Genomic DNA, 66,485 nt, shown 5'->3' on the forward strand with positions numbered 1-66,485 from the left:
ATAGTTCCAGTAATGTTACCTTTGAATCCCATTTACTCTAGACATTGACTAGAAGTAAAACATGAATAGTACATTCACAGTAATATGAAATACATTTTTTGGTTTTGAAAGAAAAATGAAAATTTTAGAAATGCTTTAAATATTTTAGAAATTACAAAACTTTGAAAATGAGGATATGTTTTCTTTAATTCTTTTACAAACGTCAAAGTTAGCCAAAAATCTTGTAACAACAGCCTTTAAATTTCTTCATGTTATGATCCACAGCTGTGGAGTTAAATCATTTTAGTGTTTTTCTTTTAGGGTTTTCCCATGTTAGGGGATTCCTTTGTGTTGAGTGTTTTTTTTTTAGTAATTTTCTGTTCTGTGCATTTTGGTTTAGACCAGGGGTCCCCAAACTTTTTCCTGTGAGGGCCAAATAACTTTTTCCTTCTCTGGTGGGGGGGCCGGAGTCAGTTTGTAACAGAAAAAGTGTGACGATTGCAGGAGTGCCTAAATGTAAAAATGTATTGTTTTCCAGAAAGCACAATCAAATAACATTCTCTGGGTTCTTCACAGAACAAGTCAGGAAATAAATAATAACACTATTAATGAAATAAATAATAACCAAATAACCCTCTCTGGGTTCTTAACAGAAAAAATCCAGGAAGGATTATAGTCCGTATTTTCCCAACTATGAGCTGCACTGGACTTTAAGCCACAACCCCAAAGTTTTTTTTAAACCAGTAAACATACACATATAAGCCTCAGATATCTCTGCCTCTCCAGGTTTTCCACAACGATGCAGCAGCAGCAGAGGGGGGCGGACACCCAACATTTGAGTCATAACAGGTCAATTGAATATCACATTTATTAGGGTTGAAAAAGATTTAACAGAACTGATTACGGTAGTTTCCTAACGGTAACTGTAACAGTAAAAGTGCGGATCCTTCGTGTTGCTACTAGCATGTGCTAAATCAGTGGTCCCCAACCTTTTTATTACCGGGGACCGGTCAAGACTTGGAAATTTTGTTGCGGCCCGGGAGGAGAATGGGAGGGGGGGTGAAACGTCAGATAAGGCTTCTGCATGTTGGTGTTTCCACTAAATACTGAATATGCCCTATTTGGGTTGTCTTGGCCCTTTTATCTCAGCCTGTGAGGTTTTCCCTGACTCGGAACGAAAATACGACCTGCTGAATGTGACAGGTAGCCAATCAGAAAGCGCGGTGACGTAAGAACAGAGGGGAATCCCAAACAGCTGACATATCGAGCAACTGAGAGTTTGGTGGATATCGGAGATGATATGTGGAAATGTTTATTAAATCTAAAGGTCATTATTATGTTTATTCAGTTAAAAATGTTAACTATGAAAAACATAGTCACCTCCAAATCACAGTGCAGCGGCTGCTCCCGTCGTCTTTTATCCACCGCTTTTTCTTTTTGTTACGTCTTTTATCTCTTAAAATGAGTCCACAAACTATCACTATTGCTTCTACATTGTCATCTGTGTTTGGTTATTCTAAATTCCCGCTATGTTGGGGGTTTTACTGGATTATCCTCTGGAATCCGGATGTTCGTGACTGGAATCGATTCGTGTTGCTCCTGCCTTGGACACACGAACCGATCAAACCTGTTGGACTTTATCAGCTCTGTGGTCACAGAGGTTTGGAGAATCGGCCAACAAATCTTAAATTTTTCCGTCTAAACCAGACTTAAGACTCGCAAGCTCTACTCATCTCCTCTTGACCGCAGCCCAAACGCTCTGACTCTGGTCGCTCTGGTATCTACCTACAATGCATGTGACTAGAGTCAGCGTAAAGTCCTGACTGAATGAAAATCATTATAACCTATTTATGTCACTTTAACGAAGAACAGCTGCAATTTGGCTCCAACTCCTCCCCTTGTCATTTCTATATTCTTTGCACGAAACGTTGAATAAACATTAATGTTGTTTCCACATATCATCTCCGATGTCCGCTGGACTTGTGTTGCGCCGTGTCAACTGTTTGGGATTCCCCTCATAATTTCCCTACAGAAAGCACGGAGAAGAATCCGCGCTTTTTATATTATAATAAAATGTACAATGAAAAATCAGCATAATGGTTTTGATTGTTTGAGTGTTGAGTCATTTATGTTTATGTTGTTTCATCAGTCACTCTCAACTGAAGGTATCAGACTGTATTATAGTGAACATGATCTCTCTTTTGGTGATAAAAAGTTTATCTGCTCCAGTATCTCCAGAAAGTGTAGAGACAGTGGATCCTCAAATAGTTTGAAAAGCAGGAAGTTCTGTATTTAACTTACATTTCACCAAAGTGGAAACCTTCAGCACACCAACATATACCTTCATAAATTCAAACCTTTGTTCTAACTAATATAAGGTAAATTACAGCTTGTTAATCAAAAATGAATTCTACTTTCCATTCCTTTCTTACATTTATGCCTCTCTCTTTCATCTTAAGACTTAATAACAAAATGTAGATTTTTTTTCACAATCCTCCATCTCATCTTTGCGTCCTTTCTCCCCCTTTTCTTTCTATTACTCTCCTCCATGAATGCCACTAAAGATCAGGCTTTAGAAAGACATTTCAATTTACTTATTGGCCTTTAGAAAACACCTCTGGTCAGATTTGGATGCAGTCCTACAGTTAATGGTCTAGATCTGTTAAATGGCAAGCATGAGCCGCAACCCGTATCGCATCAGAGTGGAAGATGCCAGTAAATATAACAGCAGGTACAGAGCTTTATCCTTCTGTCAAGGAGACTGAGGACTGCTAGTGGATATGGATTATCTGTTTCAGAGCAAGCGTTTTAATCTCTGTGTGTGTGTTTGTGTGTGTCCCCCTCTGACTCCACCCCTCAGCTGGCAAGCAGTTTAGATGCATTCACTGGAGTACAAGCAGCTGCTTGTGTCACTTTCACTTTGTGTATTAAGGCAGGCAGATGCTGGCCACAGGGAGCTGGCATCCAGACCTCACTTAACTCATTAGTTAACAGAAGTTTGTCAGAATACAAATTACTTCAGATTTTTTTTTTCTTTGCAGTTCTTCTTAACCTGTAATACTCAAGCCCTGTGTTCAGCAGCAGATTGGTTCAACAAGAGTTCTAGAAACACAAATGAAAATGATTCAGTAGCTATTTTTTAGTCTTCATAAGACTCATATCGGTAAAGAGTAAATTTCTACAGTTCCTGTTTGGCCTCTTACCCTAACAGTGATCCTGTGTCTAGTCTTCATTTTCAGTGTCTAGTCTTCTCAGTTTCACACAGTGTGTGCACCTTTTCTTTGTGTCAATAGATAACTTTTCATCACAGCAGACAGAAATCACATGTGGTGTATCCCAAGGTTCAATCCAGGAATCTTCTTATTCAAAATACATGTGCTCCCACTAGCTCAAATTATAAATAGGAAATAAGATTAGCGACCATAACTACGCAGATGATACACAGCTGTACTTTATGATGTCACTAGCTGACTTAGAACCCATCCAATCACTGAACAGATGCTTAGAACAGATAAATGTGTGGATGTGCCAAAGTTCTCTCCAGTTGAACAGAAACAAAACTGAAGTTATTATTTTTGGACCTAAAAAGTAACAATCTAGAGCAGTGGTTCTTAACCTTTTTTGAGGTACCAAACCCACCAGTTTCATATGCGCATTCACTGAACCAAATTCAAATTCAAGACATAGGGGTTGTTCTGCCCCAGGCTGGAAGTTGGAAATGTCTTAATTAGTTTTAAAAAGTTCTATAGTATTAATTTATCTGTATTTTATTTTGAAAGAGAATTTTGAGATATTAATGCATTGTGGGTAGCAGAGGCAGTTGCAGTTTGGAATACCTGTTCACAGAGAGAAAGTCTGCCTGTTAATGTATGAACTTCACCTCCTGTGTTGTCAATCTTTTCTTACACCTCCGAAAACAATGGCTGTAAGTTCAATCTATGTTCTGTTTGGTGTTATATGTTTTGTTAGTTTATTTTTATATTGTTTTCCAAATGTCTTTATTCTAGAAAAGCCATATCTTGATAGTTTTTATTTACATAGCAACGGTTGCTATGTGACTGTTTCTTAACTGCAGCTCAGGTTAATTCTATTCAGACACTAGAAGTTTATTCTGTGTATTTAGAGCTGATGCATATTTTATTTTTCTATTTCTTATAGTTTCACTCAACCTTTCATTGAGCTTTTCCACACCACTGCTCAAAGTTGTGTCAAGAAAACGTAATAAAGGAGCAAGACGCTCAGCTTCCTGGCTCATGAAATTGAGTTTGGCTTGCTGTTGATCTACGTTAACATACACAGAGTATCTAACACGTAGTGATAACAGTACAGGGGTGACCCAAGAAGATCACTAAGTCTTCTTACTTACTTCTTACTTAACTGAGGTTATTTTTTCCCCCCCATTGATAATTGGGGGAAAAAAATTAACTTCATACTCTGCGAACCAGACCCTAAACTTAAAGTCTGGGTTGAGTTTTTTTCCCCTTCATTAATTACACACTTCAAATCTATCATGGTAGTTCAGGGTGAGTTATTTTTAATTCTAAATGAATATCCTTGTTGGACTTTTATTTAAGTGTTATTTTCCTTCAAGATACATTAACCTAAAGCCAGAATAAATGCAATGTACATTATGCAGCAAAGGAAATTAGAAGATCGGACATATATCCATTATGGAGATGATAAGTTTTGGGCGGGCGATGTGCCTCGTTTCTCCTCACCTGACTGTCTCCTCCCGCTCAGTAGTTCTTCAGAGAAAGGCAGAAGCAGAGGCCTGTCAGTGTCTGTTGTATTTCATTACCTCTCTGCTTAAACCGCGACTCCGAGCTGAAGCAGAAACGATACGTTCAACGTTTTCTGTCATCTGACAAGTAGCAAGTTGTCGAGAAAAGTCGAGCTCATCCCACTTCCCCATGCTGGAGATTTTAGTTTAATAGTAATAATAAATAAAATTACCTTAAAATTAATGACATAGGTGACATCAAGACCCAACAATAGAGTCAGACTGTAATAAAATGAATCTGGTTGTGTGTGTTGTTATTGTGTCCTGCAAACTTTGCTTTAATTCTACTTTTTTCTATTTAATCATAAAAAATCATAGTCAGGCAGAAAGAAAGTCATGAAACAGGAAAAGCTGATTTCCTTAATAAAGAGGAAGTTTCTGTCTTGCATCAGGCTAAAAATAATTCAGACCATTCCTTATTTTAAAGCATTAAAGGTTTTTAAAGAATAAAATCTAAACATTTTGAGAGATTGGATAAAACCCACAGTAAAATACTTAAAATAATGACTTATCATTATGCCAATAATTAATATTGGTTTAACCAGTGGTTGATGTTGGTTTGATTATAAGAATATTTACACTTACTCTTACACTTGTGGAAGTACTTAAAGGTGAAACAAGTAACTGTAATTTGGTATCAGATAATTACAATAATGGATTATTATTGGGTTCTTTTCAGAAATGTCTGTAATAACTCACCTTATGATTATAATAAGAGTAACTAATAAGTTATGGTTATTATAACATTATAAATGAATGTTGAATCAGATAAACTAAAAGGTTATAAATGTGATTTTGACATTGAACTTGAAAAGGTGTAAAATGTTGTAACTGTAATTAAAGGTCACTGATGTTGTGTAGGAGGTAGATGGTAGGTGGAAGGACAGGGGAACTGATAGGATAGCGGAGGACTAAGGCCTTATTGCTAAACTTCAAGAAAAGGTTGGGCAGGAAACAGAGGTAGGAGGAACTGTTGAGCAACTTGGGGACATTAGAACAGAGATCCGGTCATAAGGTCTCCAGGGTGATGGAGATGAGATCATCTGTCCAAGCAGTCAGCCAATGAAACAGGCACAGCAACAAAGCCAGCCAATGCAAACGCACCAAAAGGTGGATAAACCCTTTATAAGGTGGGTGCAACAGAGGAATCTTTGGTTGGATCCTTCAGGCAGCTTCGAGCCAAGACGGAGATGGACAAAGAACTCTGCAGCTGAAGAAGAGCCGGGGCCACAGAGCCGAAGACTGTTCTGCACATGGGGACCAACCCGTTAGCCCCGCAACATGTGGCTTCAAATCGCACTTCTCTCAACAGCTGGGTTTAGACCCCCAAAGACAAAGACCAAGGCAAAGATGAAGATAAAGACAAAGGCAAAGAACAAAGGCAAAGAGGAAGAACTGGTGTGTTCCTTCCGTGGGACCAGAAAGATCGTGAGACGAGGAGAAGGGAGCTACAGAGCTGCAAGACAAGAAGCTGAGGACCGCTACGCGCATGAGGAAGTCACCCTGAGGCCCGAGACCTGCTGCTCTAAGTCAGTACTCTTCCTGTACTGGGAACCTCCTGCTGCTGCAACACCTTCTTCATAATCAGGCCAGTTCTGGGGTTCAAAATGCCAAACTCTGTCCGTCTCTCTCAAAGTTTCCCTTTTTTAGTTCTCAGTGTCAGCATTAGGGAAAGATAGGCTAGATTATTGATTTTACTTATTTGATTATTTCTGCTACTGAATTAAGCTGTACTGACCCTTGCAAAATTGCCTTACTAATAAAATAATTAGCATTTAAGAAAATCTAAAAGATGTTGTGGACATTCAATTAATGAGTCACCTTAAAGTTCTTTGATGGTTGTGAAATAGCTATGAAGTTTGATTCTGGGAGGAAAAAGTAGAAATGTTTTATAGGTTGCTTTAGCCAAAACTAAAATAATGACCTTGGGACTTAAATCTAAGTCACTAAATTTAATCTAGCCGTTAACAAGTGCCGTTATTTTAGGAAAGGAGCTACCGTTAACAGGAGTGGTTGTAGGGGTTATGTCGCTGTGAGGGCTACTCAGCGGATTGCCCCTCAACTGTAAAAGGTCATAACTTCTGGATCGAAGGTAGTCAGAGCTAGACGAGTCCTTTCCGACCCCAGTTTAAACAGATAATTCTCCACAAACTATCGCTAGGGTAAGACCCGAGTTTCTGGGGGTTTTCCGGACCTGTTAGACAGAGAACTGGGCCGTAGTGAGTCCAAAGAGTTGTGAGGAGTGGGCGGGACTTACTATCGGGTAGTAACAGACAAAGTCTACTCCACTTTATTCACCAAAAACTTTTTTTTTTTATAATTCACCAAAAACTGTTCCGTAATCTGGAACGTTTGCTGCGTTGAGCTCCAGTTAGCCACTTTATCACACTGCGCGAGAGACAATTGCGTCATGCGTCACGGGCAAAAGGTCAAAGGTAACAAGGTGACCGGAGGGCTTATTATGTTGTACAAAAAAAAAATAATAATAATTTTAGTACATGTTATGTGTCAGAAGAGGGCTTAGAAAATAATAATACCAAAAAAAAATAAAATTGACCAAAAGGGCACTTCGGAGCAAGGAGCAAAAGGGGCAAGTGCTCAAGCCCCCCCAGACACCCCTCTGCACGTGCCTGCAGAGGGGGGGGGGGCTGCAGGCACGTGCAGCTAGAAACTAGAAATCAAGATGAACTCTGGCGGGCTGCAGCATTCTGTACGCTCTGCAGTCGCTGCAGGGAGCTCTGGTCCAACCAGTTTGCCTTGAGGACTAGTTTGGAAACACTGTTTTAAAGGAAGATAAAATGGATAGTACTGCCTTGCCTTACAGAACAAAGACATCCAGGTGGGATCGCCCCTGTTTATGCATAGCTATGCTCCAGGTACTCTTGATTACTCACAGCATGAAATCGCTGATCTGTAATTGTGAGAGTGTGCAGAAACATTTGTTCATCTCATGTCTCTCGGTGGGCGTTCCGTGTTGGACCCTTTTAGGGCCCACTCTGCCTACTGACTCTGGACAGGACAAAGCTGAGTAAGAAACGGTGTGTACAATTAAAAAATATATATATGTGACGTGCTGTGAGATTCATAGCTGGTGAGGCACCGACTTAATTATTTACAAATCTAGACCCCTGTATGTTATTGTTTACATAAGGAAATTTTGCGCATGCGTACAATGCTGTAGGGCAAAAAGACTATTTTTTAACATGTGATGCTTAGCCGCGCCGCCGCAGAATAATTCCGTTATCTCAATCAAACTTAGACATGTAGATATTATTAATTTCGTGCTGTAAAGTACAACTCAAAACCACGTCTTTCTCGCTCTCTATATCAGCACAGCTACCGTATGGCTAGCTGGCTGTTACTGTCTCTTACTCTGCAGTTGTAGAGTTACAATGTCTGGGAACATGAGCGCCCCCAGCGACGAGGCACAAGAACTGCCTGCCTCACCTCGAATCTGTTCTCTGCCGTTTCTGATCGCTCCTCAGCACACAAAACATGTTACACACAGTTGGTGACAATAAAAACACAGTACATTAAATAAGCTAAATTATGGAAAACACATACATTAAATGTTTTTAACCATTTTATTGGTGACGTACAGACAGGAGGAGCATGCTTTCATAGAGTGGCAACCGGTGCAGTTAGCGAGAGGTTGCGCAATCACAGGTGAGGCTCAGCTCACTGCTGCCTCACCGGCTTCGATTCCAAGCATTTGAATGGAAAAATGCGAAAATTCAGCGATTTTGAAGAACAAAAACAAACATCAGATTTGGTTAAATTAAATGGAAAATTATTAATAATAATATTATTATTATTATTATTATTATTATTATTATTATTTTCCCATGATGACAGGGAAATCATGGGATTTTCCTGTCATCATGGGATGACAGGGAGGCAGGTGAGGCTCCCCTGACCGCACGTCACTGATATACAGTACTTAAGTACAATTTTTGTGTATCTGTACTTTACTTAAGTAGATTTAATAATGGATACTTTCTACTTTTACTCCACTACATTTTACAGTGAGTATCTATACTTTCTACTTCACTACATTTCTACAAAACTGTCGTGTTACTCGTTACATTGCATTGCTCTTTTTTTCTGTTAAAATGTGAAGTTAAGGGACTTAAGATGGCGCAGTAAAATCCAAGCAATAACGTGACTTAGTGTCTGTTGTCACCCATCGCCTCCACCTTTACTCGCACGCTGAGCTCCAGACATGCGCAGTGGTTTCCTCTGAGCGGGAGAAGATGTCTGTCTAATCGTCAGTAATATAATAGCGCTGCATAAATCATAAGATATGGCTACATGTAAAATCAACAGCGCTTCGCTTTCACAGATGGTGGGGACTTAGTCCAACTTTTAGCGTCACTTGGAAGGAAAGCTTAAAGAAAGGTAAGCTGTCTGAACGTGATGCTAGCAAAGCTAGCTGTACTGAGACACATGTTGCATCTGCGATGAAAAAAAGTTGTCACTCATGGGCTGAATTATTGTGTGGAGGTGTTGACTGAGGTGTCTCAAATATGGGACAAGGCTGGTACCAAAGTGCAATATAGTGGTATGATATTCAGGAACGATCTGATTCTTCTGGACGGATCTTTACTGATTAAATTTATTTCAGCTCTAAGTATTTAATATCTAGGTTTTTTATGGGAATGTGGATCTTTCAGATCAATTTGAGAAGCAATTTTGAAAGGTAAAACTTAATTTTTTTGTGTCACGTAGCTGGTCTTGGGTAGGTGGTCTATACTACAACTCTGCTATGGCTCCTCGGTTCCATGTCCTCCCCTTTCCACCCTTTCTGTTGGATTTCTTTCAAAATAAAAGCCACTAGTGGCCAGAAAAAGGTTCATGCTATGTTAGGACAGGAGACAAGATGTTTCCATCCCTGAAATTATGATGCATAGAATCACATATCTAAGTCTAAACTATGTTACAGAGAGTAAACCTAATAAAAGCATGCTTTATCTGTGGCATTTTTCATTAAAATGGCACATTTCTAATGTATTAAAATTAAATACAATTGTTTCACTTAATGATATTAGCGATTAGGTAATGCATTCAGCAAGTACTTTTACTTTTACTACTTAAGTATTTTTAAAAGCCAGTACTTTTTTACTTTTACTTAAGTAAAATGTTAATGTGGTACTTTGACTTTTACTTAAGTACATTTTTGTGTACTTTCTCCACCACTGCTGATATATATATATAAATGGGATGCAAGTCAACTGGTAAATACATTAAAATTGTCTTGTTGCATATGACTGAAAAAACTGTGTTGTTATCTAAGAAATGGAAAATGTCTGAACTGATTCCTGGAAATCTCAAAGCCTAAATTTGTTAGGGGGGGAAAAAAAAGAAAAAACAAAAGGTTTGCAATGTTTGCACCAAATATCTGCTCACATCTGGAACCTCACCTGCCTCCATTCAACACAAGCCAAACAGAGTACATTATAAACACAGGTCACCTGAAAGCTAAGATCTTGGAACTGTGTATATGTTTGAGATTTGTTTTTTGTTGTTGTTTTTCTTATCTCTCCATCTGGTTTTTTGTTCCACATGCTGAATGAGAGGATTCAATCAACGCTGCTCCACCTACGGAGCTGGGGGTGGGGGTCTGGTGGGAGCATAAGTGGTTGTAGTTTCCTGTGTTTCACATCCACCCGCAACCCCACAATACTTGAAAAACAATGAGAGTGACCCAGTTGCAGGATTCCAATTAGTATTAGATATGCAACAGTTAAGATTAGAATGCGCCTCCTTCTCCAGTGGAAACGGGAAGGGATTGGGAAGAGTGGAGGCTGCCGCTCTGATTACCAACCGAGCCCAAGTGTAGGGTCGTGATAAAGGCATGTGTGTGGAGAGAGAGAGAGGTGAAGGGGGGAAAGATAAGGCATCAGGGGGCACAGCTGAACATCAGAACACCAGCTCACCTACTCACACACACACGCACGCACACACGCACGCACACACACATACAGATCTCAGTCTGTCCCGTTTGTCCGTTGAGGGAATATTTATTACTAACAAAGCTTGACTCCTCCCTGACGGGAGTGGAGGTTATTTTAATCAGTGGAGAGGGAATAGAAGAAGATAGGGTGCTGTCTTTGTGTGTGTTTGTGTCTGTGTGAAGCAGAACTCACTGAATTGAGTTTTTTTTTTTCCTTTGGCTGGGACGCTCTCAGTAAAGTAAGACAGCCTGACTGTATGCCTTTGTAATGCTGTTGGACTGACCTGAATGAGAACAACTCTGAAGGTCAGCAGGATATTATGTTGGCCGGAATATTGGAAATGCCAACCATTATTTACTTCATGTATCTTTTAAGACAGGATACAGTCTCTTTTTTTATAACCCCAATCAATTCTTGTAACATTCTGAAAAATTGTTATGTTGTTTAGCATTAACTGCAGAACATGGTTTAGTCATTAAATTGATTTGATTGGTTTCAGGAAACATAATTTAACTAGAGATGGACAGCTGTACACATTTCTCTGAAAGCCATGGTTTCAGAGGAAGCCATTAAAAAGCAAATTATTTTTAATATATCCACCTCTGCTGTGTTTTCAAGTTTAAACGTTGACAATATTGTGAAAGGTTTTATGCTTTTTTAAAAACTTATTTATGTCTTCTTTTTTGTCCTCTTTGCTCACTCCTGTGTCATTCTGCCTCCCGCGTCAAACAACCCCATGTATATTTATGAACAAGCAGTGTTCTCATATTATTGACTGTAAATTGTACAGGCTTTTACAAAGCATCTTCTCACATATCAAAATACAAAATACTCATTAGAAGGATACAATTTTATTTATTTATTTATTTTTTTATCAATCTGTTCCATCGCAGCAACATGGATTTTTTTTTTTTAATTCAAATTACTTCTAAGTTTCAAATGCAGAAAGGCTTTCTCTCTGTGGTGACATACATTCACTACAAACAAAACTGAATAAAGTCTAAAAATAAACTGAGAATAAAGCTCAGAATATTGTGAAGTCTTAGGGAATTACCCTTTCTATGTTTCCTTCACACACAGCTTCAGTAAAATTAGTCAGAGCGAAAATAACATCAGTAAATAATAATCAGTCATTTTACATCATAGTTTGATGGTAAGTAAATATTTTTACAGTTTATATTAGTTAATAGTTTGCAAAAAGACATTATACAAAGTAAAGTGGAGTAAGTTAGGACACGTCTGCTCAGTACATGTGAGGCAGATTAAAATGACCAAGTATTTAGATGTTAGATTGACTTTGTAAAAACTCATCTTGATGTGAACTCGATCATTTACAGAAAAACAATGTTTGACTTACTGACTGATGAGCCTCAGAAACAAAAGCCTTCTTCATATTCCCATAAAAATCTCAATTCAGTTCAATTCAGTTTATTCATAAATTGCCAGTTAATAACAAGTTGTTTCAAGGCACTTTACAAAAAAAAAACATTATTAAATATCACATGCATTCCAATAGATGCCAGTTATCAAACAATATAGTATGAACAATTAATTATTCAAACTAGTTTAAAAAGTTTCTATCTAAGGAAACTGAGCAGCAGTTTGGAATTGAATCACTGACTTGCATCATTCACTCCTCCAAGACCAGAATGTGGTGCTAGCGTTGTGTCATTCACCTTACAGTCAACGACACAGTTCATCTATTCCACTAGTGATGTCTGTCCAACTGCTGAGATAAGAAATTGTTAGAGATTTTTTGGTATTATCATTTTATTACTTTAGTTTATAGTCAGTCTAATGTTAATCAATAGATAATCAACATTCAGTCTTTAGATTATTGTGATTTTCAGTTTAAAGTGTTCTCTTCCTTCTCTGTGTATAAAATAACCTGGAGGCCCCATCTGCCTGTTTGTCTTCATGTGAAACAGTTAACTGTGTGTTTCCCAGACCTTGAGTTCCTTCTTATCAACCAGAATACTCCCTACCTTAGAAACTGCCTATGTGCAGTAAAATTTGGTCTCTGCTGTTTTCCTTGCCTATCCTCCCTCTTTTTGCTAGATAATAAAAGACGAGCTGTAACCAAAGGTCTTTAGAACCCTCATATTCGTTGGCTGTGGTTCTTTTAATGAAGGTTCGAGAAAAATACCTATCAGAAATCTAACAGTTTTAGGGCTTATATGCATTTTTCATCAGAATTTAACAGGACAAATCTTGAACTTCTGTAGTTATTTCTCCACTCACATTTTTAGATCATTCTGTAATTTGATGGCAGTATCTTTAGGTCTAAAGAGGAGTTTCAATTTTGTTTCCAACTTTTTGGTCTGACTTTTGGTGTTTGAAGTTAAGTGCAGTTTGGCCCTGAATCACATGATTCACTGGATGTCATCACAGGACATCCAACCTGAAAATGACAGTTTAGGGTCATGCTGTTTTCTGTTTTTCTAAGTGTGTAGCTTTGGCTTGAACCCGTCCAGATCCAAAGCAATGAGATTAGACTATCATGCAACCCTTACACTCTCAAAGTGTCCAACAAATCTAAACGTTCAATTGGAAGTGTCACTGGCTAAGCCCTAAGCGACATCTCAAAAGGGAGCTCTTCAGATAGCTCCAGCTGTTAATATATGCCTACTTCCCCCAATGAGATTCTGAGAGGATAAATAGAGATGGGGAGGATTAGTTCACAGGCGCTACGAGGACAGGATCCAAATTAGTGCCGGCCTCAATCATCCTGCCCCAAACCCCCTGTCCGTTCACACAGTCAGCTCGTAGGGGTTTGTTTTCCTGCACTGTCGCTTATGTTCAAGGCTGACTGGCAAGGAAATTCTGATGCAGCGACGTGGTCAATTTGGTCACTAATTCTTGCCTCGATTCAACACAAACCCCAATGACAGACCCCGCTCCAGCTCCCCCCTCCCAGCTCCACTTCTCCCCTGCATGCCTCTGTCAGATTAGGGCCTAGTTCATTTCAGAAGCAACTGATGTCCTCATTCATATTTACCACAAATATTTTATCCGGTTATTCCAGGAGAGGTCCGCATCATTTGGGCTTGTGCAATCGAACATATTTTACATAGAGTTGTGCTGTTGTTGTTTTTTTGTTTGTGTTTTTTTCTCTTTCTTTGTAAAAGTTTCAGAGATAGCAAAAGGATGTAAACTGTGAGAGGTTTGAATGAGTGCTATTCAACAGACAGACACCACCTGCTCTCTTCACATTTTGGAAAATATAAATTCCAAAAGGGATTATTAGTGTAAAGCCTGAAATATGCTATCCTTTTCAAATGGATAGTAAACATTTATAAATGTTATGTGGCGCCTTAGTGTTCTTACCCTTGATCAATGCATAATAATAAGTTATTAAAGTCTTAACATATCTATAAACTATATTTTAGCCATCTATAGGGGTTTCTATAAGGTTATACCAAATACCTAAATAAGGTCAAATGAGCTGGGTAACATTACAGTTCACACGCTACTTAAAACTACCTTTAATAAAAGTTATGTTCATGTTCTCTTTTGTACTTTTGTGTGTGTATAAAAACTATAGTGTGATGATCAGAGTATTAATATATCAATAATATCAGATATGCAGAAGTAGACATGATTCTTCTCATATTCTGTGCTGCTGGTTGGAGGTTTGTACTCAGATACGCTGTAGGATACAGAACGACTTCACTACTTTATCAGGAACTAGTTGTAGTTTATGCAACAGACACGTTACATATGTTTGTCAAGCATCTTTTGTTCATTAACACTTGTGTTACACTCAACAAGTACATTGTACTATAAAGATTATATAACTCTGGGTAGAGTAGATTTTTTTCTGTAGCACAGTCTCTGGTTACTCAGGTTTATGAAGGTGACTGATTTAGTGTGACCTACCTGATAGGTTTATTGTGCTGTGCTTTAATACAACATAAGGTTCTATGGTGCAGAGAATTTGTGATAAAATTGCAGAGTAACATAGTCAAGAAAAATACATGGTGCTCAGTGTGTAAAGAAAAAAAAGGGTAAAGTTAAAGTAAGTCAGTGTTCTACCTTTACATGAGTCTGTAATAATTTTGCCATTTTATTAATCCTAAGAATTGTGTAAATGAACCTAAAGTGCGTCCTTGATTAGAGTAGTTTTTTCTGAGTTTTTTTTTAATTTTTATCCCTGATCCCATAGGACAGCTTGATTTATTTATGTTCACTATTACACACAGGTGTCTTTCTCTGCCATCAGCAGAGGATGACAGTTATGATGGAGGCTTCAAATTCATCAAACTTTTGTCATCTGTTTTATTTGAACAATCTGTTTTTAATGAAAGATAACATCAAAGACAAAGGTATTTATTTATTTGTGATAGTGGATCAAACTGGAGGGGGAGCGATCAATGCCTCCTTCTATATAGCACCTTCTATAACTTCAATGATTGAGAGAGCTTGATAACTCAAGCAACTTATAAAACTTTTCCACCTGTAATGTGACATGAACCTCTCAAATGCAAATGAAGATCAAACATATTAAAGGAAAAATCATAAATGTGCACAAGATACTTTTGAACAATTATCTTGTTCAAAAACAAGATAAATGTTTTTGAAACAATACTTTTAAAAACAATGAACTGTACTCGTCTAACTTTTAATGATGTGTTTGATTAAAAATCCCTCAAAAAAAGCTTTACATGAAATCATTGTGGGGCTGCACAGTGGCGCAGTTGGTAGAGCTGTTGCCTTGCAGCAAGAAGGTTCTGGGTTCAATTCCCGGCCCTGGTCTTTCTGCATGGAGTTTGCATGTTCTCCCTGTGCATGCATGGGTTTTCTCCGGGTTCTCCGGTTTCCTACCACAGTCCAGAAACATGACTGTCAGGTTAATTGGTCTGTCTAAATTGCCCCTAGGTGTGAGTGTGTGTGTGCATGGTTGTGTGTCTCTGTGTTGCCCTGTGACAGACTGGCAACCTGTCCAGGGTGACCCCACCTCTTGCCCGGCACGCCAGCTGGAGATGGGCACCAGCAACCCCCCCAACCCCACTGAGGGACAAGGGTGAAAGAAAATGGATGAAATCATTGTTTTTAACTTCTGTGTGATTTGTTATGTTTAAACCACTCTTGTTTTAAAGCTGCAATATGTCATTTTTATAAAAAAAATAATGTATTTTACATATTTGTTAAAACCATTACTATGTCCTCACAGTATAACAAGAGACAGTCTGTGAAAAACCAGTCACACAGCCACTTCCTCCCTGTCTGCAGAAACACACAATACCATCATATTGTCCTAATAAAGTTACCTACTGCAGCTTTAAGGATTCACAGAAATAAAACAGGCAGCAGTTCATTAAAATCTTGTCATTTTGTATATCAGTTGTTAAATACAGGTACAAAAAAGTCTAGATGTGTATTCCAGTTCACTGTGATGAGTTTTTACCCAAAAAGAATGTTTATCATTCACTATTTTAGGTTAAACTCCACATACAGGCAAAAAACATTTGACCAGACAAAGAAACAGAAAACAAAAGAGCATAAACACACTCTTGTCTCTCAAGTCTTTGTTGTTTTTGTCTATCTCAGCACGGTCCTGTGTTCCTTGCCGTGCTCTGAAAATAGTATTTGGGAGACAAACAACTTCATTTTGCTGTGCATCAGTAATTAGCTGTGGAATTAGCGGGCTTGACGTGCCTCCACAGATCAGCCGGCCCTCCAGGGAGGCCTGCGGGTCCAGGCAAGCCGCATTTCCAATTATTGTGTTGAATTGCTAATTTAGTTATTGTGCCTGCCGTAATTGTGATGGGTATTGGGTGTGCAATTCAATTTGTTTTAAATATTTGTGGGCTGGCGGATTGGTAATGGAGCTGACCTATCTGCAGGCCTAGTATAGGAGTTAAGAAGTAGAGGAAGAAAAATCTTCAAAAAAGAAAGTGACTATAAGGATGATTTGGTCCCATTTTCAGACACACACACACATGCACACGCAAACCTGCACAAACTTCATCCTCTGCTTTGATCATCTTAGTTTGATCTTTGTCCTCTATAAGACTGTTAAAATTAAAAATCATAAAATTTAGAAAAGAAAAATAGCCCTTTATGGTCTGAAGGGTTTCTGTTGGGGAAGCTGAACCCACTTCGTGTCACAAAAGAGACTGATCTACCAAATAAAATCTGTAACAATTCATTCTGTACAAGATATACACATGGTGAAACCTACACATAGAACTACAACAAGCAGAATGGTGACCAGGCTGCTTGTAGATATTACAGTCATGTAATGCCTGAAAATAATCATATGTAGTATGGATGTGGATGTGGCATAAAATTCATATGACGATATATATTGTGATGGGTGGTGGTAACAATTATATCATGATAATTTGTATAACACAATGGAAATGAAAAAAATCACATTATTTGAGTGGATGTATCTGTTTATATGTGTTGTAACTCTTAACACTCGTTTGTGTGCATTTTATTTGTACATAATATTTGTAACTGTTTTAATCTCAATGGTGACAACCTGGTTAAATCAAGCTTAAATAAATAAATGAAAATTCCATGAAGAAACACAATAACCTTAATGTAATAGATGTCTGTGTTGAATCCTGCTCTTTGTTCCCAGTGTTGTGCCTGGAACTTGTAGTCAGCTGCATTGCTCAAGCACATGTATTGTTTTAAGGTGGTAAAACAAATTGCTTGTATTTCCTGTCTTCCCCACACTTTGCAAAATACAGTTAATTCTCTCTGAAGGTAGGTATGCATGTGTGTGCGTGTGTGTGTTGACCTGTGATGGACTAGTGACCTGTTCAGGATGGGCTCCGTCTTTATTACTCTGATGTATTTGTACAGCAACAAGTTTGCTGCAGTGACAATATAGTGCAACAATATACTGATTTCTAATATTCCGATTTATGGGATGTTTCTTTTTTTTCCACTTGTATAAATAAAGTGGAAATAAGAAAGTAAAAACAGTCATAGAGTCCTGAACGATGGAGGAAGTGCAGCAACAACTCAGCCATTTTTAAAAGTACAGAGTATACTTAATTTTCCTTCCCTATTTGTTTAACGCCAAAATATCCAATAACTTCCTGCAGTCCGAGAAGTTTGTAAATGTATTTGTAATCAGTTTCCCACCATGAAGAAGAAAGGTAAAAGGAAAACAACAGTCAGTGTTATAGCTGCATCTCCCTCATTCACTGTAAATCTAGTGAAAGCAATAAGAACTTTGCCCAGAATTGTAATTCAGATGGAGTCTGCAGCTCTGTGGTCAGTCATGAGCTGAGCCACCTGCACCAGTGACATGCAAGCTCATGTAGGTGTCATGCAGTACAACTCTCCACCTCTCATAGTAACACCATTCCATTTTCAAACTAAACTAGCTCTAAGCTCTTCAAACAAGAGTATGAAATCAACAACCCTCTAAGCCACAGAAGCATCACGTTTAGCTCCATGTTGATATGCTTCATCACACAGTTGCTGCAGATTTGTCTGTGGCACATCCAACAGCAGAATCTCCCATTCCACCACATCCAGAAGGTGCTCTATGGGACTTTGAACCATTAGAGTATAATCAACACATTGTCATGTTCGAGAATCGGGTTTGAGACGAACTGAAATTGGTGATATAGAATTATATTCCTGGAAGTAGCTATCAGAAGATGGGTTCATTGCTGATAATAGAATGGACATGGTCAATAAAAACACAGAACTAATCTCTGGTGTGCAAAAAAATCCCCAACACGCTGTTAGGTGACACAACCACCTCCAGTCTGCACTGTTGATATGAGGATAGAACCACACTGTAAAACATTTAATTGGGTCTACTAAACGATGTTTGATTTTGTACTTCAATGTGTGAAACTGATTATTTTATCTCAACTCCAAGTTGAATAAACTATGATTAAGTTCCCACTAAAACTAAGAAATAAAAGTCAAGTCAAGTGCATTTTATTGTCAAAGATCTATGTAACAGGGTTAACACAGAAGTTTGAAATTGCGTTTCACCAGTCTCCAATGTGCAATTAAATTAAACATATAAATAAGACATTGGTAGTAATCCCTCCCCCCCACACACACTGCAATACACTGTGCAATAAGAGGACAATAAGGTAATAAGAATATATAGATGGACAATAAATACACAATCGCACACACACACACAGTGCAATAAGAAGACTAACATACTGATGGACAATAAATACACAAAAATACACACACATATAGCAGCAGAAGTGCAATCAGTGGACAAACAGGTAATGTGAGGTAATGTAGGTGCTGTATACAAGGTGCAAAGAGTAAAGTGCAAGTGCCCAGCAAGCATACCCAGGTGGACCCCATATGGGGAAAAGGAAGGCAGACAATATGGGTCCCATGTGGGTTTTTCCGCGGTTTCCATGGTGACCCCACATGGATTTGCCCATGTAGGGCTACTGCCTACATGGGCCCTACATGGCGGTGGGCCCACATGGGTTTGCCCATGTAGGGTCCATGTGGGCAGTGCCCCTACATGGGCAAATCCATGTGAGGCCACCATGGAAACCGCGGACAAACTCATATGGGATCCACATTGTCTGCCCTCCTTTTCTCCATGTGGTACCCACCTAGGTATGCTGGCAGGGTGGTGTGTGAAAGAAATGTTTATGAAATGTTCTCCACTGTCCTTGAAATGTTCATTTAGTTTACTTCAATGTGTCAATAAGTCTAATGGCTTGTGTAAAGAAGCTGTTTCCCAGTCTGCTTGTGCAACACCGCAAGCTGCGGTAGCGCTTCCCTGATGGTAGTAGGGAGAACAGTTTGTGTGCTGGGTGAGTGGGGTCTCTCATTATGTTCATTGTTCTCTTGGAACAGTGTGAAGTGTATAGGTCCTGACTTGCTGGTAGAGGTGAACTGATTATCTTTTCCGCGGTCCTCACCACCCTCTGGAGTGTCTTCTTGTCTGTAGCTAGACAGCTGCCGTGCCAGGCAGAGAGGCTGCTGGTCAAGATGCTCTCAATGGCTCCCTGTAGAAGGTGGTGAGAGCAAATGTGGGGAGGTTGGCTCTTCTTAGCCTCTGCAGGAAGTGGAGTCATGTCTGAGCCTTTCTGACCAGGGAGGTGGTGTCTGTAGTCCATGTGAGGTTATCTGTGATGTGCACCCCAAGGAACTTTGTGCTTTTCACAGACTCCACAGTCTGTGAAATCAATCAACGGCAGTCATCAACTGCCATTGATGATGAGTGGGATGTGAGTTGTTTTTTCTTTCCTGAAGTCCACAGTTATTTCTTTTGTTTTGTTGACATTGAGTAGCAGATTGTTTCTCTCACACCAGTTGATGTACCTCCTCTCTGTACGCTGAATCATGGTTGTCTCTGATGAGACCCACCACTGTTGTGACATCTGCGAATTTGATGATGTGATTCGTTTCAAATCTGGCACTGCAGTCGTGGGTCATCAGCGATAACAGCAGGGGAGATGGTGCACATCCTTATGGCACCCCAGTGTTTATGATGCTGGTCACTGAGGAGTTGTTTCCAACTCTGACTGTCTGCAGTCTGTTTGTTAGAAAGTCCAGTAGCCAGTTGCATAGTGAAGTGCTGATGCCTATTGAACTCAGTTTGTTCACCAGATGTTGGGGATGACAGTGTTGAACGCAGAGCTGAAGTCAATGAATAGCAACCGTGCATGACTGTTTTTGTTCTCCAGATGAGCCAGGCAGAGTTGAAGTGCTGTTGCTATGGCGTCATCAGTGGAGCGTTTAGGGCGGTAGGCAAATTGATATGGATCCAGAGTAGTAGGGAGTGTGGATGTTAAGTGGGCCTTTACCAGTCTTTAAAACCACTTCATCAAGATCGTAGTGAGTGCTAAAGGTCTGTAGTCGTTGAGTGATGATGCTGGTGACTTCTTGGGTAATGGTATGATGGTGGTGGCTTTGAAGCTTGCTGGTATGATGGCTTGGGTCAGAGAAAGGTTGTAGATGTCTGTGAGGACGTCGGTGTCAGCACAGTCTCTGAGGTATGTTGTCTGGACCTGCAGTTTCCTGGGGTTCACCTTGAGTAGGGTCCTCTTCACGTCCGCTAGGTGTTGTGCTGTCTGGGTTGACTGGGGCTTTTGTAGGTGTTGTAGTGTTAATTTCTTCAAACCGGCTGAAGAAAGTGTTCAGTGAGTTGAGGAAGTGTGTGTTGTCCTCACACAGTGGGGGGGCTGGCTTGTAGTCTGTGACTGACTGGATGCCTTGCCACAGGCGTCTTGGGTCTTTCGTGTGCTTATGATTTTTTGTCCATAAGCACGCTTGGCTGCTGTCACACAAGTTGGCTCTGGCTGACTTGAGGGCCTCCTTGTCTCCAGACCTGAAGGCAACTTTGTGTGCTCTCAGGAGCTCACATACCTCCCTGGTGAACCAGGGTTTTTCGTTTGCTCTCACTGTAATGTCCTTGGTGACCGTTACATCTTCCATGCATTTTGTTATGTATCCAGTTACTGAGTCTGTGTATTCGGTGAGGTTGGCATACTGGTTGGTGGTGACCGCCTCCCTGAAAACAAACCAGTCTGTGTGTTCAAAACAGTCCTGTAGTGCTGTTGTGGCGCCCTCTGACCAGGCCCTGATCTGTTTCACAGCTGGTTTGCTTCTCGTCAACAGAGGTCTGTAGGCTGGAATTAGCATAACAGAGAGATGGTCTGATGAACCTAGGTGGAGGTGGGGAACTGCTCTGAAAGCCTGCCTGATGTTGGTGTAGACCTGGTCAAGTGTGTTCTCCCTTCTTGTTGCAAAGTTCACACACTTGTGATAGTGTGGCATTACTGTTTTTAAATTGGCCTGATTAAAATCACCAGCGATTATGCAGACTGAGTCCGGGTGTGTGTTTTGTAGTGTACTCACAGAGTGGTACAGAATGGAGAGTGCTTCCTTTGTGTTTGCGCTGGGGAAACAGCTGTGATGTTGACAGTATTGAATTCTCTCAGAAGGTAAAATGGGCGGCATTTGAGAGTTAAAAACTCAATGTACTCTGAGCAGTGGCTAGCGATAACTGTAGCGTTTGTACACCAGTTGTTGATGTAAATGCACACACCACCTCCCAAAGATTTACCTGTGCTGGCGTGGTTTCTGTCCGCACGGAACGTTGTAAGCCCCTACAATTGAATGGCGCTGTCCAGAAAGGTGTTGTGAAGCAACGTCTGGGTTAGGATGATCGCGTTGCACTCTCTCACGTTTCTTTGTGTGGTTAAATCCAGCTTGAGATAGTCAATTTTATTTTCCAGTGAGCGGACGTTGGATAGGAGAATGGAAGGTAGTGCTGGCTTGTGAGGGTTTCTTTTCAATCTGTTGGTGATGCCAGCTCGATAGCCTCGTTTTCCCCACCGGCGCATGCTAAGTCTCCCCTGCCGCCTCAGCTACTTCCAGTTTCGGCTGGTGGGGGAGGAGGGGCCCGCTGCCTAGGAGGGCCCGTTGTCTCACTGGGGTATGATTCCCAGACCGAGAAGAGTTTCTCGATCTGTGGCGAAGTTAACTCCTGACTTATCCTTTGTAGTGTAGTTGCTTCTCAGTCCAAGTAATGTACTCCTGTTGTACGTGATTCTTGAAGAAGATTGTGACGGTACGGATGACATATTTAACATAAAAAGCACATCGCTAACGGGAGCTGGCCTGGCCGCAGTCACACCGGGCGCCGCCATCTTGAGTGTGTGAGTGGAAACTTGTATACCAAATGTACATGTAAATGTTGTAACTCATTAATTCTGAGTTATTGTAAATGGTGATTGTGATGGGTCCCTGTCACTTTTGTGAATGAGCCCCTATTTTTGTTTGTTTTTTTTTCTTTCTCCTTGCAGTTGGTTGGCTGGAAACCGTTTAAAAGGAACAAGCCCCACCCACCAGTGAGCTCGGAAGTTTGGATGAGCACCTGATTGGTCACGTGTCTCCGAGTCTCGATCCCGCTCCTGTTCTATTGATGCCACTTTCTGTTTGTTAACCACCTCATTGTGTTGTTAGGTTTGGGGATCGTTGGCTAAGTCGGGTTTTTGCCCTACAACAAGTGATCTGGTGAGGCAGAGTGAGGGGATCAGCCCGAATCAGACGGCCAACTGCTGGCTGGTTCGTGAATGCTCCCCCACTTTTGTTTATTTTGTCACGATGCCCCAGTACCTCTATGTCCAGCCTTGGGTTGAATAAAACCTCTTTGTTATATGTAACTTGGTCTGGACTCCTTATGTTGTGTCCTGTGTCAACCGTAACAATGATGGCTGCTGGCAGGAAAGACAGAATTTCCAGGACAGGAGCGATCTGTGGAACACAGCCGCCTTTTTCCTGCACTTACAGAAACACAAACATGTTGTTGTACGTGTAGGCACTTCACATGACCAAATGGCCAGGAACAAATAGTTCATGATGAAAAACTCATGTACACACACTTATGCATTCAAAGACATGCTGATAATGTGAAAACAGCCATTTACACTTGGTCGCTGTTTGATCATCAATTAAGCTCCATCCCTTTATCTGTGAGGCTGTTAGATCTCCTGGGTGTTGTGCTTTTCCTCCAACAGTCTACAGAACCAGGCAACATCCAAATTGGCACATTGTCTGTTTGTACTTACAACCGAATAATTTTATTTTTCTGCTTGTATGAGAAATCTTGAAATCAGCTAAATATCTAGCTTAAAAAATTAAGATCTTCTTTGTTTTTATAAATTATATTAATACCTTACGTCAAATGGGTTTATTTAGAAACATATCATTGTTTCATTAATCATTTAAATATTTATTTGAATCTTTTTGCCTGAAAGAAAAACCTTGATGATTTTTAAAATCTGAACCCACACAAGGCCACATTTATATATGCAGGCTAAGCAGTAGAGCTAGTGCCAAGATTTTTTGTTTCTTATACATTTTTTTTTATCTTTTTCTGTAATAAAAAGTTTTTTTTGTTTTTTTTTTCTGACATACATCATACATGTATTCTGAATACATCAATACTAATAATGAAAAAAGGCTGCATGACCGATATGCTGCCAGGCAGTGTTGAAGCATTTCACAAAAACAACATTGTAAAATTAATACTACCTTCAAATTCTTCAACTTCCTCTCAAATCAGTTAGGACACAACAGGAACCTGGACAAAATTGGGCCAGGTTAAAAATTCTCAGAAGTCTTGTTTTCTTCTCAATCAAATAATATTGATTGTAATACTATTTCTAAAAATGTTGTAAAGCATAAATCACTATTACTCAGAATATATTAGCAAACAATCATTGTATTCCAAATGTTCTTCACACATTGATGATATATTCACAACAGATTATGCAGGTCTAGTGAAATCATTTGAATTTTAACTTGAAATTAAAATTGTTACAATTGTAAATTTGGAGACTATTCCTGATTTGTGATTTGGTGCAATTTCATGCTACAAGGAACCAGAAGTAGAAGGGTAAACTGTGGTTATGTATAGTCCCCAACACTCAGATTGTGAAAAGAGCTCAAGTGGTAGTAAGGGGCCTAATCTGTGCCAAATTATAGCATCAGTTTCTTGTTCTTAGCTTACAGGGGGTACACCACTGAGGTCTTCTGCTGCTCTAACCCATCTGCTTCAAGGTTTTTCACAGTATGCTATTCTGCAAACTTGTAATGAGGGTAAGTTGAGCAGCTGTTGTTTTTCAATCATCCCAAACCAGTCGACCCATTCTTCTCCAAACTCAGACATCAACAAGGTTGTTTTTTTTTTTTGTCCACACAACTACTGCTCAATGGATGTCTGATATGATTTGGACAATTCACTATAAACATGAGAGGTTTTTGTGGGAATATTTCAAATGGGTCAACAGTTTCTGAAATACACACACCAGCCTGCCTGGTAGTTAACAGCCATGACATATTTAAAATAAATCTTTCTCCCATTCTGTTCACTTTAAACTGTAGGAATTTATATCTAAATGCACTGAGTTGCTGCCATGGAATTGGCTGAGTTTTTAATTGTTAACAAGCAGTTGAACAGCTGTACATACTAATGTGGCTGGTAAGTGTAAATTTCTTTGAAATTATTATGACAATGTAACCCATTTAAAGGTGTGTACACATCACAGACTTGGTTCGCAGGAGCTGAGATGTCATGCAATAACTAATAACTAAGCACGCAGGTAATGGTTTTTTCAGCAACTGTTAGTTTACGTAAAGAACAATAATAAATACAAAAGTACATGCAATTTTTAACCTGGGCCCTTTTTTAATTAGAACAACTCAAAATGTCTCTAGGAGTTCAATTTCTTGCTGGTAACGGATTGTTCCAAGCAGGGCTGTCACGATTCCTTGAATGATTCAAGTACCTCAATTATTAAAATTCCTTAAGGCACATTATCTTCCTCAAAGCTTCATTATATTATGTTATACTATTTAGTGCACCGTGTTCCCGCTGGATGACTATTTATGTTGTGCAACATTCTAATTTCCGCCTACGAGTTATTGACAAATGCTAAATGCTAGCAGCATAACGTTCAATTTTGGTCCGGGGCATGATTAGAGATTTCATTGATTGATGACAACGTCTGGGTTTTTATCATTTTCAGGGGACCAAAAGTCATCCTTAACCCATGTGTTTACAAATGGGGTCCAACCGACTCCACACACGTAAAACTTGTATCATTTGCCACAGTCCTCTACGTTTGCCTCAGTCCTCGCACGCACAAGGGTTAAAATAACTGCAAAAATTGGAACAAAATAGCCTTTCTCCTCCCAGAGCTGCTGCCTAGTCTTTGGTTCAAGACGAAAAGCGATGAAAGCTGTGACTGTGTATTTATACAGATGGAGCAGAGCAACGCAGGTATAGATGGAACGCAGTTGTCTGCTGTAGCTGGTACTTTGTATAGTTTTACAGACAAACCCTTCCCAATTAAAAGACTTCAATATGTTTTCCTCATTCAGGTTTGTAACTAACATCTCTGAGGTTTAACCACCATTAATGCCATTAAAAGAAAGACATTATATCAACAGGACGTTTAAACAATATCCACAACTCATAATCATGCTCCTTCAATTTGTGAATGTGAAAACAGCAGCAGAAACACTTTTTGATGCTAAGGAAAAATAAGGAATATAATCAAAACAGTGTGATTGCCTGTGATTCACGCCAAAATGCATCTAATCTCACATTAAAATATATTAATCTGCTTTTTAATTGGCATCTTAAAAATAGCACTTATGAAATTAGCAGAGAAAAGGCTTGTATGGTCAATTACAGCTAACACTTGGGTTTGGCACAGGAGCCATTGGACACAAGCCATAAGTATTTAAATTACACAGAACCAGAGGGCCTGATTACAGCTATGCTGAATTTAGAAGCTATAATTGTACTCACAGCTACACAATAATGTTATTCAAAGGCTCTTGTTCGAGGTAAGAAGGCTTTCCTGAATGGTGTAAAGGACTGAAATGTAAATTATAAAATCATGTTCAGGTATCATATTGATTTGAGTGGAAAAACACGTGTCACTCTCAGATTCAAATGCATTTTACAAGCAGGTCAAAACAAAAACATAGTTGCGCAATTTGAATCTTTGAATTTATTTATGGACACTGGGCTTTTCCAACGAGATTGACAAAGACTGCAAGAATTCTTTTTCTGGAAATCCATAAATCTCTAAAAAATCTTACGACTCAATCTTATGTCTTTTTTTAACCTATATGTTTTGCTAGATGTGTATAAAAGTTGTACACCCTGAAGCTTGTCTATGTGTGTAAGAAAAAGATCATTTGGTTCTTGGTTAATGCTGATGTATGTAACTTAATAAAAAATGTTTTTGTACATATAAATATTTTAAAAAACATTTTTATTAACAAATTTGTTAAAACTCACCATATTGTGACAATATAACATGAGACAGATAATATGCAAAAAAAAAAATTAACCTCTCATCTCCTTCCAGTGTTACTATTGCTATTTGAAGAAATACACCGCTCCCGGTGAAAAACAACCAATCAGAATCAGGGATAGTGTCCTTTTTTTCTAAATTAGACATTTTTGGCTGTGGTGGCCTTTACTTCACAGTAGATTGACAGGAAAGCGGTTTGTGAGCAGTGGCGGAGCCAGGGGGGGAGTCAGGGGGGCCAGTGCCCCCCCTGTCATCTGATTGCCCCCCCTGTAGCCCCCCCTGATGATTGACATGTAACAGCTCCAGGTTATTCCTGTACATTATTTGGAATCATTCTAAGTCAACCTAATATCTAAAGAAGAAAAACAATAAATATATGAAAAGAAAATGTATACAACTTTATATAAGTCCATATGATGACATAAATAAATAGATTTTTAACAGGCGCGATACCAGCCTCCTATATACTCATAACAAGCTGAAATTGTTCTCTTGGGTGTTTCAGTTGCTGCGCTGTGGTGCAACTCAAAGGCTAAAGCACTTCATACCTGGTGGTGATGGTAAAACACCAATAAGTTATTTATTGATCCTCCGCAAAAAAGAGAAAAAAACGAAGAGGGGCCGACAATGTTCATAGTTTGGAGCAGAGGTGGCGCTAGAGTTTTTTCGTTGTCCGTCAAAGAAAAAAATCATTTATTTCCAATTTGTAGTCATCAAACGAAACATTTATTATTTCTCTGCGAGAACGTTTTTGAAATCAGGTAACATTTCACGAAATGACGTGATTAGAAGACGACAGAACTCTGATCGTTTCCTGATCCCTCAGCGGGAGAAAAACCAGCAGAAGCGGATCAGCTGAGCTAGGCCCTCCAAAGTCTCTGGTCCGTTAAAGCGTCCAGATCAGAGATGATTCTCTGACAGATATTGTTCTTAGTCTGATTAATAATGAGCTTCACGATGTTCTCTGTGCGTAAAGTTGAAACTGTCTGCGCACCAAGTGGTCAGCTGACCACAGTCTGGACAGAAACCAGCGGACTGCTCTCTGTTCTTATCAAGACGAGGCTGAGGAGGGAATCTGACATATTAACTCAGTTAAGTTTTTACTGGTTTTGTTTTTAAAACACCATTAATGTAAGCAGTGTAACTGTATATTGTATATTTGGCGTTTGTCGTCTCATGTGTGATTAATTGGAGCGTAACGGTGGAGTGTTTATGCACATTTATTGCCCAGCGCTCTGCGCTTGTTTCTGCCTAACGGATCTGCACTTTAATTTCTTTCCTCTCTCAACAGTCAGCTGTTATTCCTCTACATAAACTACAATAAGTAGATCACATTCTCTTTAGGTTTTCTCTGTGTGCTCCAAACTCATTAAATGTAAACTCATTAGAAGCCTGAGCCACCATCAGGCAAATAATTCTGGTCCGACCCGAAATATTTTTACCTGTCAAATTACCTGTCAAAGCAGAGCTTCCTAACCAAGGTGTAACTCATCAACACGCTGTCAGCTCCCGGTCAGAAAGACGCATTTAGTTCAGTGTCCATAAGATGATATTCAAAAAGGATCTTTTTGAATTGCCATATTGTTTATGCTGCAACATATCTGGGGTGAATGATGTATGCTAGGTTCGACAGCAGTAGCTCCATCCAGCCAAAACAGCAATGGGTAAATTAAGCCAGGTGAATTGAATTGACAGTTTGCTGAGCTGCAAGCAGCTGAATCAGGCGTAGTAAAGCAGGGAAACATCTAAACCATACAGGACAGGTTGCCTGTATGGACAGGCAACCTGTTATGCTCTTCACATCATAACAGTGTTCACTGTTCATATTGAGCCAACTTACTGCCCAGACACAGCAACAATGATTAGCAAAAAACATGTTAACTAAACCGTCCAGATTTGTAGATGGGAGTGAAACCAACATAAACAAAATATGTCTTTGTCAAAAAGCAAACATATGGAATATGTAATGGAAGATTGGACACTCTTAGTGTGTCGCTGAAGCCGGATAGGAATGACCAGAACACACGTTATAGGTCTCAGTGTTTTCCAACATGTGTTTGTGTTGTATTCAAACAGCTAAAGAAGACATTTCTCATCAGAGCATGTTAGCCTGTGGCCAGAAACCCGTAAACACAGAGGCCTCAGCTACAAAGGAGGACCACGAAATGTCACAAATCAAAAACTCAAAATTCCTCAGTCACCGAGGGGGGGAAAAAAACCACTCCGCCACCACACCACGATATTGCCTTTTGGTCTCGACTTGATAGGGGCAAAATGCATATTCATGAAGTAAGCAACTTGTGATCCCAAACAAAGTAAAGCCCTGGCTTAGGGAGATTGGGCCTGCCGTTAATGACTTCTTCGTTTTAAGCCTGCATAAGAAAGCCCCCCGATTTCCCTGCGCTTGTAGTCCATGAGAATATTTAATACCGTTATTAATCATTTTTAATCCGTTTGCTTTTAATTAAGAAACAGCATGTTGCTGTCCTATCAGCCTGTGCCAGCGCACAGATTAATTGTAGCTTAAGATAGCCAGCCGTGATTGGTGTAATGTATTAGCTAACAAGGCGCCCGGCTTCTAAAGATACTTGTACACTACCTTGGGAACTTGGCACGACTCCAGGGCCCCTCTCTCGTCACATTCTCTCTTCTTCCTCTATCTGTTGTCCCGTGTGTCTTTCCTGTTTGATGCTGCAGTCAGGCGTCTTTGGAAAGCCTTCTCTCTCATCTCGGCATGCTGCTGTGTTTGTAGCACCATTACTCTGATGGCTGGCCAGGCTATCCCTGATGAGGGAACATGATGGAATGGAGTCTTTCATTTTGTTTCTGCCCACAAGCGATACAGTGTAACCTATAGCCCCCCTCTTGCCAGGATGGGACTTTTGTAAAGACAGGTTCAATTTGACATGCTTTGGCCCCCAGTCTGGATTAGGATGTCAGGGAATTGTGACTTGATGGCTACATCCTCATTAAGTTGTTGTTTTGTCCTGAGGATTTTGTGAGTGGGAGATGCTTTACCATAAGTATGACTTAGAGTACCACTAACACTAAAACAAGAGACAGCATTAGCGCTTTGAGAAGCAAAGCTATGATGTGATGCCAATAAGGATGTTGATGGAGACAGCCTGGCTGGCCTGCTGTCCATCCCTGGGTGAAAGGTGCACATAGGGATGCACCTTTTATTGCAGAGCTTTCCACAACTCTTCATATTTGCTAATCATATTATTATCACTGAAGAATATACAGCTCTGGAAAAAATGAAGAGACCACTGCACTGAAAACCTCATGGTTATTCCACAAAATATTAATTTCTGAACTTTTACTGAGTCCAAACATTAGTATTGTTGTTTCTATATGAATATGAACTTGTTTTCTTTACATTATTTGGAGTCTGAAAGCACTGCATCTTTTTATTATTTTTGACTGTTTCCCATTTTCTGCAAATTTCTGAGATGTCAGTAGTTCATAGAATTAAAAAAACAATGTTCATTTTACTCAAACGTATACCTATAAAAACTAAAATCATAGAAGCTGATCATTTTAAGTGTCCTCTTTTTTTCTTGAGCTGTAGTCATGACTATTTGTCATGACTATTTGTAATAATGTTTAAAAAATTATAATCTCATTTGCTCACTGAATGAATTTCTTTTAATGATTTAGAGAATTATCTGGAGATGCAGCACATTAGAAGTTTTGTCAGAAAACTAGTAAACTAGCACCGGGTTCAGTTAGAGTAGCGGTTCTCAACGAGGGCGGTACCGCCCCCCAGGGGGCGTTCAGAGGACGGCAGGGGGCGCTGGTGGACATTTTTACAAAAGGGGGGCGCTGGGATGCCTTTGGGGGGCGTTTGGTCAAAGGTAAAATTTACACCTTAAATGCACAACAATGCCAGTTTAGACTTTGAGTAACTTGGTAAAACTGTATTGTGTAACATTAAATCATGCTTGGCTGCAACTGTATCGATGGCAGCTCTTCTTCTATTCAGTGTTTGTAGCTTCTGTTAGCTTCTTGGCGCAGCTCCGTTCTCCTGCTACTGGTAGCTCAAATCACGACACCCTCACTGTGTATCCCTCTGAAAAATGAACCCATTTAAATAAAGAAATCAAGAAATCCCTCCATGGGTGATACCATGATAGAGAGCGTTCATTTTATAGCGTTAACACGGTGCTGTAAGTGGTCCGGTATGAAACAGGGGTGATAGAACAACACAGCACTTTTAAATTTCAATAATGAGGATGCAGAAATTGTTTCCGTTGTTTTAAAAGGTTTATGTCAGTCTGACTTTTCCCCATCTATACGCTTCCCGACCGCCCTGCATCTTAGGGGCTTAAAAAAAAGACGCACACATTGCGCAAAACTCTGAAACAGGAGAAGCGGGACATAAAATGGAGCGACAAACTAGATGTGAATTATGGCATAAAAACAAAGAATCCGACACTGAACAGTGAAAAATCAACACATGATGTGAAACACATGACGATTAGGCGGCGCAGCAGAAGATTACTGATGGTCAATAAATGATAAAATAAATCTAGCAACAGGAAATAAACTAAAGTGGACATAGCAATAAACCAAGAGAGGATAATACTAATCAAATGAAACTAAATGGAAATGAATGAAGAACAAAATGCAAGAATAAACTAAGAAACTAAAGTAAATACAGAGGAATAAACTGGTTTGGCAAGACCTTTCGAGCAATAATTAATACAGAGACTGTATGGCAAGAATAAACAGACAATATTTAGAGATAAAAGGTAAAATAATATTGTTGAAATGCCATGGGTTTGTTGAGACCACATCTAGTACTGAGAATAAATTTATTTATTTATTTCTGGGGCTGCACAGTGGCGCAGTTGGTAGAGCTGTTGCCTTTCAGCAAGAAGGTTCTGGGTTCAATTCCCAGCCCTGGTCTTTCTGCATGGAGTTTGCATGTTCTCCCTGTGCATGGTGGGTTTTCTCCGGGTACCCCGGTTTCTTCCCACAGTCCAAAAACATGACTGTCAGGTTAATTGGCCTCTCCAAATTGCCCCTTGGTGTGAGTGTGTGTGTGCATGGTTGTGTGTCTCTGTGTTGCCCTGCGACAGACTGGCGACCTGTCCAGGGTGTACCCCACCTCTCGCCCGGCACACCAGCTGGAGATGGGCACCAGCAACCCCCCCGACCCCATTAGGGGACAAGGGTGTAAGAAAATGGATGGATATTTATTTATTCAATATTATTTTTCATGTCAGTGTTAATGTCATCAGGCTGATGACTCCATGACACTTTCAATTTGACTCATTAGGATTTGATTAAGAACCAGATTTGTTCTTTGTAATTTCTGTCCAGTAAAACTATTAATCTATAAATCAATAGACAGGTCTATATAAAGATATAATCCATGTTTCTGGCTCATATTTGTATGCCATTTAAAGGATCTGAAACTTTTGTTTTTCCACTGAAAGCTCTGGTTTGCACAATAAATGCCATGTGGGTGAAGTTTTATGGATGATACTCTGATGTCCCATTCTCCTGAAGGCAGCACAGAGCTGCACCACCAGAAACTGACAAACACTGAAGAGAAGAAGAGCTATGATTAATGTAGTTACAGTTCTATCCATGTTTTAATGTTGCAGAGCTCAGTCGTTTTGCAAATAGTTCAAAGTTTAAACTGGCATGTTGAACATCTTTTATCTGGTCATTTTGTGGAATATTTAACAACTAGAAAATGGCACAAAATAAGAATATTTTTTCCACTCTGATTGGCTGCTGTTAGACCTACCAATTTTAATTTGAATGTTCATTGCATTTTTCATAAGACACCTGTGAAAATAATTTCTATTCCCATGGCGTTTTTGTTCTCTGGGAAATTATTTTTGATGATAAATACAGAAACAAGCATAAAAATCAAAACATCTACAATAGTGATAGTAATATTAATGATAAAATAATGGTCAGTGCAAAGTAGCCTGCAAATTCTTTGGTGGGGGGCACTGATCCAAAAAAGGTTGAGAAACACTGAGTTAGAGCCTGGCGAAATATTTGGCTTGTTTCAACAATAAAGCTACTCTAGTGCAAGCAGACCCCTCATTATGGACTGACAATTTATGTTGTCATTTGGAGGTCTAGTATTATCTGCAAACAATACCATAAGTCTATGGTTAATGACCGTAATATGTAAATAGTGGTTTGTTTTTGGTTTACCTCATAGTCTTCATAGTCAAGTCAATAACCAAAGATCAACACGTAGTTGTGTATATTTGACACAAAAACCAGTTAATGAATGCTAACTGGTTTTTCACAACCTGAATGTTATTTTATTCATCCTTAAAGTTGCCCTTTGCAGAGAAGCTACACGGGTGGCCCCGGCTCCAGACGAGTTTAAGAAGGGGGGGTGGGGGGGGCATCGACTTATTTTGGGGGGGCAAAATGAATCTACGTAGCTGAACATAGACAACAACATCAGTAGCCTACAGGCTACTTGTTAACAAGCTTAAGGTGCTGTATTAGAGTCATCTTTTAGCTAACATTACCTGCATCCAACAGCTTTACTCAACTCAGTCGGTTAGTTTGGGGGAAAACTGTGCAAAGTTCTTTGTGTTTTGCTGGTTTGCTGTCATGATTCTAACACACACCTGTGTAACTCTGCACAGCAGCAGCAGGTCTCCTTCGATCCTGCACACCCAGCGGGAGCTTCTCAGCGTTCATGCTGCGTTTGAAGGCGGCTCGGAAAAACAGTTTTAACTGCTGAAAAAGCTGACAGAGGACACAGATATGGGAAGTGCGGAAGCTCCTACTGTATCAAATTGATATAGGAATAACAGAGAGTTGGCCATTCTAAGGTAAAAACAACAAAGAGTTTCCAGTCCGGGTGGGGGGGGGGGGACGGCTGACTCTGTGGGCTGGCAATGTCCCCCAATGCCCGCCCATGCCGCCAGGCCTGCAAAGGGACACATTATGTCTGGGACTAAACTTCATCGACTTCCTTCATTTTTTTGGTTCCAAACAACAAACATTGCAGTTAAGCTCTACTCTGCACTTTACTCAATGCAAACTGATTCCTGTATTAAAACTCCTAATTCTGCCTCCTCTTTTATAACATCAGTATTTAATGTCACTGCATGAACATTTAGGTTACAGTTTATTAACAGTATTAAGAGGACTGAACATTACTGCATTGTTTCATAACTAGGGAACAATTTGGAATGTGTGGAATTGACATGGAATCTGTCTAAATGTTTGGGTTGAAGAGGTCTTTTCTGTCAAGCGCCTTCAGATGACATTTACTATGAATTATTGCTAAACTGAATTGAACTAAATTGAAAAAGCCTCTTAATTCTTAAGTCTTTTAATTATTTCAGACCAAGGCACTGACCAGTAGCCAGGATAATCAATCTTCATCAAAGCACCACAACAAAGCTGATCAGTAAATACTGTTCAGCAGAGGACAGGGCAACTCAGGATTCAACAGGAATGTAAATGGTTTTCAAAAATAATACTAAACGCTGTGTAGTAAAAAATAATCATTTTAAAAATTACATTGAAAAATATAATTGTTGACAGATATTAAGTATAACGATTAGAACCCAACAAAACAAGAAAAAACTATTTTATTTTGATTCTAGAGATGGTGATTTTTTTAAATACACTTGAAGCTTAAGCAGATAAAGCAGATTGCAAATTTTCTTCTGGGGTTAATACAGTATATTCATCCATTTAAAAAATAACTTCCTTATGTTACAAACAATTATGAAATCATCAAAAGATAACATTGTTTTTCTTCCACACCAAATGTTAATTTACAAATTTTTATTTCTTTAAAGTCACATGAGTAAAATGATCATATTTGAGAAAGTGAAATACAAATCATTGAAATTTAAGTAATGTATTCAAATCTCTTTTATTCTGTTAAAATGAGGTTCTTTCTACACTGACAACATGGAGTAAAATGGACCCAAATAAATGTTTGAAAAATGTTTGTAATGTTTCAATAAACCAATTATATTGATTCAATTCAATTCTAAAAGTTTGTTTTAGTATTGTTGGGTATAATACATGTGTAAATGACAAAGAAATGTGTCTAGTCACTCTTTGATTGATTGATTGATTGATTGATTGATTGATTGATTGATTGATTGATTGATTGATTGATTGATTGATTGATTGATTGATTGATTGATTGATTGCAACAGACTCATGGTCCACAAAGACATGATTCAACACATAAAATAAAATTAATTATTATAAAAGACTTGCATACCAATGTTTCCTCAAAGCCGACTGGTATCGTAGAGCATTGATATAACTTAACTGAAATAACTTAACTTAGAAGATGGGAATTCTATTCATGAAACAAAAAAATACAGCTAGACTAAAAGAAATGGTGACAGTGGGGTAGAGAGAAGCGCTGATGGACCTTGGCTGATTTGATGGACACCTCAAAGAGTCAGGATGGAAAACTAAAAGTTATGAATAACTGTATAACCAGTTGGACACAAGCAGGAAGGACTATATTACAATCAATAGAAGACGGAATAAACAAGCTTTAAAACTATTAGATTACAAAAACCTTTGTAGCATTACTGCAGAGTTTTAGCTAAGTATAAGTATAATCTTAAAACATACTTATACTTAGCTAAGTATGTTTTAAGATTATACTTAAAACATACTTAGCTAAGTACTTAAAACATACTTTTTAGTATGTTTTACTTAAATGGTGGAGACAGACGTGGAGTCTGTCTGCTCCACCACTAAATTATTAACCAAACTCTCCACAAGTATCTAATAATCATCCCCTGACACTTAGAACACTGTATTAACAATTGAGAAACATTACAATTTAAGCAGTTTCCTTAATCCATAAAAGAGAGGTTGGTAATTAATAATTATAAATGTGTGATCATAAGTGATTGTGGTACATGGGCAATGTGTTTTTGATTTTTATTTTGAAATGTTGTGTATTTTCTAGTTTACCAATCATCTAACTGAATGTTTTATTCTATGCCACAAAACCCACCAGGGACTGCAGATGAAAATTAGCCTCTGTGGCTAAATATGGCACATTTACATCATAGCCTGAAACACCAATTATCAATGTGCAATGTCCCCTTTAAATAAATACAAATTCACTGAGCAGTTTCTCTGGTGACTAAATAACAACCGTTGTTATGAGTGAGTGAATGAAAATGATATTCAGTTGTGAGATTTTTTGTTTATGTCCAAAAGTTTCTATTTTGAGTTTTATCCTTTTTTCTAGAGTTTGGCTTGGTAGAGTTTGGTACATTTGTTTAGAGTTCTAGGAGTTTTTAATTTTATTGACTAGAGAATACTAGAGAAACCTGCAAAACAATGTATTCATGAGTAATTATAGAGAAAACGCATATCAAGTGAAGGCAACATGTTTTAGGTGAAAAGTCTGGACTGCTGGCTGTCAAGCCTCAACTTTGATGAAAATAGACGTCTGCTTCAAAAACCCGACTCCATAGAAGTGAGTTTGTGTCTGCATGTGGAGCAGGGTCTGATGGTAATCTAGTGTATGAAAGAATAAATAGACGGCTATTTTCAGGACTAATCTCAGCATCTGCCTCAAAGGGACTCTTTGTCTATCTCCCTCTCTCTCTCTAACTCACACACACACACACACACACGCTCACACACATCAAGTCTACTCTCTCCAGTGAAGAGGAGCCCATTGTGTGAGATGAGAGTTGGATTGGATGGCTCCCTGGGGAGCTGCTCTCCATTAGCTAAGGTGATCTAACAGGTAATCAGCAGATAATTAAAAGGCTTCACTTGTCTGATGGGAGGGGCTGAGGGAATCTTAGTTTTATGTGTGTGTGGGTGTGTGAGTGTGTGTGTTATATTTAAGGGGTTGTTTGCACACACACATGAACTTTTGTCTGTGTACCTGAGTCTGTGCTGTCATTTTTGAATGTCACCAGGGCAGGAGGCTCGGGGACGCTTCATGGTACGACGGGACATGAATCACTTTAATAGACACCCATCCCTTCTGGAAACGTGCCTATCAACGGATATTAAAAGGGAAACTCCAGGTTAAGCTAGCTAAAATATCTGCCCATATACTGATATGGGGAACAGCCTATAGGCTACTGTGTTGCTTCCTCAAACTGATATATTAAAACCCATTTCACCATTAAAAGGATACCGGTGTCCTCATGCAAACATTGGAGAACATGTAACTGTTTTGATGGTGACAGTTAAGGGGTTAAATAAAAATTATTTTCAAAAGAAATGAAGGAAAGTTTTTTTTTCTCTTTGCTGGGTGAAGGGTAACCTTCCATTATTTGATTGCCATATTTGACTAAAAACTGCTTTCTAAAGTCCTGACGTGCTTGTTGGGGTACTTAGTGTCAACCTAAATATCCTGTAGGATTAGTTGATCAGTTTTTTTTAACTTTCAGAGGTGGTTAGAGAACCCAAAAATAAGTAAGAGTAATTCTGTACTTAAGCATAAGACCTAGATCAGTGGTGCCCAAAGTGGGACCTGGAGGCCCGGCATCCTGCATGTTTTAGTTCTCTCCCTGGTTTAGCGCACCTGGATCCAATGATGGCCTAAGAAGAACATTGGCCTGCTGAAAAGGTTGTTACTTCCACAAGGGAGGAAACTAAAACATGCAGGATAAATAAATAACACAAACACTAGAAAATAACTTGGATGAAAGAAACATGATGAAGAGACACAAGGAGAAAACGTAGAACAGATCTAATACAAACTGACGAACAAAGAAATTAAAAACAACCATAAGGGCTAGATATAGAAATAAACCTAACTAGAAATCACTAAAGTATAGAGTAGACTCAGACACTAAAATGTAACTAGACATAGAATAACCAGGTAGCTGGGAACACTACGAGGGTGTTGAAATAAAAAAAAAAGATCCAACAAGATCCCAGTAACAAGTAAAGCAAAAATTTAACTAAAATAAAATGAAAAGCAAAACCAAAACACACAAAACTTGAGATGTTGCTTAATTCTGCTTTAAGCTTTGTTCAATTCCAGTTTGTGATTATTTACCATTTCCAACAGGTGACATGGAAAAATTACAGAAGCTTTTCACACTAGACCACAGAAACCTGGTGCACTCCCAGCTGTTCACACTCATTTTTGGCTGCAACGGTTTCTGACAGAGAGGACTGTGATAACGGGTCAATGTCTATTTTCTGCCAGACTTAAAGCTTCACTGTGTTGTCAAAATTACCCCCAGCCCCATTGTCTGAAAGGAAGCACAATAAAAGCAGAAAAATAAAAAAAGATGTGTGTGTTTCGTTTGTGTGCGTGCACGCTTGTCTCTTTGTGACATGTACATGAGCCAGAAACTAGTGGAAACAAATCAATATTTGACAATGAATTTGATTTGAGGGTTTTGTTGTGAATGTCTAGACCAGTGATCCCCAAACTACAATACCAGTGAGTATTCATATTTTTTTTCATAAATTCATATATATTGTATTTTCCGGTTTACATGTGTATTTTTCTTCCACCACCAGGGGGCTCTTTAGCAGGAAATGTGTCCTATAAACTGTGGGTGTTTTGATGGCGCATTGCTGCCATCTGTTGGACTTTTAGGGAACTGCTTGACTTTTATGTTATTTAATCAGTACGTTGGTTGTTTGCTAGCGGTAGAGCAGATGAACACACGTGTTTGTTATGAACGGTCGAATTCTTCTAAGCAATGCCTGTAAGAAAGTAGCAGCTTATACTTCAAAACGAGCCTTTATGTTAACATATGAGGAATATGTTAAAGTTACTTTCCCTCAATGGAATATATACTAGTCAGTCCCAGTGACCGTTTCACTAACGACTTTCTGGGTAAAAATCAATCGAGTAACGCGCGGCGCACCCGCATTTAAACTCACATATTTTCTGTAAAAAACAAGCTAAAGAAATGCTGAGCAATCAGAGGAAAAAGGAATGTTTAACATTTTTTGTGGGTTGCAGGACAATAAGGACAATCTGGACGGCAAGGATTTTTTTCAACTATTAAACTCTACTGATATTGCAGGAGGATGAAAGAACCAGTTCTGAACTAGTTCTGCCATCCCTTTAGTAAAGGTGTTAAATATATTTCACAAATTGCTAAAGTTAGTTTTGCATTTTACTGCAGTCCCGTTAATTTGTGAGTATTATAACATACATAGAACTTAAAACTAAATTGGTCACCTAAGGAAAAGCAGAATAGATGCTATGGATATTTCAAATAAATTATAGTGAAAGAATGGTGGAATCAAAACTAAATACAATTGAATCATTTGGTTGGATATTAAAAAGTAATATGTTAATCAAGTAATATTATCCCTTCTCTCTGATTCAACATGAAATTTTCACAGCTTCATTGTTCTGCAATCAACTATGTATGTAGTGATTAATGTTCTCTCTGACTTATTTATCTGATGCCCCTTTTGAAGATTTGCCACCCGATCATGATGGAGGGGTTTCAGTTCTGTTTGGACTCTGAGGATGGATCAAATTAAGAGCAACAATTTCAATGAATGGCTAATCACAGTAAGAGATGAGTACCCTCCAGGAGCCAGACCTGGAAAAAATGTTACATCTTCAGTAATAAAATGTAGCTACATAAATCAAAGGATACATTTGTAAAACAACATCCAGAAGAAAGCATTCAACAAGTTTTGAATTCTGCAGTTCTTTGCTTTCAGAAAGCGGGAACTATGTTAAAACGGGTGGGAACTATGTTAAAACTTTTATCAGTTCCTCATGTCTTCATAATAAAAACACAGAGCAGGAAGCTGAAATCAGAGACATACTGTACTTAAATAGAAGGCACAGCAAAGTTTGGTACAAAACAAGAGGACATGCAGTGTGTTTAGCATGCAGAGGATGTGAGCAAAGGCAATCAGAAAGAAGGTTTTAAAACATACTAAGATGTGCTCATTACATCCATGGGTGGGAGCTGCGAGCATGGTCAGTGATCACCAAATGTGTGCATGTTTCTGGATTTGCAAGCATGCCCTCCCTGTGCTCCTCAACATGTATCCATGGGGTATGAATGTGTTTGCTGATATGCATTTGCTTATGTTTATGTGCACACACATAGTTTGGCTGTTTTCAGTGTGTTTGTATGGACACAGTTGGCAGAGAGGTGGGGGTTAAGCTGGTGCTGAGGCTCCTGTAATGAGTAAGCGTTGGGTGGCCGGTGCTAAGATAAATGGCGGGGGCCCGCCACTAGTGCAGCAGTCAGCAGGATGCACCGGGGCCAGAGGCTTGTTTGTGCCAAATGGAGCTCACAGAATATCAAAGGCCAGCCATCCAGAAGACGCAAGCGTCTGACAAATTTTAAATTAACCAGAAAGAAAAAGGAGGAGGGGGTTAAAGGGTGAGAGGGGGTTGGGGGTGTGGAAAGAAAGAGAAGAGAGTGCAATAGTGAAAGGAGAGAAAGAAAGATCAAACTTTGGAAATATAGAGAATAAAGAAGGAATGAAGGGGAATAAATCATGAAAAGTCATAAGGCGATATTCATATTTCGTTCAAACCTGTCCTCCACTCCTTCATTCTATCGGAATAATAACAACGTTGCCATGTTTCAGCTGTTATTATCTCAATGGTATAAATGGTACAATCAGTAAAAATGGAGGGCAGGTGTCACAATGTCAACATGTTCCCCTTCTCCTGCATGTCACTAACTACTGTTTAGTGAAAGCTGTTGCTGCGCTTTAGTATCAGAAAACTAGAGAAAAATCAGTGGTCAGATTCAGATTCAGGTTCAGATTTCTGACAGATATATATATATATATACCACAGCAATTATTTATTAATAAAACATTAAGCCTAAAACATACTACAACAACAAACTAAATGTTCTGTTCTGTGTGCAAAATTCATAAATGTTTTTTGGTGTTAAATCCTAAAACATGGCATTGTTGTCAGTTGCTATGGCAACGAGTTTGCGTAGCTTGGCGATAACAGATCACTTTGCTGTGGAAAATAGCACGAAATTAATACCTACATTTTTGAGTTTCACTGAGTTAACGCGGCTATAGATGACATGTAAAAGATTAGTCTTTTTGCCCCACAGCGTTGTGCGCATGCGCGAAATTTCCGTAGGTCCAATAACATGGATGGTGTCTAAGTCACAAGTCAGTGCCTCACCAGCAATGAACCTCACCGCACGTCACTGAGATATATATATATATATATATATATATATCTGTTGACAAATTTAATCTCAGGTCTGGAGTCACAGAACTGCTTGGTTTGTTTTCGGGGTTCATTTTCTGCACAGTGCTGGTACTTAAACTAACAGGTTTGGTATAGAAACCAGACAAAATATTTTAGGTCAAACTAGGATTGTGGCTAACTGTTTAATTACACTGCTTCAATATTTTTAATCTGCACAATAGGTAACATGTAGCGTGTGTCAATTTTTATGAATCACACATCCATGCTTGTATCGACGGTGAAGGTGGTGACATTTGAAGCCTTGCAATCGCGCTCAAACTTGTGAGTGTTTCCCCATAACATTTTCTTGTGTTAAGAATTTATTGCTTGCTTGTGTGTTTGCAATTTATTTGAGAATCTTTTTTGGCATGGACTGAATAGTGGGGGTGGGGCGCAGGGTACGGGGGCAGGGTGCTCCAAGAACGAGCTCTGGGGAATTAGGAAGCACTTTGTATGAGCAAGCGTTTAGGCACCCCAAATGGCTGCCACAGAAGATTCAACGATTCAAATAAATGAAAGACTCAAACTAATACTCCATGTATGTTTTTGATTAACTTAAAAGTTACATAATACCCCCCTGCCTCCTTTATGATTTAATAGCGTGTCTAATTCTGAAGTATCCATATATCCACCCATCAATTATATAAAGCTGTTAATGCATCAAGGATTGTGGGGTCCTGATGCTTATAGCTGTTGTGCAACCTAGCCAGCTCACCAGTCCATGACAGGGCTACACAGAGATATGCAGGACTAACAATCTCACACACACACACGCACACCTACACACTCACATGTCTGGTGTGTATCAGACATGCTTGTTTTTGGGTTGAATAGAGAACATGAAAAAAATCTGCAGTAGACCGGGATTCAGACCTCCTGTTGCTGCAAGACGACAGTGCTAGAAAACTCCACAGCCACATATTTCTTTCCATTATTCTCTTTTCATTTCCATTTTTACGGTGTTGTTGCTCTGGCATTTACAGGAAGCACTAATTAAAGTTTCAACATTTGCCCTTATGGACTGAAGAATTCATAGAAAACTGTGAAACAATGTTTTTGTTGTTACCATTAACACAGACAAGCATTTCACTCCTTAATGCTTTCAACAGGCTTCTGTGTAACATCCATTATATTAAAATATACAACTGTATTCACCATTTTAAAGATTCACTAAATCCAATTTCTAATAATTTCAAATTGCAAATAGATTTTAAAATGGGATTTTTAAATGTATTTACATGCCAGAGAGCATGCATGTAGCTCTCTTCCAGCAGCACACAGCAACAACAACACACCACTTCAGCTATTATCTTTGAGTCTTTACTCATTTCATTCCAGGTCTCAGTGTTTGTTCCCACCCCATCCTCCTTCTGCTGCTGTCTAAATCAGACTGTGCCTCCCCCACATCCCCAGTAAAAGAGTTTTCTTTTACTAATGTCAATTTACAGCCTAGCAAGAGCTCCCTCTAATCTTTTCCCACTCATTACACACAATTTCCAGTGCGTTCTGCTAGGATCCTGATTGGTTCCTTGCTGTGTGTGCAGCGAGGGGTGCTGTGATTGTTTATTATTTATTTGTTTATTTATTTACACCGGTGCCCCAACTCTTTTTCTCCCCCCTCTACTTTCCGGCTTTTCAGTTTCTTCACCCACTTGCATTTCAGTCCCACAGTCCCTAGTCTGCATTTTCTATGAATAATCAAAGTAGTGCTGAAGCATGTGGCTCTGCTCTCACTGCATCCATTTCTCCAGAGCAGAGACCTACTGGCTTCTGAAGGACATATTTCATATGAGGTGGACTTTTTTAACATCCAGTCACAACTTAAGAATTTATGTTTATGAACAAATTAATATTCTTCATATCACTACATATTCATCATCTGAAAATCAAATGAGAAAGTAATAGAAGTGCCTTTCAAAAGGGTTAGGAAGGAAACTGTTAAGTGAGGCAGGATGCAGAAAAGCTCAAACTGAGTAGAAACACAATTCTTAATTTGAAATGAAGCCTAGGCATAAATTCAAACTGGAAGAAGCTTCAGCCTCGTCTGCATCATCCAGTCAGGCTGTCATGCACGTCTACCAGAGCCTATCAGCATCAGAATGTATGGCCTCCACCACCAATGTCCGGGCTCCAGGGAGGAAACGTCCTTAATCCTTATTCTAAACTGATCATCAAAGCTTATTGCAATTTACAGAGTTGAGGTCCAAGTGCCAAAACCTTAATTCATTCGTGTCAAATAAAACTTTGTAATTGCATCTTTTTCTTTGTGAGTCGTTGTGAGTCACTCCAGGTTGAATTTCTAAAATGTATATAAAAACAGAAGAACAATATTCTCCCGAGCTAACACTCCTGCTTTGTCTTAATATGTTTTGGGAGAAATTTCTATCAGATACAAAGTTCTAGGTTGAATGGGTATTATTTTGAATCTAAATCTGACTCAGACGGACGGGCAGAGACAGACAAATTTAAGACAGTGTTTTCTTATTAAATATATTTTAAAAACAGCTACAAACCTACCAAAACATAGACAACTGAGGACGACACACAGAACAAAGAGACCTTAGCCTCAGAAAATCTATTAGCTGTGCACTCTACAGTTCTGCTATGACAGCAGTTGTTGAAAAAAGCCGTAAGAAGTCTTCCTGGCAGTTTAATACAGGCCACAAAAAAAAACAATGTATTTGGAGGAAAGCAAAAACTGATTGGGGGGACACTTTTCTTCAGCAAGGACAAAGAGGCTGGTCGGACCTGAAGGTGGATGAAGATAAATACAGGCAATCCTGGAAGAAATCCTGTTAGAGGCTGCAAGAGACGAGACTGGCAACGAGTCTCACCTTTCAGCTGAGCAACGAGCCCAGACACACAGAGGAAGCCACAATAGAAGGATTAGCTCAAACCCTTGTATGAGAACAATGATCTCAGAGACAACAGCAGATCTACTGCTGGAAGGGCCAGTCAGACTCAAGACCTAAATCAAATGTAGAATTTGTGGCAAGACTGGAAAATCACTGCCATCTGTCAAATCTGATTAAATGTAAGTAATTTAAACAAATCTCTATATACGGTGGCCTCAGAGGGTCAGGATAAGGGACGCACCATTTTTAAAAAAAAAACTATTTAAAAATCATACTTGTGAATGCAATGTGTCAAAATATAGAACATCCAAGAAAATGAATACTTTTGCAAGGCTCAGTTATAAAACAAACGTGATTAGGAAAATCTGAATCAAAACAAAACTTATTGATTAATCTTTAAATTTCAGGGGTATTTTTTATAATTTTGTAGCTACGGTCATATTTATACCAACATGTATTGCATTTTTAGATTTTTTAAAATTTGTTACAACTCAAAAATGAAATGAACGCAAATTTCAGTTCAGTAGTGTTTTGTTTTTTTTTTACAGTAATTCTGACTCTGACCAAAAGTCACGTAAACAAACGTGACATACAAACAAGCAGTTCCAGTTCATATCTAATTTATTCCATAAATAACCAGCTATAAAACCGTTCTGACATTAGGTTTCTTAACTTGAACAGTTATCCACTTATAAACCAATTTCAAGCAATTATATGCAATAGATTTTAAGACATATTGTAGATGATGACATTTGAGACAGGCAGTTCAATGAGTCATCTGCTGGACGAGTGTTTTAAAGCTGTTTATCTGGTTTTCTGTTCATTTGAACCTCCCATTTTATTTTGTGCACTAATTTCTTGTCTTGTTTCAGATCACATGAGATTCTTTCCTACAGTCAGCCTCTGCTACACCCTCATGTCATCGACCTGTCTCTCACTGACTTCCTTTGGTTGTTTTTCTGTGCAGTGTCCCTTTACCAGTTCATCTTCATCCCTTGTGTTAAGCGTTCCAACCTTAAACCTAAGTTTTATATTTTTGACCCAGTTTGTGATTTGTACTTGCAGAGGCTGGTCCAACTTCAGCTTCCATTGGATTTATGTGTGCTGACTTTGAAGGACTATGCCATTGTGTTGAGTCTTTTGTATTTGAGTCATGTTTCATGTTCTTTATAGCATATATGTTTAAGTCATGAAAGTCCACCAACATTCGTTTCTAAAGTTTTATTAATCAGAATATATAAAATGATATGAACATCATCTGATCTTTACAAGCTTTTAAAATGATTCAAATCTAATCTTTTGTACAAAAACACATGGATTATGCACTGTAAACTAAACAACGATACAGAAAAACTGTAAAGGTCATTTGTGGAAAAATGAAGTATGTGGCTTGATGGTTTGTAGAATCAGCTTCACTGCTACGGAGGACTTTTTGTCTACTGTGCAACAATTCATAAGTTCATCAAAGTTTAAAAATATTTATATGCAAACTCATAAGGCCCTATGTAAAACTGTCCGATTCACTTGACATTTGGACTTTGACTAACCATCTGCAGTTGAATGACTCATGTTTCAGGTGGCTCCACATTCAACTTTAAATGGAGGGAAATGTATGTTACCTTCACCCAGCAAATGTTTTAGTAGCAAAAAGGAAATTGTTTCTAAAATCTTGTAGGCCACTCAGATGTTGCCATGACAATCTAAACTCCGTTGGGGTTTGGTAAACCTGAACATTTAAATGAAAACATCTAGAGTAAATAATTATTGACTTAAGAAAACCGAGGTTTGTGCCTTTTTAAGTTAATTCTTCCATCCATTTTCTAACACCCTTGTCCCTTATTGGGGTCAGGAGAGGTGCTGGTGCCCATCTCCAGCCAACGTTCCGCCAGTCGCCAGTCTGTCGCAGGGCAACACAGAGACACACAACCATGCACACACACACTCATTCACACCTAGGGACAATTTGGAGAGGCCAGTCAACCTGACAGTCATGTTTTTGGACTGTGGGAGGAAACCAGAGTACCCAGAGAAAACCCACCATGCACAGGGAGAACATGCAAACTCCATGTAGAAAGACCGGGGCCGGGAATCGAACCCAGAACCTTCTTGTTGCAAGGCAACAGCTCTACCAACTGTGCCACTGTGCAGCTCAAGTTAATTCTTCCTTCCTTTTTATTTATTATTTATTTGATATTGACAGAACAAATGCTGATTCTCACGAGCCAAATACAGCAGAACAAATGACAACAAGCCAAGTCTGGACTGACAGCTTCTATGCATACCATACCTGCTATCTTGCTGCTGTGCATCAGTTCCAATAGTGTCAGCATTGATGCACAGTGGTCCATGACTATCAGCCACAGGACAAACAAAATTAATTAAAGTGCCATCATAACTGATACCTCGCTGTCACCTGGTGCAGAGAGCTAGAAAAGGTTTCAGGAGATGATGTGCTGTCCTGTGAGCTGAAATCACCTACTCTAATATGCACCCTCCTAATCATGCACACGGAACAATCAAACTCCAAGGTTGAATTTAATGTTTAATTCTTAAATTATATGTTTTAGTCTGAGACTAACTAAATAATCTGCAAGAACCTTATTGGATAATAGGAAAATCTGTTATTGTTCCACTGATTGCAAAGAGCTGTTTCGAGAAAATATTGTTGAAACCCAGATAAGAAGCCAGAGACTCCACCGTCTAAATGAAGGGTTTGTGTGTGTGCACTGTCCATCAGACTAAACCGAGCCTTTGTCAGTTCACAACTGACCAGCGTAAAAAAATCATTACATCTTCAATTCCAGTCACGTCATCAAAAAGCCTTCAGCAGCAGTCATTGCTGCCGAACACACCCAGTGCCCGGCTACCGCCTAAATGGACAAGAGAAAGGGAAGGGGATGGACAGATTGGAAAAAGAAAGAGTGGTATAGGCAAAACAACAAGCTCATTTTATATCAGCACCAAGATTACAACTGCTGAAGGCTGAGGTGCAAAGAGTTGTGGGTAATTGTCATGTTTTTCATTAGCGTTTAGATGAGGATCTGGAGATGAGGGAGGAAATGGCCTCATCATCATCGCTCTGTGACTGTGTGTGTTTGTGGAGCCAGGCCTGAACGTCGGCAGATCACACCCTTGATCACAGCTGTCCTCGCTCAATACAAAGGGAACAAATTGTTCCTTCTCTCTCTTCAACGGGCGACTTGCTATATTCCACTATTACCTTGCAACACTGAAAGAGACAAGCCGGCGTAAATGACGAGCCAGAAGATTGCAGGAAGAACACGAGATCGAGGGGAAAGAGGGGACAGAACATGATGGTGGGGCGGGTGGTTTTAGGCTTAGCTGTGTGGGAGTGGAAGACCAGAAATAAGACAGGAGATGAGGAAAGAAAATGAAAAGAAATGTCTGCCAAAATTGTGATGAGATACCACAATTGCACGGCTGGGATGAGGACGGAAAATTAGAGCAGAGGAAATTTGAAAAGACGCACAGATAGGAAAAAGGGGGAGGGAGGAGACAGGTGGCGTGGGAGGGGGCGTTGTGAAGCATGCTGTACTGAAAGACGTATTAAGGTTTTGTTTTTAACTTTACAGGACACACAGTCCAACCCACAAGACATGCTCTTTATTAATTTTGCCTCAGATTAATACTGCACTCCTCTGATGTAGTGTCATCACACTGCAGGTGGATTTACCTTGTCCTCAAATAAGCAGCAAGGACTTTGCCACCATGCATAAACTCCTTCATTTTCTCAATTTAAAAAGCTCAAACAAACTTTCACCAAGTCCAAGTGGATTATTCATGCCAGCTTTGACTTGCCAATTAGCTGCTGCGGCAGTATCAAGATGAACATGACCATCCTAGCTTCGCACTGCAGACGGATTACGTGACACCCCTCATACATGAAGGAAAGACACAGAATAAGAAAAAGTAAAAAAAAGAGTCTTTGTTATTTTGCATTTTTCTAGTCATCTAAAGTCATTTAGAAAACGTTGCTGCTCATATGTTTTGTCTTTCAGGGTAAATGTTTGGGGTCGTCCACGAATAACTTTTTCTTCTTCCATTTTGTGTCTGGTCATTTATTGTTAATCACATCACGCAGATTACTTTTAAAAGATTTCAATAGCACTTGATGTGCTATTCAAATGTGATGGTCAATCTTCTGGTTTTATTGTGTGACCACAGATTATAGATTTATTTAAACAAGCCAACAAGTAATTGTCTAATTTTGAAAGGTAATTGACCACAAAGGACACTTTTGAATTTGTTGCTCAAATGCTCTTTTACAAACATCTTAAGGCTTCAGGCAGATTTTTGTTGTCCCAGATTTTTATGAAAGGACCAATGAGGAGAGGGGGCTGAGGTCAGCCTGCCTCTGTTCTGCCTTTGTTTGGTTTATACTCGTCTCCTGTACATTCCACATGGAAAATAGATGTTTGAAATCTGTATGGCACTGTCTGCAGCATTTACACCATATGGATCATCTCCTCTGAAGTCCACATTCTGTTCGACTGTAGGGGGCAGTGTAAGTATGGTGTTTTTTATGGGTGGAATCATGAATTTGTCTGTCTTTGTGAACCTCCACCAAGAGGAGCTCTTGCTTGTCCGCCAGGATTTTCCACGTGGAACTGTGAGCATAGTTAAAAAATTTCAGAGATGCTCGATGTGGAGAATTTAGTGTATGCTAAAGGAATGTTGTTGTGTGCACGTATCAAGCGTAAATCAGGTTTAAACCAGTTAATCCCAGCTGACTTGAACAAATACAAGCTAGTTGAGGGAGTGAGGGAGTGATGCAGTGACGACGTCTGGCGTGTGCATCCAGCCAGGCGCAGGATTCAAATGCGTACCCAACACCCGGAAATCATTTCTGAGAAAATGATATGAGAGAAGAAATTGAGATGTGTTGTACATTTTAAACTGGAAGTATTTGTTTGAGCCAACAGCAAGCTTTCTGTGCTAAGTTCTGATTCTTTTGAATACAATGTTATGAAGAGATTTCCAGCTTTAGTGTATCGTCACTGTAAGCCATTTCTGAAAGCTCATTGCTGTGCATAATATTTCTGTCTCCGCAGAAATGTTTGAGGTTAAAGTCAAAATCCTGTCAACGGGAAAATAAAAACTACACATCAAGGTCCACTGGAACAAAAACAAATCTCCAGAATGTGAACTAGTCAAAGTTCTCCTATTTGCTCATAAGTGAGTTAGTGATGTGGAAGGTTTAGTGTTTCAGACTGATTGTTAGAGTTCTCTCTGAGTCAAATACTTCCCTGTAATTTCTCATGTTTCATGTTTTGCCCAGAACAGTAATACAGTTTGGATAAAAGTAGGGTTTTTCTACAGTATCGTACAGGTAGAATTATTCCTTCATGAGAAAAGGATCAGTTTTTAAATTATTCAAATGTTTTTCCAGACTTGCACAATTTAGATGAAATAGAAAGGGTATTTGATCTGATCATGGTTCTCTGGAGGTAACCCTGCTTTCTCGAACTCAACAAAAACATGACTCATAGGTAATTTGGTTACTATAATATTTCCCTCAGGTATGAATGTGTGTCCATGTTTGCGTCTCTCTGTTGCCCTCTGATGGACTGGCGATATAAAGAATCGAAGCCATGCACATCTTCTTTCTGAAGATTTAAAATAGTTAAACTACAGTGGAACAAATGGTAAATGTATTTATTAGTCATCCCACGATTGTTGAACTATTTTAGTAGTTAACTCATTTAGCTAATGCATTTAAATTTGTATAATTGAATACCACTTAAATGTGTATACATCTGTCACTTTAAAATGCATCGTATGACTAATTGCCATTTCTCTCTAATATTTTTAGTTTTATAAGGATCCTGCTCCGTCTGTGTAGAAGATGTGTACTTTCAGCCCAGAGGACAGCTTATGAGGATAAGGCATCAAACTGGGGACCACAAAAAGTCCTTATCAGCATTTTTTCTCCCCCTGTGTTAGCCCTCTTTCTCTCCATCTCCTGATCCCGCTGCAGTGTTAGCACAACAGCTTCAGAGGTTACCACTCAATTAAGCTTGGCTCTTCATTTATGGCCATGACAAAGACGACCCTTCTCTTCTGTCTCTCTTCTTCCCCTCTCTCTGGCTCGCTCCTCCAACCAAACTTGTAATTACAGTGTTGGACAGCACGCTGCACAGTGACCCAGTGTAAAATATGACTATCCATTTGGCCCTTATCCCTTCATCGCTGTTCCTCCTCCTCCAATTGGACCGGTGGCTGCTGCTCACCCCCTGCACCATCCCATCACTGCTGGCCATTTCACCCTCGCTTCACCTCACCCCTCTCAGCTGCCACGCGGCGAAGCGTCAGGATGAGGAATATGGCTAAGCACTATCTCCTTGTAATGAATTACATTCTCTTTTAACCCCGGACAGATATCTACTTGAACTTACTGCTGCAAATCATCTGTTTTTCTTTTTTTTGTCTGCTGTTTCATACTCTGGCCTAAATCCTGATGACCACCTCACTTTAAAACCACATTCACTAAATTAAAATATAGAGTAAGTCTATTCAAAAGTTGCTGGTGCAAGCGTTTGTGTAATGGGTTGATTGATAGGTACAGATTGTGCTGAAAGGGGATGCAAGGATATACAGTATGTACATTTATAAGTGTGTGTATAGAGATAAGCAGAGGTGTAATCTGAGCAGATAGTCTAAAGTTTGGCACCTTGTAAGTAGCATCACTGGGAGATGAACCAGTATGAAGCAGTTTATCCTTTGAGTTTTGCTGTTTTAACAATGGGAGTCAGGGAATATTACACATCAACTGTCTCCTTCTGGTTGCATTTAGAAAGTTACAATTTTTGGCTAGATTTAAGAAACAATCTTGATTAAAGGCAGCACACAAACCCATTCAATAAATTAGAATATTCCTGAAAAGCCCATTTATTTTCGTAACTTTATCACTATTTGAAAAGCATTATATAGATGGTGTTTGAAATCCTTTATTTCTGCTAATTATGATGCTTCTACTAACAGCTAATTCAAACATTACATTTATGTTTAAAGTACTACATCACTATTAAAGAAAGATATGCGAGTTAATAAAAAGTATTAAGTTGTTATTTTCAGAAGGTACATTTAATCTGACAAACAAGACTCACTCGGACATATACCTTAATTTATTGAATATGACTGTGATATGTGATATGATAATGACAGTAACAACTTCCTTGTTGTTAATAATGTGCATTATTTATGTGTAATCACAAAAGTACTACTATATTTCTTTGGTGGTTAGTTTAAGCTCAAACTTGTAAATTAGGGTAACAAATGGAAACACAACACAAAGGAGGGTAAAATATGATCCGTCCATCCATCCATTTTCTTCCGCTTATCCGGGGTCGGGTCGCGGGGGCAGCAGCTTCAGAAGGGAGGCCCAGACTTCCCTCTCCCCAGCCACTTCTTCCAGCTCCTTCAGGGGAGCCCCAAGGCGTTCCCAGGCCAGCGAGAGACTAGTCTTCCAGCGTGTCCTGGTCCCCGAGGCTCCTCCCGGTGGGACGTGCCGGAACACCTCACCAGGGAGGCGTCCAGGAGGCATCTACCAGATGCCGAGCCACCTCAACTGGCTCCTCTCGACGTGGAGGAGCAGCGGCTCTACTCTGAGTCCTCCCGTATGACCGAGCTTCTCACCCTATCTCTAAGAGAGCCAGCCACCCTGCGGAGGAACCATTTCGGCCGCTTGTACCCGTGACCTCGTTCTTTCGGTCATGACCCAAAGCTATGCCTAGATGAGGGTGGGAACGTAGATCGACGGTAAATCGAGAGTTCGCTTTTTGGCTCAGTTTCTCTTCACCACGACGGACCGGTACAGCGCCCGCTTCACAGTAGACGCTGTCCAATCGCTGTCGATTTCCCGTTCCCTTTTCCCTCATTTGTGAAAGATCCCCAGATACTTAACTCCTCCACTTGAGGCAGACCCCCTGACCCAGGGAAGGCACTCTACCCTTTTCGGCTCAGACCATGGCTCGGATTTGGAGGCACTGCTCATCCGGCCGCTTCCACTCGGCTGCGAACCGCTCCAGTCAGAGCTGCAGATCACGATCTGATGAAGCCAACAGGACACATCATCCGCAAAAGCGAGTGTGATCTAAGGCAACCAAAACGGTCCCCTCAACTCGGCTGCGCCTAGAATTCTGTCCATATGAGTATGACAGATCGGTGACAAGGGCAGCCTTGCGGAGTCCAACTCTACCGGACGAGCCCGATCACTGCGGCCATGCGGACCAGACTCTGACACCGGTCATACAGGGACCTGACAGCCCGTATCAAAGGGCCCGGTACCCATACTCCCGGAGTGCCCTCCACAGGGCTCCCGAGGACGGTCGACGCCTTCTCCGTCCACAACACATGTAGACTGGTTGGGCGAACTCCATGCACCCTCCAGGACCCTGCTGAGGGTGTAGAGTGCAGGTTCAAACCAGGATGAAAACCACACTGCTCTTCCTGAATCCGAGGTTCGACTATCCGACGGACCATATTTTACTATCATATTACTACCATATTTTACTATCCATATTTTACCCTGGAGAGAAGGGTATGATTCTGATTAAAGCACTATTTTAGTGAAATGTGTATTATGAATGCATGTGTATTATTTTAAAGCCATGTGAATATATGCCACTCTGCACTTGTTCCTATGATGTAAAGCTTGTTCAACTGGCTTGTTGCTGAAATGTGCTGTCCAATAAAACTTGACTTGACTTTTAATCTGAATGTTTGATTTATAATATGATTGAGAAATACAACACCTGATTCACTGAGCTGGCTTTAGCCAAGAAAATCAGATCCTCATTAAACAACAAGAGCAGACAGACTGTGTACTAAAGACAGAGCAGAAAGAGGGAGATGTTTCTACCAAACTACGTTTAGAGAAGATCCTAAGTAGTAAAGGAATATTTAAATGAAAACAAAAATCTCTTCAATTATATTTGTTCAACGTTTTATGATAACACTGAGCAAGTTATAAATAATGAATAAATTCAATTAAATATTTATGTATTATAATATAAACAACAGAAGGTAAAAAGTATTATGTGTCTTATTTCTATGCTTCGTCTCAGTTATTTCAGCTTCAGATCTTCTGTACCCTTTGCACTGTTTAGAAGGTTTATCCATAGAGCCGACGCTGTCTTGTCTTTAAACACGATGGCTAAAACGGTGCTTATATCTGGCGGCTGCTGGATGTTCAAAAGGGTCTTAAAAATTTAATTACTAAGTGACGTCTGATTACTCCAAATTATATGTACATTCAATTACAATTATACGTGTCAGTTTATATTTGAACTTTGTGAACTATGTTAAAACACTTTTTTTCCTCAAGGCTTAGTAGAACACCTAAAGTTCATTTTTAGAACCAGGTTTTGGACAAAGATTTTTATTAGATTCTGAATTCAGCTTTAGATAATACTCCCCAGTAGCACAGCCTTCTTTAAGGCTCCTTACATCACCAAAGTGAATAAACCTATTATTTATTTATCCTTTAATGAACAGCAATTAAAAGAGTTTATAGCCAAAAACAGTAATCAATTTGTAGAAACTGTTACATATTGATAACAATATGTAACAGTTGTAAACTGTTTTTTAATTGTTGACAAACACTCTGTAAGGTTTCAATATTATGAGCTGTGAGTTCTTCATAGTTAGAAACAGAAATGCAGGTGACATGCATCCTTTTGAAGCCGGATGCAGAACTGCATGGCTACAGGCAGACGGTCACTAAGGAGACCGGTCGTCTCCCACAAGCATACAATAAGGGATGAGTGTTGCCAACACAGCTGTCCACTGGACATGTTGCTCCATATGCCCTTATCAGTGGGGGAGTGGAGGTGCTCCCAGGCCAGCTAATCAATCACAGAGGCCTCCCAGTTTGCAGAGGTCATCCCAGCGCCACAGGGCAGGGTGCAGAGCACAGAGTACCTGGCCAATAAACTCCATTTTAGCTGAGCTCCGCTGCATTAGCTTGCCATAAGCTTCTTTTTAAGTAAACCGGGTGTTTTCCAAAAGAAAATGTGATCTTAAATGCACTGTGACTTTAAATTAAAATGACTTTCCAAACTCAAGGTGTGTTCATGTGTTCACCAAGGTGTTGTCAACCTAAAGACTTTTACGTTCTCCTCCATAGATGATGTACTTGAGCCTTCAGCATTCTCTAACGCTGCTGTCTCAGGTTTAGTGTTCTCTTTCTTCCTCCAGTCTATAAAAGCAGCTTATTTGTTATGATGTGGTTCCCTCCTAGATGAAGCCACTAAATGAGTTGTTGTTACCAATAAGGTTTCTCTAACATAGCAGTACTTCTGGTCATTTTTAGTGAACCAGGTTCTATTTCTGCTGGAGGTTTCTTCCTGTTAAAGGATAGTTTTCCTCTCCACATGCTCAGTATGAAGGACGGCTTCAAAGCCAGTGACATGAAGCCAGTGATTGTCACTACATGTTGGTCCAGGAGGAGTGAATGCTGCAAGTCAATGACTCAATGGAATCTAGATGACATAGTGTGAACTGGTGATACATAAATAAAATAAACTGAATTGAATTATTCATTAACATTAAATAAACACTCTCAAAAACCTTTTACTCTAAGCCCAGGTAAGATTAGACATACCTATGACTGAGGAAAAAGTTGCCACTTCCTGTTTGTGAATAAATCCTATTGTTGAATGAAATCTTTCTCCAACAATAAGTTGACATTCAGGCTCATCTGCCTGCCACTGCTCTCAGAGTCTCTTCCATCTGGCCTAGCAGGCGTAATAGCTCTACTAATCTCCAAATAATAGGAGCCGGACTGGGAATGTCACCGGGGTACAGTGGCCCCATAGTCCCTCAAAATCAATAGTTTATGCCCCTCAGGGGGATCCATGCTATCCACTGGGATGTCAATACTGTTGATTTGGTATTAAAGAACATTTCATCAACATGTGTGACAGCAAAAGCAAGAAGAATATATGCTCAGGCTCATGAAGGGAGTCCATGGATGTCCAGGCTAGCCTGTGGGTATTTAGGACCCCTGGGGAGCTCAACCCTCAGGTCTGTCAGAAGACATCGTGACAAATTGTGTAATCTGACATCACCACAGTATTGGTTTATGCTTTAGTAGAAAGCAAAATGAAAGTTCCCTGGGTTTGCTCACCATTCTTCACCATTCTTTCTTCCCTAAGGTACATTTATTTGTGCAGCGTTTTTATTTGTTTCATTCATGCAGAAATGTAACTTGACAATACAATCTGATGTTCCAGATCTTATCAGATGTTAAACATTAGATTCAGTCATGTTTTTGTTTTTGTTTTTGTGGCAAGGGTAGGTAGGTCAGTATGGTTAGGACCACCCAGATTTGACCATTATTTCCAGATCTACAGTTCATTACAACATTTTTCACATTTTATCACGTGCCAACCACAAACTTGTGGGGGATTTTATGTAATAGGTCAACACAAAGTAGTGCATAATGAAGCACCTGTATGTGATTTAATATCGGTATAAATCTGAATCTGTGATAGCCTCAGAGGTTAGTTGGTTATGCACCAGAAAGACAGATAAGGCAGCAACTGAAAATTTTAATATTGTAGAAAAACTGCACACTTAGAAAGACAAAAAAAACAAAAACTTACAGGAGTGAAGAAACCTAAAGATGGCTTAATGGAACAATATGTTGATAATCAGTAGCTGACTTTATGTTTGTACTACCTGATACACAAATCAGGTAGTACAAACTGATATGCTGTACTACCTGTACAATGTTTACTGTACAATGTAAGCATTGTACAGTTTTATTTTCAGGTTAATGATCATTAAAGCCTCTAACCTTGTGATTAAACATACCTATGTTATGGCGCCATCTTTGCCATCTGCCTGAAGAACAGTGTAGAAACTTGCTGACTTCCACTTTTTACCAGCAATTTGCTGTGACTGCAACTTTTCCTTACAGAAAATAATGCAATGTTTGTGTCAGTGAAGAGGCAAAAAAGACCTGCATCAGTATTTTGCTTGTTTGTGCCCAGTGGAGGCCACAGGATGCTCAGCGTTCCCACTGTGTCCGCTGCCTTTGTGCCCTGCTGCCCTCCTGCCCAGCCACCACCATCTGTTCCCTGGCACAGCCTTCTGCAAGCCCTGACTCTGATACCCTCACAGCACATCACAAGAGGGAGGAAATGTGTGTTCGCTTGTGTGACTGTCCACACATGTGGCCAAACAGTCAACGCACAGACAAAATGTGAGAGGAGCACAGGAAAAATGAAACATTGTAAAGGAGGTAACTTAAATGATACCACAAATTACATCAGTAACGGTTGTTCCAGAGTTAAACCTAGTCACTACATAACTAACTTACTGCTTTATTCATAGACATATTCAATTAATTAGAATATTACTGAATAGACCATTTGTTTTAGGAATTTTATCACTAAGTTCCTTCAGAAACTTCCACATACAGCTAATAAAAACATGACATTTTAAATTAGAATATTATATAAGCTCAATAAACTATAAAACTGTTTTAAAAACAGAAATGTGGGCTACAGTAAAAAGTATTACTAATACCTGCTTCAAGGTTATTTTCAAAAGGTACTTTTAATCTGACAAACGAGACTCAACGGGACGAATGTTCTAATTTATTCATTATGACAGTAATGGCATTCTGGTCAGGCTAGTGTTACATTCAAAGTACCTTTTGAAAATAACCTTGAAGCAGGTACTAAACATGAATTTCACTAAGATGCATTTCTGTATTAAAATGTTTTGTAATGTAATATTCTAATTCTAAATGTGTTTTTATTAACTGTAAGTCAATATTACCAGAAAGGGAGGCGAGAAATAATCTATTTGTGTGGAATTATTATGGACAATGTTTCACTTAGTGAACTGAGGTAGTGAAATAAATGAACTGCCTGAGTGTGTTTGTTATGAAGAACTAATGTTCAAACACTTTGTGACTGAAGTTGACAAAGAGGCTTAAAACTTTCCATTTTCAGTGATAAATGGTCTGAACTTATATAGTGCTTTTTCCAGTCATTTTGACCAATCAAAGTGCTTTACATTACAGTCACATTCACCCACACACAGATCGGTAGGCAATTTGGGGTTAAGATACACGTCGACATGTGGCAGGAATCGAACCTGCAACCTTCCGCTCACAAGACAACTTTTCTTCCCGCAGAGCCACAGTCACACTGTGATGTGTTGATTATGGCACAATTAACATAATCATTATTACTGTACATAATGGAATTAATGCAACTAGTTTATTTACATAGCACTAATTCATAACAAAATTATGCATCACCAGCTGACATTTGCAGAGGCAATCTAAATAGAACTCTGGGTGCAGGAGTGTGTATGCAGTCCAGCATGCACTGCTTTGATGTGAGTGTGTGTCTGGAGGGAGCGCCAGCTCTGAAGAATGGTGCTGAGGCCACTGAACTCATTTTCCTTTCCCCTGCTACAACCCTTGACCTTTGACCTTCTGGGTCAGAATTCTCCCCCTTTCTTCTGTCTCCATCTATCAGGCGCTCAATCCCAAATGGGGGGCAGCATCTTTTGCAACAAACTCGCCTCTCGTGTCTGGCCTCTTTTGTTTTAACCTCTTTAGCCATCACTCCTGGTTGGGAGGGGGTCGCGATTTGGTTTATGGCCCTGGTGGCTTATGGGTATTGGTGAGAGGAGGTGTGTGGGGGGGGTGGGGGGGGGAGTCAGGGCTACAAATCTCTGACTAGCACCTTAAGCTGTCAGCGTTGCCCTGGGGGCCTTCAGGCGTCAGCCAGCACGGTCACCTTGGATTGGTGGACGAATTAGATGAAGACACACATGCAAACACACACACATACACACGCACGCACACGCGCACACATACACGCACACAGACACACACACACACACACACACACACACACACACACACGCACGCAACAGCTGCACATAACACTGCAAGACAGTAAACAGAGAAGATCTCGCCATTGCAGGTTTTAATTCCAACCTCTGCAAACACAGACATGCATCCACATCAACAGGCAGGCAAACAATCCCCCGTTTCCTCTCTCTCTTTCACACATATCCTCTCACACACAGTGAAATGAAACACACATCTTCTCAGTCTCTAAGAAATGTGATTAATATTCCAGAGGAGCAGAGGAAGGCTGACTTCTGTTTGCTCTGATTGCTGCAGATTTCCCAGAACCTCTCTGTTCTCAGTATGCTTTCAGCTGTGTGGAGTTGTGGCTGTGATTACCAGATCAACATGATTACGTCATGTTTGTCAGTGAAATGGTTCCTTCACCTCCTGGTTGCTTCTACCCATCATCACCCTGCTGTGCTCAGCAGCTCCCCGTGGTGCGACACCACAGTGAGTTGTCCATCAACAGGGTGGAGTTGAGTAAAATGTCCTGGTTTAGTGACGGAGGTGAAGATGGAGAGGGAAGGTGTCAGAGTGTCAGTGGGCTGGTCCAAGGGCCCTCACTGGCCAGGGTCACCACCCACTTTCCCACCCACCCACTCGGTGGCAGCTGTGTTGGAAGTGCATCCTTGACGGGCACAGCGGGGTGCAGTGGTGGGTGATAGCATATGTAAATGTGTGCATGCAAATATATGCATGTGCAGATGTGTGTGGGACACAGGATGTCAGATATTTAAACATTTCCTTCAGGCAGAGCTGCACAGAAGGAGCAACTAAAACATGAGAACCAAGAGGAAATTTATCAGATTGTACATTCAAAAACATCTGTGCTTCCTAGAAAACTACTGAGACTCAACAGACAGTCCTGCTAATTCAGGTCAAAGACACACAGTAAATGTCTTTGACCTACCAAAAGGTCAGTAGCACTGCACTGGACTTATATGAGAACAAGATATTGTTTATTAGAATTTCATCTATCAATAATATTATTTGGTGAAAAAAATTCTTCTTCTCCTCTTTAATTTATCAGCAGTGCATTAGAACAACAATCAGTTCTGAGCAGACCCTCTAGCCACCATCTGGATTGTCCTGTGAAACATATTTCACAGTTTGTATTTGGAAGTTTTTAAGAAAAACTACTCGCACACTGTGTATGCTTCCTTTTCACGTATGACAGTCTGCTTGTATCCACTGAATGAAATCCTCACAATTAGACACTTTCTGTAGAGAGAGATTGTTAATGGTGTTTAAAAGTATTCTAACATAGGGCCTTGTCCCGGTGTGTGTGGACCTTCTCCCTGTCATCAACTATGTTACAGCTGTCATCTTTCTACATGATTTACCAGGTGAGACGGTTTACTTGGTTCATTTATTAGACAACTAAGAATTAAGGTAACAGTGAACAAAATACTGGAAAGATCAAAGTAAAGAAAAAATATTAAATGCTACTGCTGCTACTATAAGATGAAAATATACTAGAAAGATCTTTGGTCAGCATAAACAGGCCTTAGTGAATCCAGTTTTATACTGGTGTAAGCAAAGGCCCATTGGAATGATTTATTAAGGTATAAGGTGTCTGTTTATGATACAAACACTCTGATTCTGTTTGTTTTTCTGGTTCTTTGGTTTTAAACCATTATGAATCAAGCATCTCTAACATGACTGAAATCAATTTTCCTGTTCCAGTGTGTAACTGATGAATTCCCCAATACGCTTCAAAAGTGGCATAAAACGGCCAAAACAGCAAAGGTGAGGAAAGACGATGGAAGGAAGGATGAGCAGCAGCGGTGGAGAGAGAGAGAAGAGCATTTAGAAACAGAAGAGCTCCAGTTAGTTCATTTATTCTTTGACACAGACATGAATCAAAAAACACAATGTTCAGGATTTGCTTCTCTGATGCCTCTACACCTCTTAACAACATAATGAATCTGTGACATCAGTTTAAACTCTGAAAAAGAACTATGAGCAAATATCACAGAAAATCTGAGGAAATTACACAACATATTTAGCTAAGATTAAAAAGAGTATCTTGTATTGAGTGTATTGATTGGGTGAGCTGTATATTGTATACTTTTGTTTCCCTTCCCTTGGCTCTAATAAAAATATGTATATATAAAAAAGAGTTTCTGATGTATACGTTGCTGCAGTAAGAAAGTGACTAAATTTGTTTGGTCTGATTAACTTAACTAAACTTCTCGAAAGTTTAATGAACAAAAATGTTCTGATTAAATCAACCACAAATTGAAGGTGCGGCAAAAAAGAAAGACAAGTAAAACTTTACAGAGAAGAAGATTTCACAGAAAACATTTTATGTCTTAGGCTGACTTTAGGAAACAGTTATGCTGCTGTAATTCCAATAAATGTTCCAACCTTTTTCTGTTCTGATTTGTGTGGCCTGACTTTTGAGGAGGAGCTTCTTCTGATGCTCATCGTTTCCTCGGCTACTGGGCCGGTGTGCTCAGCGGCTCTGTGCCAGCCTGCATAACATTTAGCTTCAAACTTTAACTGTGACACTCAAAAGTCAACACTTTCCTGACAAAATTGCAGATTTTGTATAACAATAATCTGTCTTTCAATGGCAGACAAATATAACTAAAACTAAATTGAAAAAGAAATCACAATTGCTAACCATAATAAAAATAAACAAATGTCACAGCTATTACAGACATAGGATTAAACAGTTGTGTCATTTCAGCAAAATTCTTTTTTTTAATTTCACTTTTGACTTGTGTTTTAGTTAAAACACAATGTTATAGAAAAGTGAGTCCATCCAAACATCCATCTTTGCACAATGTTGAAAGTATCTACAATATGCTGTATACATAAAAAATGTAATGTAAAAAAATTCAATCTTTTAAAAATGTTACTTCTAAATGGATTTTTATTTTGATAACAGATTTGATTTTAGAATGATCCTTTGATGTTCTACAAGACTTCAATCTAATGGCACAAACCACTTCATTTTTATCCAAACATAAGTAAATAAATACAGTTTACATTAATCAGAATATAAAATATAAAGCTAAAACAACTAAACACATTTATTCAACTACATCCTAATCATAAAACCATTTAGATAATTCTAGATATAACTTTCAATTTCATAATTGTCCTGAAATGTTTTTGATGTCTATAAATTAATAATAATAATACTAAAATAGTAACTGTAACTATATTGTGTATATATAATTATAACATTGCATAATTGCAGCATGTCTTTTCTTTGCTCACACACAGTATTCTGTTCTTATTATGATAAACAGCAATGGTTATTATTTTGATACTGTTTCATTCAGGCTTCAGAATTGCAGAAGGTAAAAAAAAAAAAAATTGAAACTGTAACTGTATAGAACTTATATTTGATGTATTTTTTAATTTTTACACATATTCTATTTTACCCATTGCTATTTTACACTAACTCAGCTCAAAGAAGAACCTATTTTGTTGCTCTTAGAGCTTCTGGAAAAAAATTGAAAATATCTGCAGTGGGCTTTAGATGCTCCGTCTCCTTTCTCTCATGTGTTTCTGATCTACTGTGACGTGCTGAGCCATTTTATCAGCCTCAAACTTCCATAAATCTTCTTCTTCACCACAGAGATATCTGGAGTCCACCATATTCCCAGCAATGTTTGACAAACTGCCAGCAAGACTGGCATGCTGGTGGTGCACAGCAGCGCAATACTGATGTGTCATCTAATTTCACATCACACTGTGCAACAACGGAAAGGAAAGACGAGAGAAGAGAGTGTAAAGATCGGACAGTAGGGTAGAGAGAAGGAGTGGGGGGTTTGGGGGGGCTGATGAGGGAAAGAAATCTCTGTCTCAGCAAAAGTTTTCATTACAATTTTGAGACAAATGATCTCTGTGTCCTTCTCCTGAAGCTGCCTGGGGCGTCATGCTATTTCTATGCAAATAACAACCTCACGCCTTTGCTCCTATTATTTCTGCTGGAGCTGCTGCAACATGACCCAAGAGAGAAGGGGAGGGAGGGGGAAGGGGACAGAAAAGGGAGAGGGAGGGTGACACGAAGTGAGAAAGAGAAATAAGAAGGAAAATGCTGTAAAGGATGGAAAGAGAGAGAGCGGGAGAGAGCGGGAGAGAGCAGGAGAGAGCGAGAGAGTGGGGGCGGCAGAATGACGGTATGGAGGAGGAGAGCCGAGGAGACAGCCAGACAAGCAGAGCGCGTGTGTGCTTGTGTGTGTGTGCGTACGATGAACTCACTGAAGTGTGAAAATATATAACACTAGGAAAAAGAGAGAGAAGGGAGAGAAGAGGAGAAATGGAGGGCTAAGAACAACACAAAGACACAACTATAATTTGTTTGGAGCCTGCCTTTCTTGTAATATATGACACCCTCTGTACGGGTGCTTCCTCACCGCGCACTATTGTTTAACCATATAGCACTTACAACACTATCAGGACCAGTCCATCTCAGACAAACACACACTCCTGCACACACATCAGGATTTACGTACTGGTCCACTCCACTGCTGCAGTTTGCTTCAAATGAAACTGTGTGAAAAGTGAAGCAGCAAAGATATACTGCAAATAAACAGCAGTACACACTGTGATGTATAGCTTCACCAGAAGCTGGATCATTCGTTAACTTTACACAGAGTGTAGAGTCAGTAGAACGAAGGGTCTAAAACTGCTCGACTTTTAGTTATTACGTTTTTGAGCTGGACATTTAAAAACCATAAGCAGGAGAGCAAACTAGAGAGAAAACATCTTGGACATGTAATAGAAAATAACACCACCATCCTGCTCAGTTTGTTCATTCAGTCATTCATCATTCAGTCATTATGAAAGGAGCAAAATGGCCTGAAAAGTGTTCCCCACTTTATTAGATTGACAAAAATTGTATGTCAGTTATACATCTATTAAACTGTATCAGAATGAATTTAACAGCATTATATTAAGCATTGTTGCCTTGCAGCAAGGAGGTCCAGGGTTCGAATCCCAGCCAGAGGTCTTTCTGCATGGAGTTTGCATGTTCTCCCTGTGCATGGTGGGTTGTCTCTGGGTACTCTGGCTTCCTCCCACAGTCCAAACACATGACTGTCAGGTGAGTGAGTGAGTGAGTGAGTGAGTGAGTGAGTGAGTGAGTGAGTGAGTGAGTGAGTGAGTGAGTGAGTGAGTGAGTGAGTGAGTGAGTGAGTGAGTGAGTGAGTGAGTGAGTGAGTGAGTGAGTGAGTGAGTGAGTGAGTGAGTGAGTGTACATGCGGGTGGGTGGGTGTGCTTGTTTGTCATGTCTGTCTCTGTGTTGCTCTGTGATGGATGGGGTGACCATAACAGGGCAACCCGATGGAGATAGAGAGCAGCACCCCTCACAGTGCTACAAGGATAAACATGTTAGGTGATGGATGGATGGATGGATGGATGGATGGATGGATGGATGGATGGATGGATGGATGGATGGATGGATGGATGGATGGATGGATGGATGGATGGATGGATGGATGGATGGATGGATGGATGGATGGATGGATGGATGGATGGATGGACATGCAAAGTGCAAGTAATATAACACACTGTTTGCAGGTCAGTAGTTTGTAGAGGCTGTTTGTGTTTACCTGGTTTGCACATATAAAGGTTCTAATAGTTTAAATCCAGAAGTATATCGTCACATCAAATCAGACCAGATTTTTAGAAATAAAAGTTGAAGGAAGACTTCTGTCATCTAAACTATAGCTTTCTTGGCCCTCTACCACAAAGGTCACATTTTGTGGAGTGCACTGCTAATGGTTGTAACAAATTCTCTCCTCTGAGCTGTGGATCTCTGCAGCTCCTTCAGTCGGGTTCTTGACTGCTACTCTGATTGAAATCTCTCTGTGCTCAGCCTGACTGTTCAGGTGGACGGCCATGTTCTTCAAACTGAACAATGCAACAAGATAAGTTCAAAGCTTGAAATATTGTTTTAGAACTTAACCCTGCTTTAAAATTCTCCTCAGTTTTCTCCCTTGCTGTGCTGTTCTGTTCTCCTCTTGTCTTTGTGATGCTTTCGGTCCTCTGATGCTCTCCAACAGGTCTTTGAGGTCTTCACAGAATAGCTATGAAAATGCTGTGAGAAACGTTGGATTTCTTTCTGACTCATATTTACACTCCTTTCTTCCATTTGCACAATTTTACTAGAAGCACAACATTTCTGTCATCGCAGAATCATTTGTTTGTTAAGTTTACTGTTTTCTCTATTTAAAAACCTGCAGCAGAAGTTACAATTATATTTCTTAAAAGGTTTTGTCGGTTCTAGTGGGATTTATTTATTTATTTAAGGCAGGTTGTGAGAGAGGGGGAAGACATGCGGTAAAGATCAGCAGACTGGGACTCGAACCTGTGACATTCACATCAAGGACTCAGGCCTCCATACACGGGTCACGCTTTGTCCCCCGCTACCACGGCGCCCAGAAATCACAGTTCTTTAAGTGGAATGGAATTGTCAGAGGCCAAGCTGCAGGGTGTCGTCATATCTCATGTTCCATGTTATTGTAGTCAGACTTTAGGTTTAACTTTGGTTAATGGAGTCAGAACAAGTAGACTACCAGGCCTTGTGATTAGGTTGTTAAATACATCTAAATAGAAACTTCAGTACTAGAAATAAACTGTTCCTTTTCTACAGTGTAAAAGTTGGATCTGACTCAAGTGTCATTGTTCTAAACTAGCTGTTCTCAACGAGGGCGGTACCGCCCCCCAGAGGGTGTTCAGAGGATGGCAGGGGGCGCTGGCAGACATTTTTAGAAAAGGGGAGCTCTGGGATGCCTTTGGGGGCGTTTAGTCGAATGTAAAGTTTACACCTTAAATGCACAACAATGCCAGCTTAGACTTTGAGCAACTTGGTAAAACTGTATTGTGTAACATTAAACCATGCTTGGCTGCAACTGTATCGATGGCAGCTCTTCTTCTATTCAGTGTTTGTTAGCTTCTGTTAGCTTCTTGGCGCAGCTCCGTTCTCCTGCTACTTGGTAGCTAAAATCACAATAGCCTCACTGTGTATCCCTCTGAAAAATGAACCCATTTAAATAAAGAAATAAAGAAATCCCTCCATGGGTGATACCACGATAGAGAGCGTTCATTGTATAGCGTTAACACGGTGCTGTAAGTGGTCCAGTATGAAACGGGGCTGATAGAACAACACAGCACTTTTAAATTTCAATAATCAGAATGCAGAAATGGTTTCCGTTGTTTTAAAAGGTTTATGTCAATCTGCCTTTTCCCCATCAATATGCTTTCCGACCGCCCTGCACCATACGCAATAAAAAAATAATAAAAAAACGATGCGCACATTGTGCAAAACGCTGAAACAGGAGAAGCGGGACATAAAACGGAGCGACGAACTAGATGTGAATTATGGCATACAAACAGAGTATCCGACGCTGAACAGTGAAAAAAATCAACACATGATGTGAAAAACATGACGATTAGACGGCGCAGCAGGTGATGAGTGAAGATTACTGATGGTCAATAAATTATCAAATAAATCTAGCAACAGGAAAGAAACTAAAGTGGACATAGCAATAAACCAAGAGAGGATAATACTAATCAAAGAAAACTAAATGGAAATGAATGAAGAACAAACTGCAAGAATAAACCAAGAAACTAAAGTAAATGCAGAGGAATAAACTGGTATGGCAAGACCTTTCGAGCAATAATTAATACAGAGACTGTATGGCAAGAATAAACAGACAATATTTCCAGATAAAAGGTAAAACAATACCTGGTGTTGGTGGATACCTTCGGTGAGGGATGCTGTCAAGCTGAAGAAGGAGTCCTATGGGGCCTTTTTGGCCTGTGGGACTGTGCGGCTCGGTTTGTCGCTGAGGCAAAAACTCGGGCGTGGGAGGAGTTTGGAGAGGCCATGGAGACAGACTTCCGTACGGCTTCGAGGCGATTCTGGTCCACCATCCGGCGTCTCAGGAGGGGGAAGTAGTGCAGCACCAACACTGTTTATAGTGGGGATGGTGCGCTGCTGACCTCAACTCGGGACGTTGTGGGCCGGTGGGCAGAATACTTTGAAGACCTCCTCAATCACACCAACATGCCTTCTGTTGAGGAAGCTGAGCCTGGGGACTCTGGGTTGGGCTCTCCAGTCTCTGGGGACGAGGTCGCCGAGGTGGTCAAAAAGCTCCTCGGTGGCAGGGCCCCGGGGGTGGATGAGATCCGCCTGGAGTTCCTTAAGGCTCTGGATGTTGCAGGGTTGTGTTGGCTCACATGACTCTGCAATATCGCATGGACATCTGGGGCAGTTCCCCTGGATTAGCAGACTGGGGTGGTGGTCCCCCTGTTTAAAAAGGGGGACCGGAGGGTGTGCTCCAATTACAGGGGGGTCACACTCTTAAGCCTCCCTGGTAAGGTCTATTCAGGGGTCCTGGAGAGGAGGGTCCGGCGGATAGTCGAATCTCGGATTCAGGAAGAGCAGTGTGGTTTTCGTCCTGGTCGTGGAACACTGGATCAGCTCTACACCCTCAGCAGGGTCCTGGAGGGTGCATGGGAGTTTGCCCAACCAGTCTACATGTGTTTTGTGGACTTGGAGAAGGCGTTCGACCATGTCCCTCGGGAGGCCCTGTGGGGGGTACTCCGGGAGTATGGAGTACTGGGCCCTTTGATACGGGTCTGGGCCTCCCTTCTGAAGCTGCTGCCCCTGCGACCCGACCCCGGATAAGCGGAAGAAAATGGATGGATGGATGGATGGATGGGTAAAATAATATTGTTGAAGTGTCATGGGTTTGTTGAGACCATATCTAGTACTGAGAATAAATATATCTTACAGACCATAACAGTAAAGAACTGATCACTTATTTATGTTTTTATTTAGATTTGATATATTTATTTCTTCAATATTATTTTTCATGTCAGTGTTAATGTCATGAGGCTGATGACTCCATGACACTTTCAATTTGACTCATTAGGATTTGATTAAGAACCAGATTTGTAATTTCTGTCCAGTAAAACTATTAATCTATAAATCAATTGTCAGGTATAAAGATATAATCCATGTTTCTGTCTCATATTTGTATGGCATTAAAATGACCCGGAACTTT

The 66,485-nt window shown here is 39.8% G+C and overlaps 2 long non-coding RNA genes across 2 annotated transcripts; both read left to right on the forward strand.

Moving 5' to 3' along the window:
* Positions 1-3,515: 3,515 nt before the first annotated feature.
* LOC145554696 (uncharacterized) lies at positions 3,516-4,996 on the forward strand. Its single transcript, XR_014090682.1, has 2 exons — positions 3,516-3,904; positions 4,138-4,996. It is a non-coding gene; the product is annotated as an uncharacterized LOC145554696 (long non-coding RNA).
* Positions 4,997-35,728: 30,732 nt separating this feature from the next.
* On the forward strand, positions 35,729-36,657 carry LOC103474326 (uncharacterized). The gene is made up of 3 exons (XR_535152.2): positions 35,729-35,982; positions 36,159-36,258; positions 36,437-36,657. It is a non-coding gene; the product is annotated as an uncharacterized LOC103474326 (long non-coding RNA).
* Positions 36,658-66,485: the final 29,828 nt, after the last annotated feature.

This window comes from Poecilia reticulata, chromosome 13 (assembly GCF_904066995.2).
Source record: "Poecilia reticulata chromosome 13, P_reticulata-male-v2, whole genome shotgun sequence".
Classification (NCBI taxonomy): domain Eukaryota; kingdom Metazoa; phylum Chordata; class Actinopteri; order Cyprinodontiformes; family Poeciliidae; genus Poecilia; species Poecilia reticulata.